The sequence below is a fragment of the Carcharhinus amblyrhynchos genome, chromosome 8 (genome assembly GCF_965287045.1).
Source record: "Carcharhinus amblyrhynchos chromosome 8, sCarAmb.v2.hapA, whole genome shotgun sequence".
Taxonomy (NCBI): Eukaryota; Metazoa; Chordata; class Chondrichthyes; order Carcharhiniformes; family Carcharhinidae; genus Carcharhinus; species Carcharhinus amblyrhynchos.
Window position 1 is genome coordinate 111,979,079 of NC_137331.1, and position 72,089 is coordinate 112,051,167.

At 44.8% G+C, this 72,089-nt stretch overlaps 1 protein-coding gene across 1 annotated transcript; it reads left to right on the plus strand.

Annotated features, from left to right (window-relative positions):
- The first annotated feature begins 2,196 nt into the window (after window positions 1-2,196).
- On the plus strand, window positions 2,197-47,474 carry twsg1a (twisted gastrulation BMP signaling modulator 1a). The gene is made up of 4 exons (XM_080194657.1): window positions 2,197-2,361; window positions 26,430-26,529; window positions 41,494-41,760; window positions 46,943-47,474. Exons 1-4 carry the CDS (start codon window positions 2,239-2,241, stop codon window positions 47,122-47,124), a joined length of 672 nt encoding a protein of 223 aa, XP_080050783.1. The 5' UTR covers window positions 2,197-2,238; the 3' UTR covers window positions 47,125-47,474.
- Window positions 47,475-72,089: the final 24,615 nt, after the last annotated feature.

Sequence of the window (72,089 nt, forward strand, 5' to 3'; positions counted from 1 at the left end):
TCCATCATCAGTATGATGGCAGAAGATAGTGTTGACAATGCTATCAAGCAGCACTTAGCAATAACCTCAGCTTAGGTTTCCACCAGGGCCACATCTTTCCAGCCTTGGATAAAAGAGCTGAGGTGAGAGTGACTGCCCTTAACATCCGGGAAACATCTGATCGAGTGACATCAAGGAGCTGTAGCAAAACTGGTGTCAATGTGAATCGGGGGAGAGCTGTTCACCTGTGAGGCTCATACTGAGCAGGAAGGAAGATGTTTGTGGTTGTTGGCGGTCAGTTAGCTCAGCTCCAGGACATCAGTGCAGGAGTTTGTCAGGTTAGTGTCCTCAGCCCAACTATCTTCAGTTGCTTCATCAATGACCTTCCCTCCATCACATGGTGACAAGTGGGGGATGTTCGCTGACAATGTCCGGCACCATTCACAACTCCTCAGATACTGAAGCAGTCTGTGCCAATATGCAGCAAGACCTGGACAGCAGTCAGATTTGGGCTAATAAACGGCAAGTGACATTCGTTCCACACAAGTGCTGGCAATGACCACTTTCAACAATCTAACCATCTCCCCACAACATTCAATGGCATTGCTGAATCCTGCAGAAACTGAACTGGACTAGCCATGTAAATACTGCCGTTACAAGAGGCTGGAAATTCTGAGGCAAGTAACTCAACCCCTGACTCCTCAAAGCCTGTCTACCATCTACACGTCGGGAGATGTGATGGAATACTCTTCACTTGCCTGGATAAGTGCAACTCCAACAACACTGAAGAAGTTTAACACCATCCAGGACAAAGAATCCCATTTGATCAGCAGCCCATCCATCACCCTAAACATTCACTCCCTCCACCATCAACTCAAAGTGGCAACTGTGTATACCACAGATAAGGTGCACTGCAGCAATTCGTCAAGGCTCCTTCCACAGCATCTTCCAAATCCTGCACCTCTGGTATCTAGGACAAGGGCAACAGATGTATGGGTGTGTTTCTTCAGAAGAACTCTTCAAAATGCAGTTAATGAAACAACAACAAAATGTATTCCAACTTATAAATCAAAGAAAGGGTTTAATAAAGAAACATCATTACTCCAAACTTGAGGCCTCACTCTAGGCCACTCCCTGCTTCCTACAATTCTACATAGTTCCTTATTTATAGTGACTCAGCTGACTATTATGCCACTTTGTGGTTGGTTTCATGTTTTACCTGGTCAGCTGACCCTTACATCTTGTTCCCAAAGGTCACACTACATCCAATACAAATTTGTCACTGGCTACATTCTAACAGTGTGGAAATTCCTCTTCCACGTCGCTCACCATCTTTACTTGAAGCTATATCACTGTTCCTTTAATGATGCAGGATCAAAATCCTGCAACTCACTTCCTAACAGCAATGTGCATGCAGTCACACCACATGGACTGAAGCAGTTCAAGAAAGTGGCTCACCACTACCTGTCCCTGGATAATGAGGCATGGGCAACAAATGTTGGCCTAGCCAGTGACACCCACAGTCCATGAAAGAATGGAAGCTCATGCCTAAGGAATAGGGTCAGGTTGCCGATGGGTTGGATTGCACAGCTGGAGGCTGCAAATCTTTGTGTTTCAAATAGCAACTCTGGGGCAAAGGATAGACAGCAGGGTCACATACCGTTCATTTGGAAAAAAGCTTCAATGAGTTGATTTGCTGGAATGGAGCAAGGTTTCAGTATGTACTGTGTTCATTTCAACAAAAGCCATTAATGATATCGTTAAGGGGTGGCCTGGTGGCACAGTGGTTAGCACTGCTGCCTCACAACCCAGCTTGGGTCATTGCCTGTGTGGAGTTTGCACGTTCTCCTCGTTTCTGTGTGGGTTTCCTCCGGGTGCTTCAGCTTCCCCCCGCAGTCTGAAAGACGTGCTGGTTAGGTGCACTGACCCGAACAGGAATGTGGTGACGAGGGGAGTTTCACAGTGACTTCATTGCAGTGTTAATGTAAGCCTTACTTGTGACTAATAAATAAACTTTACTTTAAATATCAATAAATGACAATATTTCAGATGTACATGAAGTGTTGAATTTATGAAATGTGTAAAATCAAAGACAGTGGGAATACTTATTTCACTCTGTATATTTAACACAGTAAAATCCTGTGTAGCATTAGTTTTTTTTAAATGAATTCATTGCCATTTTTAAAAACTGAATTTTTGCTCCATCCCTTCCCAGTACAGCTCGGCAGTCCCAGGCGTTGTGTACCTCATCTGGGAAAGATGAAGTCCAGGAATGTTGCAGTACCTGTCGTTGCTGTGGTGTTGTTTGCTTGTTGGATCACCAGTGCCAGTGCGTGCAACAAGGCTTTGTGTGCCAGTGATGTTAGCAAGTGCCTTATTCAGGTAAGCTGAACTAATAAATCAATGTGATGGTGAAGTGACAACAACCTTGTTATATTTAATGCTCTTCAGCTTGAATCCCAACTGATTTGTGTTTTTAGCCCCTCGGTTTACACAGTCCAAAAGCTGACAGTCCAGTAGCAATACTCAGTGAGTTGGACGTTTTTTTTTGGATGAGTTTTTTTTAATTCCTTCACGGTATGTGGGTTTCGGTGGCTCAGCCAGTGTTTATAACCCATCCCTAACTGAGAAGGTGGTGGTGAGCTGCCTTCTTAAACCACTGTAGTCCATTTTGTGTTTGGATTGGACTGAGGAGCCCCCTGCCTCCGGAGTGGATGTACACTGTGGCCCTGTTCAGTGACGAGTAGGAGCGATCTCCCCCAATATTCCAGCCAATCTTTGTCCTTAATGTAACATCTCTAAATGAGGCAAACTGGTCATTATCGCTTTCTGTTTTGTGGGAGCTTGCTGTGCACATGTTGGCTGCCACATTTCCTACATTGACCACGGCAGTGCTTTCATACTGGGGTGAAGATGATGATATCTGGTACATGGAGGCATCCTTCACATGTCAGCTTGGATGGCGCTTAAACAATGTCCCACTCTGGGACCTGATGGCCAAGGAAGATGTGTTCATCGTGCAGACAAAAAAGAACAAAGAACAGTTCCACATAGGATCAGAGCCTTCGGCCCTCCAAGCCTGCGCCAATCGTAATGCCTGCCTAATCTAAAACCATATGCGCTTATGGAGTCCATATCCTTCCATTCCCATCCTATTCATCGGTACATCTAGTTGTCCTTTAAATGCCACTATTGTACCTGCTCCCACCAGCTCCCTGGGCAGCGTGTTCCAGACATTCACCACCCTCTGTGTAAAAAAAGACCTGCCCCACACATTTCCTCTAAACCTTTCCCCACGCATCTTAAACCTAAGTCCCCTAGTACTTGACTTTTCTATCATAGGAAAGAGCATCTGATAAAAGTTGGCTATCAACCTGCAAAACCTTCCAACATACACCAATAGCAGGTGGTAAGAGCAGGAGAGATTCCTGGTCAGCAGTGTGATGAAAGAAATTGGATCCTCTGCCATCACTGTTCATAAATCCAGACTGCAGCATACATGCAGACTTTGAAATTAGGAGGAGGAAAAGGCCATTCGGCCCCTTCAGCTGGTTCCTCCTTTCGATGGCTGATCTGATTCTGGGCTGTACTTTCCTGCCTGTGGAAAGTGCATGCTGCCATGACAACTTGGACTCCCTGAATGAAACTGTGACACTATCGCCATAGTAAAGTATAAAGGGGGATTTCTGGGATATCGAGTATTGGTTCAGGGGGAGGAAGACATTTATAAAGCTGCATTCTGTAAATAAATCTGGTATTAGTAAAGGATTGCCATCTGGTTTGCTCCTTCGCCATCTGGCTTCAGAATGAATTAGAACTGCTGTGTGATATTAAGAGGACTCTCGGGTGTTGCGTGTGGCGCAGATTGTTGCAACAGAGATCTCTGGACCCGGGTGTTAAAGAAGAATGAGAACTGTTGCTGCATAATATATTGTAAGTTAAAAAACAGGAAATACCTGTAAATGGGTCAAACAGTCCCTAGGGTTAGGATTTATAAACATACACACACGCCCTGATAAATCCATGTCTGAAGCTAGTTTATGGTAACATAGAAACATGGAAAATAGGATCAGGAGGAGGCCATTTCGAGCCTGCTTCGCCATTCATTACAATCATGGCTGATCATCCAACTCAATAGCCTAATCCTGCTTTCTTCCTGCTTACCCTTTGATTCCAAATGCCTCCAAGTACGATATCCAGCCACCTCTTGAATACATTCAACGTTTCGGCACCAACTACTTCCTGTGCTAATGAATTCCACAGGCTCACCACTCTTTGGCTGAAGAAATGTCTCCTCACCTCCGTCCTAAATGGTCTACCCTGAGTCCTCAGTTCTGGACTCACCCACCATCGGGAACATCCTCCCTGCATCTACCTTGCCCAGTCCTGTTAGAATTTTATAAGTCTCTATGAGATTCTCTCTCGCTGCTGCACCACCCCCCCCCCCCCCACCCCCCTCGCCGCCAGTCATCTAAACTCCAGCGAAAACAATCCTAACCTTCACTATGATGTAACTTTACATCATGTTTAATCAGGCTTTAGTACGTGTCACATGATTATAACTCACACTGCAACAAAAGGAAATGTTTCTGATGAAGTCTGCATTTGTATTTTAAATTATAAAGGATTACACGTGTGCTGGAATTCTGAGGTGACAGCAGAAACTGCTGCAGATACTCAGCAGGTCAGACAGCGACCGAGGAGAGAGAAATAGAGTGAATGTTTGTTCGTCCGAGACAAGGCCACTCCCCCGAAAGGATGGCCTGAATTTGTCTGGTGCCTAAAGATGGCAGCAGGAAAGGGAACCCCGAGATGTAGCAAGAAATTCCGTTGGAACGGCTTTCTGGCCCTCGCTGTCCTCTGGGCGGGTCTCAGAGGAGCAGGCTGCAAATTGCTCCAATGAAGAGCCAGCGAAGGGTCATGATGCCACGTTGACAGAACTTTCTCAGCATCAGGTGGTGGCCCTCCACACTCGTGGCCCTACCGCTTCTGGGTCCTTTATGTTCAGCAAGACACCCTGAGAGAGACTCCATTTTGAGGTGCCCTTGCACTCAACTGTGTCCCTCAGCAACACCCACCTTTCGCAGAAGGACTACCAGCCACTCGGTGCTGTGGGCATTTGCATTGAGGGAGTTGAGTTGAGAGGATTGGCTGGAGTTGGCTTATGAGGAGAGATTGATCAGACTGGGGCTATACTCATTGGAATTCAGAAGAATTGCGGGGGGGGGGGGGGGGAGGTGGGGGGGATCTTATAAAAACATATAGATTATGAAGGGAATAGAAAAGATAGAAGCAGGGAAGTTGTTTCCAATGGTGGGTGAAACTAGAACTATGGGGGAATGGCCTCAAAATAAGAGGGAGCGGATTTTGGGCTGAGTTGAGGAGGAACTTCTTCACACAAAGGGTTGTGAATCTGTGGAATTCCCTGCCCAGTGAAGCAGTTGAGGCTACCTCATTGAATGTTTTCAAGGCAAGGATAGATAAATTTTTGAACAATAAAGGAATCAAGGGTTGCGGTGAGCGGGTGGATAAGTGGAGCTGAGTCCACGAAAAGATCAGCCATGATCTTATTGAGTGGCGGAGCAGGCTTGAGAGGCCAGATGGCCTACTCCTGCTCCTAGTTCTTATGAGCCTTCCGTGTGACGATCCTGCCCACAACCCTTCATTGAATGTGAATGCAGCGACTGAGGTGTAAGCTGCGACTGGATGTGGTCCAGGGGCCTTCACATGGTTTCAATGTCGGGGTCCCAACGCCTGGAGGAAAATTGAATCCGTTAACTCTCTCTCTCAGGTACTGCCTGACCGTCTTGAGAATTTCCTGTCCTTGTTTCCTGCAGTTTGAATACTTGTCAGACTGTGGTGCAGCTGCTGTGTGTGCCCAACCGGCTGTTGTTTTGTACGATATCTAAACAAAGCTGTGATTAGGTTTACATTTCAAAGCTGCCTGGATCCATGTTCCATGACTAATGCTTTGAGTATAAACCACATGACTGGCTCAGCAAGGGATTGCTCAATGTTTGAAACGTCGAGACACGGAGTTCCTGCTTTGACACACTCTGTTTTCCATATCTTTCCCGATTTTGATACGTTACCGTTGGTATTCTGTGCAGGCACGTGGATAGACCAGATAAAACTGAGGTCCAGCTGCACCAGTTCTTGTTTTCTGGCATAAACATGCGTGTCTGAATGAAATGCTGGCAGCTCATGTAATATTGCGCAGTCTGCCAAAACATGACTGAAGCCAGATTTTCAGCTCCCAGCTGGATTCTGGCTGGGAGGAGGCCTCCCTCATTCAGTCCACTTTAGACTACACTAAGCCTAGGCGTGAGAGAGAGGTTATCTTTACAGCCTCATGTACAGTGTTTCATCACCAACTGTATTGATTATTCTTAAAATAGAATCCCTATAGCACAGGAGAAGGCCATTCGGCCTGCATCGATAACAATCCCACCAGGCCCTGTCCCGATAACCCCACGTATTTACTTTGCTAATCCCCCTGACACGAAGGGGCAATTTGTTTGCATGGCTAATCCATCTAACCCATATGTCTTTGGACTGGGAGAAAACTGGAGTACCTGGAGGAAACCCACGCAGACACAGGAAGAATGTGCAAACTCCCTGGCCCTGTTGTTAAGCAGGGAGGGACAAAGTGGACTAGAGCAATAGTTATAGGGGACTCTATGGTTAGGGAGCACAGGTAGGCGTTTGTGTGGATGTGAAAGAGACTCCAGGATGATATGTTGCCCCCCGCTTCCCCCCCCCGGGTGCCAGAGTCCAGGATATCTCTGAACAGACAGAAAGCATTCTGAAGGGGGAGGGTGAACAGCCAGAGGTTGTGGTATATATTGGTACTAATGACATAGGCAGGAAGAATGATAAGGTCCTGCAGCAGCGGTTTAGGGAGTTAGGTAGAAAGTTGAAAAGCAGGACTTCTCAGGATTTATTCAATCAAATCCAGTCCAATTCAGAGTCTCAACAAGTTGAGACATTCTCAATCCAAGCTGACAAGACAGGGCTCTCGCCTCCTGAATTGGGTTTGATCTACATGATCCAAGCTGATTGGAGTAGGCATTGCTCCTCCTCCAAGGCTTGATCTTATTTGCCAATAGGCCAAGATGCCGCTTTTAAAAATTGCTTCAAATGAAGCTAAAATGTAACCTAATGACTTCAACCAAACACAGCATGTTGATACTACAGTTGATCTTAGCCAAAAGGCCAAGCCTGTGCCATGTGCTAGTGAGGCTAAGTATAGGCAAATAGTGCAGCTCAACACTGTAGGAGGGAGGGTTTCAGATATCTGAACTTTTGAGTCTCTTCTAGTGCTGATGGGACCTGTATAAGAATGATGGGTTACATCTAAACTGGAGAGGCACAACTGTTCTGGCTGGGAGGTTTGCTGGTGTCACACAGGAGGATTTAACTAGTTTGGCAGGGGGTGGGACCCAAAGCCAAGGTGAATTAGCTGAAGGGGAATGAGAGAATAGGGCCATTAAGACTGAGTGAAACAGCAGGCAGGGTGGCATTGCAAATCAGAGAGTGTCTGGTGGACTGAAGTGCATTTGTTTCAATGAGAGAAGTGTGACAGGTAAGGCAGATGAACTTAGAGCTTGGATTAGTACCAGGCAATTGGAATCAAATGTTGCCATTACAGAGACTTGGTTAAGGGAAGGACAGGATTGGCAGCTTAACAGTCTAGGATACAGATGTTTCAGGCAGGATAGAGGGGGATGTAAAAGGGATGGGGTAGTTACACTATTGGTTAAGGAGAATATCACAGCTGTATTCCGGAAGAACACCTCGGAGGGCTCATACAACAAGGCAACGTGGACAGAGCTCAGGAATAGGAAAGGTGTAGTCACAATGCTGGGGGTTTACTATAGGCCACCCAATGCCAGTGGGAGATTGAGGAACAGATGTGTAGGCAGATTTTGGCAAGGTGTAAAAGTAACAGGGTTGTTGTGGTGGGAGATTTTAATTTCCCCTATATTGACTGGGACTCACCTAGTGCTAGGGGTATGGATGGGACAGAGTTTGTAAGAAACATCCAGGAGGGCTTCCTGAAACAGTATGTAGATAGTCCAGATAGGGAAGGGACCACACTGGATCTGGAATGAGCTCAGCCGGGTGGTCGATGTTTCAGTAGAGGAGCAGTTCGGGAACAGTGACCACAGTTCAGTAAGCTTTAAGGTACTGATGGATAAAGATAAGTGTAATCCTCAAGTTAAGGTGCTAAATTAGGGGAAAGATAATTACAACAATATTGGGCAGGAACTGAAGAATGTAGATTGGAGGCAAATATTTGAGGACAAATCAACATCTGGCACGTGGGAGGCTTTCAAGTGTAAGTTGATAGGGATTCAGGACCGGCTCATTCCTCTAAGGATGAAGGATAAGTATGGCAAGTTTTGGGAACCTTGGATAATGAGAGATATTGTGAGCCTAGTCAAAGAGAAAAAGGAAGCATTTGTCAACGCTAGGAACACACGACGCAAGTGTGGAATACAGGAAAGTAGAAAGAAACTTAAGCAAGAGTAAGAAGAGCTAAAAAGGGGTGATGGAAAAGCATTGGCCAGCAGGATTAAGGAAAATCCCAATGCTTTTTACACACATATAAAGAGCAAGAGGATAGCCAGGGAGAGGGTTGGCTCACTCAAGGACAAGGGGGGGGAAACTATGTGTGGAGCCAGAGGAAATAGGTGAGGTATTAAATGACTATACAGACAGTCACCCGAGGCCAGAATTGAACCCAGATCCCTGGCATTGTGAGGCAGCAGTGCTAACCACTGTGCCATGTGCTGCCCTTGAAGGTCTGGTTGTACACAAGTAGAGTATTATGTGTATTACAACATTTTTGTTAGGAGGTTTAACCAGAACAGATTTACCAGATTGGTTCCAGGAATAGGTAATTTTAGCTACAAAGTCAGGTTGGATAAACTGGGGTTGTTTACCTTGGAGCAAAAGAGATTGAGGGGAGATTCGACAGAATAAGTACAGGATTGTTATGGGTTTGGATAAGGTAGACCAGCAAAAACTGATCCCAATTTGCTAATAGCACCAGAACTAGGGGGCACAGATATAATGTTGTGGGCAAGAAATGCCGGAGAAATGTGGGGAAGAATCTTTTTACGTAGATAATGGTAATGACCTAGAACGACTGGTGATGCCGATTAGGATGGTGCAAGGATTTCACAAGGAAATTGGATGGGCTCTTGATGGAAATTTGCAAGGCCACATGGATGGAGTGGAGAATGGAAATGAATGAATTGCTCCAAGGAAAGCTGGCATAGACTCAATGGACTATATGGCCTCTCCTGTGCCATAAATGTGAAATCTCCTGGCACAGGTGCTTGCAGTGAAAGCTGCAATGCTATGGATTTAAATGGAGCGTACTTGGGATATATGCAAGGCATCCACTTGATGAGATTATGATCAATTTAAATATTTGGACATCTGAGGGGGTAGAAAAGATGACGAAATATATTTAAAGTAATGGGGTGGGCGGTTTGGTGGGGAGAACCTGGTTCTATTGGCAGGTAAATTGATGACTAGAGGAAGCAGATTTTAGATCATCGTTACAAAAGCTAGCGGAAGAATTTTTATTTTTATCTCAAAACTTAATGCAATCTGGGATGTATTTTCTGAAAGGGATGGTGGAAGCTTTGAAAAAGGATAGATTAAAAAGTAAATTTTACAGGGCTATGGGGAAAGAGAGTAGGAGGAGAATGGAACAAGCCTTTCAGAAATTCCGCACAGTGGGCTAAGTGACTTCCTGCACTGTCTAATTTGATATTCCGAACAGCTAGGAGAAAGGTGAAATAAGATCAGAAAAGGCTAGACAAACACAGTAGATTGGTCTATATTTGTAAAAAAAAAAGAAAAAGGTTATTGTTCCTTGGGTGCGCTGCCATCATCACATGTCTCTATTTTAAGTCCACTTTTTTTTAAAAGAGTTCAATCTTCTGTTTGTGGGATAGTGCTGTGCATAAAATGGCTGCAACCAGCCACGGCATGCAAAAATCAACTGGTTTGAGATGTTCAGGCAGGTGTTGTCCTCATGCCCACTTTTTGTTAGGCTTTGAAAATGGCTGACTGTGTATAAAGAAAATCCTCCCCTCCATCCGAGAGTTCCCATAACCTGATTGTGGCCGGGGTATGTATTGTCACGACTATGCTGTGTTACATATTACTCGTTTAAATGATCCAATGTAGTGGCGCAATGGTTAGCCCTACTGCCTCTCAGTTCCAGGGACCCAGGTTTCATTCCAGCCTTGGGTGACAGTGTGGTGTTTGCACATTCTCCCAGTGTCTGCGTGGGTTTCCTCCAGGTGCTCCAGTTTCCTCCCATACTCCAAAGATGTGCAGTTTAGGTGGATTGACCATGCTAAATTGCCTCTTCATGTCCCAAGATGTGTGTGTTAGATTAATCATGGTAAATGTGGGGTAGAACAGAGGATATGGTCTGGGTAAGATACTCTGTCAGAGAGGCAGTGCAGACTCGATGGGCTGAATAGCCTTTTCTGCACTGTAGAAACTCTATATTCTATTTCCATAAAATTCAGAGTTTTACTGTCACAATTTATCAATCTTGTTTGAATATTACTCTTCTTAAATTCTCCATTAAGAACAGTGGGAAATTTTTGTGAGGGATTTAATTTTCCTGCTTTAAGCATTGCACTTCCACTTCCAGGATATTTCCAAGGTCTTAAATAAAGATTTTTGCACATGGGCCACACTAGCCAACAACTGAGGGAAATGGTAGTGTTACCTGGAGGTTGACAGTGCACCACTATCAATGACCACATCAATAACAGGTGTCAGTCCCAAGAACAGCAACCCTCAACAACACCTGATAACCACCTCTTGTGAAGGAATCTGCCCCTCACGGTTTTGTCACTTTGGCCATCAGCAGACGTGCGCCATATGGAGCTACCCCAACGCCAGTGCATTTGCTGCATGTCCATCACCTCACATAGATGCAAACAGTGATAAGCTGGATGGTTTATGAAAACAAGTGCTCTGTATCAATCTGACCAAGTCCATTAACTCAATATCTGTCTTGGGGAAGGTGCTAGGATTGATCATTAAGAAGGGCACTTAGAAAAACACAAAATAATTGGGAAGAGTTAGCATGGTTTGTGAAAGGGAAATCATGTTTAACCAGTTTATTGGAACTCTTTGATGAACTAAGATGTACCATGGATGAAGGAGAACCTGTAGACATACTTGGATTTCCAGAAGGCTTTTGATATGGTGCCATGTCAAAGGTTATTGTGGATGTTTCCTCTTGTGGGTGAATCCAGAACTAGGGAACACTATTTAAAATTGGGGATCACCCTTTTAGAGTAGAGATGATGAGAATTTTTTCTGAGGATGTGGGGCTTTGGTACTGTCTGCCTCAGAGGGTGATGGAGGTGGGATCATTGAATGCTTTTAGGTGGAAGTCAGTAGTTTCCTGTTAGGCATCAGGATAGATGGGAATGTGAATTTAAACACAATCAGATCCACCAGAGCAGGCTTGAGGGATTGAATAGCCTACTCCTGCTCCTATTTCATACGTCCATTGCAGCAAATGCAGAATTTTGTTTCAGCAAATCAAAGGCATTAATTATTTAGTTAGTTTGTATTCTATGTAATGTGGAATGCAAGGGAATGTCTGCCCGTCTAGCAGGGCTAGATGGCCTACTCCTGCTCCTATTTCTTATGTTCTTAAGTTCTTAAGGTTACAGCCGATGGTGAGTGACAGTCCTATCCTCTATTTTCTACATTCCAGCGCTAATGATCTGGATTACAAATGTGAGTTGATGAATCTGCCATTAGATCAACGTCTCCAATTTTAACAAAACGAAAGACGGGCAGACATTCCCTTGCATTCTACATTTCATAGAATACAAACTAACTAAATAATTAATGCCTTTGATAAACCTTGTTTATACCTGCCAGCTTCCGCCCTTAAGGTACAGAGACAGATGTTGGAGCTCCATCAAGTGTACTCTTAATGGTAGATTCTGGTGAGATTACCAATATGAAAATAAATCAAAATGTGGCTGTGTGGTTTGAAGCTCATCTCGAGGCAAAATATGACACCAAGACGGAGAACAGGTTCAGTCTCTTGACTGTTGCCAGGGAAAAGCATGCAGCTGGTGGCTGGGGAACAGAATTTGTAGCATAGACTAAAGGGGATGGCCCTCTCTTCCAATATTGCTGATCCACTACTAGGCGATGGGCAAGCACCCTGATAATTTAGAGACAATGAAGGATTCGAGAGAGGCAGTGGAAAGGTATGGGTATTGTCACCATACATTGACATTGTGTTTGAGATGATGTTGCTGAGGGACAGCATGTGGATAAGAGATAGGATGTTGGTAATATATATAAATGATTTGGAGGAAAATGTAACTGGTTTGATTAGTAAGTTTGTGGACACAAAGATTGGTGGATAGCGATGAAGACCATCAGGACACAGCAGGATATAGATCATTTGGAGACTTGGGTGGAGAATTGGCAGATGGAGTTTAATCTGGACAAATTTGAGGTAGTGCATTTTGGAAGGTCTGTTATAGAGAGGAAATATACAGTAAATGGCAGAATCCTTAAGAGCATTGATAGGCAGAGGGATCTGGGTGTACAGGTACACAAGTCACTGGAAGTAGCAATGCAGGCAGAGAAGGTAGTCAAGAAGGCATAAGGCATGCTTCATCGGCTGGGGCATTGAGTTTAAAAATTAGCAAGTCATGTTGCAGCTTTATAGAACCTTAGTTAGGCCGTACTTGGAATATAATGTTCAATTCTGGTCACCACACTACTAGAAGGATGTGGAGGGTTTGGAAAGGATACAGAAAAGATTTACCAGGATGTTGCCAGGTATGGAGGCCATTAGCTATGTGGAGAGGCTGAAGAAACTTGGTTTGTTCTCACTGGAATGATGGAGGTTGTTTGGGGGGGCGGGGGAGCAGGGGGAGGGAGGGTGCGGTCTGATAGAAATCTACAAGATTGTGAGGCATGGACAGAGTGGATAGTCAGAAGCTTTTTCCCAGGGTGGAAGAGCCAATTACTAGGAGGCACAGGTTTAAGGTGTGAGGGGCAAGGTTTAAAGCAGATGTATGAGGCAAGTTTTTTTAGACACAGAGGATGGTGGGTGCCTGGAACTCGCTGCTGGGGGAGGTAGTGGAAGCGGATACGATAGTGACTTTTAAGGGGATTAGGATGGGATTGGACGGATATGATCCTCGAAAGGTTAGGGGGTTTTAGTTAAGTCAGGCAATGTGGTCGGTGCAGGTTTGGAGGGTCAAAGGGCCTATTCCTCTGACTGTTGCCAAGTGGTTGTAATTTTCTTTGTTTTGTTCTCTGTCCTTTGGTACCAAGGTGAAAGAGAGGCAGAGAAAGAGAGGCAGATGATTGTTTAACTACGACTGGATAGGGAGAGCAATCCCAGATGGGTGACGGTGGAGCTGTGTTGCAGGAGGATAGTGTGTTAAGCCACGTCAGAGGTTGCAGACAGGCTAAGAGAGATGAAGAGTAAAAGTTTACCTTTGTCACAGTCACACAGGGTGTCACTTGTGACTTCAATATTATGCGCAATGAGTTAAAAGATTCAATGCAAGTGCCTTTCTGAATAAACTGAGTCAGCTTTTGTAATCAGATACGTTACTCTCATAAATCTTTTATTTATCAGGACAGGAATTAAACAGATCTCTGTCCATCAATGTTCTGCAAATAATGTCCCTCCCTCCCCATCAAAGACAGCCTGAAACTTGCAAAATCTGCCTCTTGGCCAGTTTAGTAGGTGGCCTCAAAGCTTTAAAGATTTGTATATTTCAAACATGTCCCATCAGGAATAATTCTTTTTCTACTCGAACCAATTCTACTGAAAAGAATCTACCCAGAAGAGGACAGATTGGGCCAGTCACTACACATACACTTTTCAAATGAAGCAATCCATGGGTAAAGTTTTATTCTGCTAAAGAGGAGATTAGGCTCAGTAAAGTGTTTTGTAAAGAAGGCCCAAATTAATAGAACATAGAACATTACAGCGCAGAACAGGCCCTTCGGCCCACGATGTTGCACTGACCAATTGAAAAGCAATGACCACAAGTCCGTCTACTTTAGGATAAACATGGATAGGGATGAGTGCCGGCCGAACGGGAGGGTGCTGAACTGGGGAAAGGTGAGTTATAGCCAGATTAGGAGGGAGCTGCAGGACACTGATTGGGAGGGACTGTTAGCTGGCAAGTCCACGGTTGGCAAGTGGGAGGTTTTTAAGGGCAAAATGAAAATATTGCAGGAGAGGTATGTTCCGGTTAAGCGGAAGGATGGGAAAGGTAGGGTTAGGGAGCCGTGGATTACAGGGGGTATTGAAGACTTGTTCAGGAAGAAGAGGGAGGCGTATGTTAGGACAAAACAACTGGGTACGGAGAGTGCGCTGGAGGAATATAGAGAGAGTAGGAGGGAGCTAAAAAGGGGAATTAGAAGGGCGAAGAGAGGGCATGAAATGGCTTTGGCTGGTAGGATTAAGGAAAATCCAAAGGCATTTTATTCCTATATTAGGAGCAAGAGAGTAGTTAGAGGGAAAATTGGTCCTCTAAAATTGGTGTTAGAGGGAGGTCTTGCCTTACGAATCTGGTGGAATTCTTTGAGGAGGTGACAAAAACGGTTGACGATGGGAGAGCCGTTGATGTCATCTATATGGATTTCAGTAATGACAAAGTCCCTCATGGTAGGCTGGTAGAAAAGGTTAAGGTGCATGGGATACGAGGTCAGGTAGCTAGGTGGATTGAGAACTGGCTGGGTAATAGGAGGCAGAGGGTAGTTGTGGAGGGGACCTTTTCGGGCTGGAGGCCAGTGACCAGTGGTGTGCTGCAGGGCTCAGTACTGGGACCTGTCCTCTTTGTAGTATACATAAACGACTTGGAAGAGAGCGTAAGTGGGGTGATCAGCAAGTTTGCGGATGACACCAAGATGGTGGGGTTGGCGGATACTGTAGTGGAATGTCAGGTGATACAACAGGATATAGATAGGTTGGTGCAGTGGGCAGATAGGTGGCAGATGGAATTTAATCCTGACAAATGCAAGGTGATGCATTTTGGAAGGAATAATGCAGAGAGGAGCTATGTGATAAAAGGTAGACTGATTAGGAGTATAGAACTACAGAGGGACCTGGGAGTGCAGGTTCACAGGTCTATGAAGGTTGCGACACAAGTGGAGAAGGTTGTTAGGAAGGCTTATGGAATGCTAGGCTTTATAGGAAGGGGTATAGAGTATAAAAGCTGCAGTCTAATGCTTCAGTTGTACAGAACATTGGTTAGACCGCATTTGGAGTACTGCGTCCAGTTCTGGTCACCTTACTACCGGAAGGACGTGGAGGCTCTGGAAAGGGTACAGAGGAGGTTTACCAGGATGTTGCCTGGCATGGAGGGACTGGGTTACAAGGAAAGGTTGGAGAAACTGGGACTTTTCTCCTTGGAAAGACGGAGATTGAGGGGGGACATGATAGAGGTATATAAGATACTGAAGGGAATAGATAGAGTCAACAGTGAGAGACTGCTCCCTAGACTGGGTACAAATACAAGAGGTCATGATTTAAGGGTGAGGGGGGAGAGGTATAATTTGGATGTGAGAGGAAGGTTCTTTACGCAGAGGGTCGTGGGGGTATGGAACGCACTACTGAGTAGGGTGGTGGAGGCAGGAACGTTGGACTCGTTTAAGGTTCAGTTAGACAGACACATGAGCGAAATGAGGATGGAGGGTTATAGTAGGGGCTAGTAAATAAGGTCAGATCCTCGGGAGACACCGGAAGTGCAGGCTTGTAAGTTAACGTTGTTTGTCTTTTTATTCCGCAGGTGGGAGGTCCACCTTGTTGTCAAACGAGGGGCATGCACACGGCGGGTCGTGCATGGGCTGCTCTTGGAAGTTCCGGGAGTGGCCTAGTACTTCGTGTCGGTGTGTGTGCTTGATCCTGGACCGGTAGACAGACGCCGCAACAGCTCAGTGACTAGCACTGCTAGCTGTGCAGATACATGGATTTGGGCCTGTGTCTGTGGGAGTTTGTGCATTCTCCCTGTGGATGCGTGGGTTTCCTCCGGGCGCTCCGGTTTCCTCCCACACCCCAAAGATGTGCTCTTAGGCTGATTGGTTTTACCAAATTGACACTATTCTCCCCTGAATCTGGCTAAGTTAGGGGTTCCACTCGCATACACGCAGGGTAGTATAGGTGTAGGGTGATGCGGCGGCGCGGGCTCATTGGGCCAAAGGGCCTGTTTCCCATGCTGGGTTGTTGACCCTCTAACCTAAACCAATCCCTTTTCATCCATAAACCTATCCACGGATCTCTTAAACGCCCCCAAACTAGGCGCATCTACAACTGCAGCAGGCAGGGCATTCCAATCCCTCACCACCCTCTGGGTAAAGAACCTACCTCTGACATCCGTCCTATAACTACCACCCCTTAATTTAAAGCCATGCCCCCTCGTGCTAGCTTTCTCCATCCGAGGAAAAAGGCTATCACTGTCCACCCTATCTAAACCTCTAATCATCTTATATGTTTCAATAAGGTCCCCTCTTAGCTGCCTTCTTTCTAGCGAAAACAACCTCAAATCCCTCAGTCTCTCCTCATAGGACCTCCCCTCCATACCAGGCAACATCCTGGTAAACCTCCTCTGCACCCTCTCCAAAGCCTCCACATCCTTCCTATAATGTGGGGACCAGAACTGCACACAGTACTCCAAGTGCGGCCGCACCAGATTTTTGTACAGTTGCAACATGACGCTGCGGCTCCTAAATTCAATCCCACTACCAATAAACGCCAAGACACCGTATGCCTTCCTAACGACCTTATCTACTTGATTCCCAACTTTCAGGGATCTATGTACACATACACCTAGATCCCTCTGTTCATCAACACTATTCAGAGTCCTACCATTAGCCCTATACTCTACACATCTGTTATTCCTGCCAAAGTGAATTACCTCACACTTTTCCGCATTAAACTCCATCCGCCACCTCTCGGCCCAGCTCTGCAACTTGTCCAAGTCTCTCTGTAAACTATGACTCCCCTCCTCACTATCTACCACTCCTCCGACTTTGGTGTCATCAGCAAATTTACTAATCCACCCAACTATACCCTCATCCAGATCATTTATAAAAATTACAAACAGCAGTGGCCCCAAAACAGATCCCTGAGGCACACCACCTGTAACCGAACTCCATGACGAATACTTATCATCAACCACCACCCTCTGTCTCCTATCTGCTAGCCAATTCCTGATCCAATTAACTAAATCACCCTCAATCCCATACATCTGCATTTTCTGCAGAAGCCTTCCATGGTGAACCTTATCAAACGCCTTACTAAAGTCCATATATACCACGTCAACTGCCTTACCCCCATCCACCTCTTTGGTCACTTTTTCAAAAAACTCAATAAGGTTAGTAAGGCACGACCTACCCTCCATAAAACCGTGCTGACTATCTCCAATCAATTCATTACTCTCTAAACAACTATAAATCCTATCCCTAATAATTTTTTCTGAAACCTTGCCCACAACAGAAGTAAGACTCACCGGTCTATAATTCCCGGGGAAGTCTCTGTTCCCCTTCTTAAACAATGGGACAACATTCGCTATCCTCCAATCTTCTGGCACTGTACCTGTGACCAACGACGACCTGAAGATCAGAGCCAGAGGCTCTGCAATCGCCTCTCTTGCCTCCCAGAGAATCCTAGGGTAAATCCCGTCCGGCCCAGGGGACTTATCTATTTTCAAACCCTCAAGAATATCTAGCACATCCTCCTTATCAACTGCAATACTAGCCAGTTTACAACCCTGTAACCCAGTGTTCTCCACAGCTACATTTATGTCTCCCTGCGTGAATACCGAAGAGAAATATTGGTTCAATGCCTCTCCAATCTCTTCCGGTTCCACACATAACTTCCCACTGCTGTCTCTAACTGGCCCTAATCTTGCCCTAACCAATCTTCTGTTCTTAACATATCTATAGAACGCCTTAGGATTCTCCTTAATCCAATCAGCCAAAGTCTTCTCATGTCCTCTTTTAGCCCTTCTTAACTCACTCTTTAACTCCCTCCTAGCCAATCTAAAGCTTTCCAGTGCACAAACTACAGCACAAACAGGCCCACAAGTTGCGCCGATCATATCCATACCTACCAGACCATAGAACTATCTGTAATTCCCAATCCCGTTAAATCCCATGTACTCATCCAGAAGTCTTTTAAAAGACCCCAGCGAGTTCGCCTCCACCACCAATGGCAGCCGATTCCACTCACTCACCACCCTCTGAGTGAAAAACTTACCCCTGACGTCTCCTCTGTACAATGAAGCTGTCATAGTTCTTCCATAATGTGAAGGTGCTGGAGTTGGACTGGGGTGGGCACAGTAAGAAGTCTCTCAACTCCAGGTTAAAGTCCAACTGGTTTATTTGGAATCATGAGCTTTCAAAGTGCTGACTCACCTGATGAAGGTGCAGTGTTCCGAAAGCTCGTGATTCCAAATAAACCTGTTGGACTTTAACCTAATGATGTGACAGTTCTTACTGTAATTCTTCCAGGTGTGTTCCTTTAACTAGCAGATTTTTTCCTTCTGTAGAATTCTGTAAAGAGTCAATTCTGTTTTTCTCTCTATATTGCTGCTAGACCTGCTGAGTTAATCAGCATTTTCTGACTTTATTTCAGATTTCCAGCAAGTGCAGTGTTTTGATTTATAAGGTTTTTTTTCTCCCCGCTTTGATGGTTTGACCTTCTGATCAGAGACTGGTTGATACAGAAGCTGGCCTGAGGTTTGCTTTTAAGGCTATTGATTTCTAAAAGTTGCTCTGGGCTACATTTCTGGCCAAGTGTTTTTCCACACCTTCTGAGGCGCCACAGTCCCAGAAATGCTGCACAGTTTTCATCATTGAGAGCAGGGCAGTAGGTTAGCAGAGAACAGAGGTGAGGAGTTAGTGTTTACTGCAGGGGAATGGAATAGAAGGGTTTGGAAGTTCTATTGCAGCTGTACAGGGCCTTGGTAAGAACTCGGCTGGAATACTGTGTACAGTTTTGGTCTACTTAGTTGAAAAAGGATATAATTGCTTTAGAACCAGTTCAGGGAATGGTCTCTTAACTCACTCCTAGGGCTTATCTTATGCAGAACGGTTGAAGTGGTTAGGCCTATATCCATTGGAGTTTAGAAGAATGAGCAGTGATCTCATAGAAAGATCCTAAGAGGACTTGATAGAATGGATACCAGCAGGATGTTTCCACTGTTGAAGAGACTCAAACTAGGGGATACAGTTTCAGAATAAGAAGTCTCCTTTTGTAAAATGAGGATGAGAAGAATATCTTTCCTGCTCAGAGTTGTTAGTCTGTGGAATTCTCTTCTCAAGAAAGCAGCATCATTGAATTTATTCAAGGCATTTTTTGGTAGATTTTTGGCAAGGGAGTTTAGGTTTGTGGGCAGACAGGAAAGTGTAGTTGAGACCACAACAGGACAACCATGAACTTACTGAATAGGTGAGCAGGCTGGAAGGCCTGAATGGCCTATTCCTGCTCCTCAATCCTATGTTCCTAAGTCTCTATGCTTTATTAACCATTGCATCTTTGTGTAGAGTCAACTGATCATGTGGTGACATCAACAAAGGCGTTTGCAAGATTAGCTCTCTCTTCCACCCTGGACTGTAAGCAAGCAACACTCTAACTAATAAAGCTCCACTAACTGGTTCAGTAATCCGCTGTGTGGCCAGCTTTTCATTCTTTTATCTTTGCTGTTAAAGTGAGCTGTCCGCTTTAATCTACAGCAATACCTTGCACCTTCTTCTCAGAAAAAAACAATCTAAGCTTTTCTTTGATCTTTTAGACATCGAGCCACCCAGGCTTACAGACAAGCAGGCTGCAGAACCGGTCACATGACCCCCATTCATTGGCCCTAAATTTAAAGCTGCATTGCAAAAATATAATAATCTCATAAACCGTGTAACCGCAACAGGCCTCAGTCACTGTCTGCTGATTTATTGCTCTGATCAGCGTCAATCTGGAGTATCTATAAAGATTGGTGGGAGGGGGAAATAGCGGTGGTTTACTGGGCTACATGTGGGAAATGATTTGGTAGCCAAATATTTATCTGTGGTCTTGGCTGAGAAGGCTTGGGTCCCAGGGCTAGAATAAACAGGGGGGAAATCGTAGGCTGTGCTTACAGCAAAGTTTTGAAATGAGCCAGACGCTGATATTCTATTCACAGGCATGTGTAAAGTAAAGTAAGAGTGAAGTTTATTTATTAGTCACAAGTAGGCTTACATTAACACTGCAATGAAGTTACTGTGAAAATCCCCTTGTGGCCACACTCTGGTGCCTGCTCGGTACACTGAGGGAGAATTCAGTGTGGCCAACGCACTTAACCAGTACATATTTGGAGGAAACCGGAGCACGCGGAGGAAACTCCCATGCAGGTGCAAACTCTATACAATGACCCAAGCCAGGAATTGAACTTGAGTCCCTGGCGATGTGAGGCAGCAGTGCTAACCACTGTGCTACCATGCTGCCCTGCATTAACACCTGCAGTAGAATTACAAAGAATCATAGAATCCCTACGGTGCAGATGGGGGCTATTCGGCCAATCGAGTCTGCACCGACTCTCCAAAAGAACATCTCACCCAGGCCCATATCCCCTTCCACACTATCCCCATAACCATGCACGTTTACCGTGGCTAATCCACCAAACTTACGCATCTTAGGACAATAATGGGCAATTTAGCATGGCCGTGTAACCTGTACATCTTTGGCCTGGCACTTTTGTTATCATAGGATCCTACGGTGCAGGAGGAGGCTATTCGGCCTATTGAGTCTGCACTGACCACAATCCACTCAGGCCCTAACCCATAACCCCAGGCATTTACCTCAGTTAGTCCCCCTGACACTAAGGGGCAATTTAGCGTGATCAATCCGCCTAACCCGCACATCTTTGAACTGTGGGAGGAAAGCGGAGCACCTGGAGAAAACCCACGCAGACATGGGGAGAACGTGCAAACTCCACACAGACAGCGACCCGAGTGGGAGTTGAACCTGGATCCCCGGCGCTGTGAGGCAGTGGTTAGCACTGCTGCCTCATGGCGCACGGGATTCGGGTTTGATTCCTTTAGAAATTTAGGGCTTGATTATAAATGTAGAAAAAGTTGTAACAGAATATGGTTCGGGTTGTATGATTTAAATCACAAACATGTTTAATAAGCACATTTGGCCAGGCAGAGGGATGCAGTGGTATGGCGAAATAGTGTGGAAAAGACATTGAAACTTCTCACAATGATGTTTCAATTTGAGGTTTTAAATTCTCAAATGCAGTGTGCTTCATGCTGAGTGAGACAGCAGCAGAGAGACAATAGTTAGTTGAACATCAATGAGGCAGAAGGCAGATTGCAGCCATTAGGCAGCCTGCCCAGTTTCTCCTACTCACTGAAGTCGGTCAAAAGTAAATCCAGGCGGGATACAGGATGGCTAGCTGATGCACCACCAGATTTCCCCACTGTCACACCCGCCCCACTCCTGCGCCCCTTAAAACTGTATGATTGCACTAAAATTGAATTAAGCACTAATGTTAACTTGCATCGCTTGCAGCGTGTTTCCGAATGCAAAGTGTTATTGAGTCGAGAAAGCTGCCAGAAAAATGAAATCAACGTTTTTTTTAATCGAGTGCGTTGCTAGGCTTTAGTCTGCTGCATTATGTTAAATCCGTAGGGCTGCTGGCCTTGTTAATAAATATTCTGCTCACTTCCCCCTGTAGGCAGTGTTGCACACGAACAGCTTCTCTGTTGACTTATCCTGCTACAATCCTCAAAGCAGACAGAACTCGCACAACCACTCCTAATCGGGGGCTGCATTGTGATTAAAAGCACAGGCTTGCCGCATCACTACGTGCCAGTGCACATCTGTTTAAGGGCTGCAGAAATACTTTCTCCAGGAAACGCAGCCAGTTTTATTTTCCCCTTGCTCTCTCTTTTAACCCCTTTCTCCATAAATCCGACACGTTCGCTTGCTGGGAGAAACTTCGGAATATCCTGAAATCCGTGGGAGTGAAAGGTTAATTAAAAACACTGCTCTGAGTGAATGCAGAGCGTGTTGTAAAACGTCCTCTTTTCAGTTACTCAAGTCTAGATCCATATTTATTTTTCCTCCCGTGTCTTCCTCTCCTGCGGCCCTTGTCTTACGCTGGGTGGCTGTTCTACAACTGATGGCCACTTTCCAGTACCTCGCCCAACCACAGAATTGTTACAGTGCAGAAGGAGACCACTCGGCCCATCGTGTCTGCACTAGTTCCCCAAACGAACATTATGATTTAGTCCCGTTCTCCTGGGCACTGATGTTTGAAGGCTGTTTATCTCAGGAAAATGTTGGTTGCGGTTTCTACTGCCTGACATTAGCATCTAGCTGGAGGCACAGCATAGTAATTGGACACTCAACATTTCGAGAAAAGAATGTCTAACCTGGGGGTGAAACGGTTAAAATAATGTGCTTAAAACAACACAACTGGTTTCCATCTGTTGCCACTAAGTATTTGAAGGGGTACTGTTTAACTCCTTGGCATATTTAATTCTTTTTGAAGCTGTATTGTATGCATGGTTTACTTATTAATCTGTTCCACCAATGCTGATCATCAAACGCCAAAGTGCTGAGAAAATATTACCCGTTAGAAGGCATGGACCACAAATATTTCATGGAAGGTCAGACTTGCTGCATCGTGTCAATGTGGTCAAAGCAGTTTAGGTCTGCAAAAAGTTGGCATTCGTTTTGATTCCCAAAATGCCTCTGGATATGCAGTTTTCTCAATATGTCTGCAAAAAGGTTCAAACTATGTTCCTAAACCACTCGATTTCTGTGCCTGTGGTTCCAATGTCTCCTGAACACCTTGATTAGGTTACAGCTTTGGACTGAGAGCCTGCTGTACGTTTATTCTGTAAAGTGAAGCCTCTTACAGGTCAGATAGAATCCCAACAGTGCAGAAGGAGGCCATTGGGCCCATCGAGCCTGCACTGACCACAATCCCACCCAGGCCCCATTCCCATAACCCCACATACTTACCCTGCTAATCCCCCTGACACTAAGGGGCAATTTAACATGGCCAATCAACCTGACCTGCACATCTTTGGACTGCGGGAGGAAACCGGAGCACCCGGAGGAAACCCACACAGACACGGGGAGAACATGCAAGCTCCACACAGACAGTGACCCGAGGCTGGAATTGAACCTGGGTCCCTGACGCTGTGAGGCAGCAGTGCTAACCACTCTGGTATATTCACATTGTGTTGACCTGTTGTTTTAAAAAGTACATTGATCCATGTAAACAGGCCAAGAGGCAGTGGTGTGTATTAGGGGTGGCATGAGGAAAAGAATTTTACACACTGATTTGTAATCTTTATGCGTTGTTTGAAATTTCCTTTTAAACATTATGGATTCTGTTTCCTACTCCTCCGGATGGTTGAGATGTTAACCTACCGTGTGGGGGAAATAAAGTCTCATTTCCTACTTAGTTCTGTGGGCAACTATTTGAAATCTGTTTTAAACACAGTGACCTCTTTGGTGTGCTTGTTGCTATCTAGAGTTGGTTCCTGAACTATATATGTGCATTTGGGTTGAGGCAAAAATTGGTGGTTAATAATCCCAGCGAAATAATTTGTCAACAGACTCTTGGAGGATGACTGCTTGGTTAAGGAAGAACTGTGCAGCTGGACCCCATTGGGAATAATTCCTTGTTTTTACAGGAGGATATGATACAATAATCGCAACTTGCATTCAAGTTTTACATGCTTACTGCAGATGTCAAATGGATACTCGTTGTGGTATGTACGCTCTGCAGTGAAGCAAGATAGGATTTATGACTGTTGTTACATGGTCACCATTACTGAGACTAGATTTTTTTTTTAATTTCAGATTTGGGCAGCACGATGGCACAGTGGTTAGCACTGCTGCCTCACAGCGCCAGGGACCTGGGTTCCATTCCCTGCTTGGGTCACTGTCTGTGCAGAGTCTTCTCCCCGGGTGCTCTGGTTCCCTCCCCTATTCCAAAAGACGTGCTGGTTAGGTGCATTGGCCCATGCTAAAAAATTCCCCCTCAGTGTACCCGAACAGATGCCAGAGTGTGGCAACTAGGGGATTTTCATAATAACGTCATTGCGGTGTTAATGTAAGCCTACTTTCTGACACTAATAAATAAATAAACTTTATTAATTGAATTTAAATTCCACCAGCTGCTGTGGTGGGATTTGAACTCACATTCCCCACTTGCTTCACTCATGTCCTATAGGATAGGAAATTTGCCACCCTCATTCGTTCTGACCTACATGTAACTCCAGATCCACAGCAATGTGGTCGACTCTAAAATGCCCTCTGTAAAAGGCCTGAGGAGGCCACTCGGTTCAAGGGCAATTAATGGTGGGCAATAAAATGTTGGCCCAGCTAGTGATGTCAACATCTCACAAATAATCAAGGACCCCACACGCCCCGGACAGACTCTTTTCTACCCTCTTCCATAAGAAGATAAGAAATAGGAGCAGGAGTAGGCCATCTAGCCCTTCGAGCCTGCCCCGCCATTCAGTAAGACCTTGGCTGGTCTGAAGTGAATCAGTTCCACTTTCCCGCTTTCTCCCCATAACCCTTAATTCCCTTGTCTATCATACCCATGACTTAAATATATTCAATGAGGCAGCCTCCACCACTTCAATGGGCAGAGAATTCCAGAGATTCACCACCCTTTGAGTGAAGAAGTTCCTCCTTAACTCCGTCGGGAAAAAGTTACAGAAGTCTGAAAACACCTACTGACCGACTCAAGAACAGCTTCTTCCCTGCTGCCATCAGACTTTTGAATGGTCCTATCCCACATTATGCTGATCTTTTTCTTCACCCTATTGATAACTGCAGCACTGTATTCTTTCCTTCTCCCCTATGTACTCTATGAGTGGTATGTTTTATCTGTATAGTACACAATAGAACAATGATTTTCACTGCATCCCAATACGTGTGACAATAATAAATCAATTCAATTGAATTCAATTTTTTTAAAAATTGCCCTAAGCTAATGGCACTATCATGACGCCACTGTCTCTTCATATGACAGTGGGTGAACGGGCCTACGCTGAGGCACAAGTCAAATTTAAAAATGGACGTTGAACCAAAGAGGGAGATATTAGGAGGGGTTAAACAGAAACCTTTACATTTTAACAAGTGGTGAGGCTGGATCCTGTCGTCTTTTTGAAATCGTAAAACTCAAGTAGTTTCAAATTTAGCTGACCTCAGAGATGAAAACCTTCAGAGAGGCATAGAAGATTTGCAGCACAGAAAGAGGCCACGTAACCCATCGTGTCTGTGCCAGCCACAAACCAAGCCACGCAGCCTCATCCCACTTTCCAGCATTTTGTCCACAGCCTGCAGGTTACAGCACTTGAGATGCATAGAAACTAGGAGCAGGAGTAGGCCATTCGGCCCTTTGAGCCTTCTCTGCCGTTCATTATGATCATGGCTGATCATCAAATTCAATATCCAATAACACCCCCTCCTCCTCCCCATATCCAGACATCTTTTAAATGAGTTGAAGATGGAAAGTATTTAGGTAGTTAAAGTTCAGGAGCACCGTTATCGCTTTTAGCCACAAATCTAACTTGTTCCTTTTAACTCTACTGCTGAGATACTCTGTGTAGGAAAGTGGCCTAAATTGGCGCTAAAGTCAACTTAGGTTTATTCCTGCAATGACCTAACTATGATGTGGAGTTGCCTGCATTGGACTAGGGTAGGCACAGTAAGTAGCCTCACAACACCAGGTTAAAATCCAACAGGTTTATTTGGTAGCAGGAGCTTTCGGGACACTGCTCCATCATCAGGTGAGTGCCTAACTATGTTAGGGTTGTGGCTTTTAACAAAAAAAAGATGTGGTTTGCACACGCAGACTCAAACTAACAACGCAACAGGTTTTATTAAAAGAGATGTTTCCTGCCCTGACCAGTGTGTCAACTGAAAGTAGCTTGCAACACCTTAAAACCTCAGCATCACATCATGCAATCAGCTCTTAAAGCAACCACACAACCCTTTAAAATATATAACAATTACTGTTAAGTGAGTTTATTTTACAGATAGCCAAATATTTATAAATTTCAGGTCAATCCGCCAAAACTCCCTCATCCAAAAGAAGTGAATCTGTGATTATCTCAATGGACTGGATACAGACCATTAAACTTTAAAATATCTTCTGTCCTTATCCTTGAGTAAGGGCAGAAGGATTTTTTAAAGTTTAGTTAGGGCATCGTGATCAGCACAGGTTTAGAGGGCCAAAGAGTCGGTTGCTGTGCTATACTTTTCTTTGTTCTTGTTCTTTGTTTTTCATACGTTACTCTGAAGCAGAATGTTTGATGCTCCCAAGACCTCTGAGCAGTTAACGTGATAGTTTTTTCTGGATATTCAGCTGTTGTATGTTTGTTTTTTTTTGCAGGAACTGTGCCAGTGCCGTCCTATAGACGGGAATTGTTCATGCTGTAAAGAATGCATGCTTTGCTTAGGTACTCTGTGGGATGAGTGCTGCGACTGTGTGGGTAAGTTGTCTCTTGCCTCCCAGGAGTAGTTGGGAATTTGTTTAGATTGACATTTGAAGCTCTGCTTGCTGAATTGAAATTGTAAAAGAATAAGAAACGTACAAAGTATTCTGCTTGGGGTCATGTTGATTTAAGAATAATTGCAACTCATTTCGATTTATTTTGGAAATTCCTGTTCTGAATTTCAAGTGTGTTTGACTTCCTTAATAAATATGTGATTTGATTAAGGTTTGGAGGCATTTAATGATCCACATTTCACTATCCATCTCGAGATGTGATGCTGAGCTTAACTACTATTTTGCTCAACATACAGATGTTTAAATTAGCATGAAACCATTCTTTAATTTGAGCTGATAATCTGATATGCACTTTTGAGGCATTGTACATTTTCTTCTGTATTTGAGGGAGGGTCACACAGTTACTTGCCCAAACCGTGCGTGGTTAGGGGATGAATGAAATATTCTGAGTTCTATAAAAATACCAGCTACTTGGATTGTTATATTCCACAGTATTGGATGGGGTTAACCTGTATATTCAAGACGGAGTTCAATAGGTTTTTGGGCAGTGAGGGAATTAATATGTATGAGGATAGTGTAGGGGGATGGCGTTAAGTTAGAAAATTATCCTATTGAATTGAGGAGTAGGCTTGAAGGGCCAGACAGCCTATTCCAGATCTGATTCTCAATGTTCTTATATTTCTTTGACTTTCTTTCTTGAATTTATATTTCTTATGTTCTTATGAATGTTCACTTTTTTATCCTTAATCTGTCTTTGAAAGTTCCAAATCTTCACACTTCTGATATTTCAGTTAAGAGCAGAATGTCCTGGCCCTTCCCAATCGTGGAATCATCTGTGAATTACTACTCTTCTCCTCTTCCCCCCTCCCCCCCCCCCGGTTATATTACTGTTTTGGAGATAATCAGCCAAACTATTTGTGTTATTTATGTTCTGTGAAGCCACAGTTCACTCAACATTTCCTGTTGGCGTTGACATTTTAACAAAAAAATGTATTCCATTCTTAAAGTTACCAAGCCAATGCGCAGAGTGGACAAGAAAAGCCTTTAATCCATCTCCTTGCTCACTCCAAAAAAACAATTCAAATTGAATCCAATTCAAGGCATCCACAAGCGAGACATCATACATCCCAGCTGTCAAAAACAGGCATTGCACCTGACCTTGGGGCTTGATCTGATGCTTGATCTTAGCCAAAGTTCAATAAGTCTGTTTTTGTCTTAACTTGCACTTATTCCAGGCACCAGTTGATTAGTTAATCCCTTGTTTGCCTTGCTTTCTGTAAGTTCCGTTGGAACCTTTTCATGAGTAGCTGCTTCTGCTAATGGACCTGCATCATCATGGAAAGAATCTTAAATATTAACCTCATTCTAAAATTAGGCCAGTGAAAGATTTACAAAGCAGCATGAGTGTAACCATGTCTGGTCTTACTGACTAGTTTTTAAAACTCCCCCCATTTCTCTTGAAAACAGTGAGTGGCCTCTCCTCCAGAACCAATGGTTTATATAATCATTTTTCATGTGTTGATCTTAACTATTTAATCATGGTGTGCGATGGCGAATGGAATTTAATGTTGGCAAGTGTGAGGTGGTCCACTTTGGTAGGAAGAATGGTAGGAAGGACTATTACTTACGTGGTGAAAAACTGCAGCAGGCGACAGTGCAGAGGGACCTCGGGGTCCTTGTGCATGAGTTGCAAAAACCCAGCTTGCAGGTGCAGCAGGTGGTCAGGAAGGCGAATGGGATGCTGGCCTTCATAGCGAGGGGGATTGAATATAAAAGTAGGGAGGTCTTGCTGCAGCTGTATAGGGCATTGGTGAGGCCGCAGCTAGAGTACTGTGTGCAGTTTTGGGCGCCGCACCTGCGCAAGGATATTTTGGCCCTGGAGGGAGTGCAGAGGAGGTTTACTAGGCTGATACCGGAGTTGAGGGGATTGAGCTATGAGGAGAGGCTGAATAAACTAGGCTTGTACTCGTTAGAGTTTAGAAGAATGAGGGGAGATCTCATTGAGACGTATAAGATGATGAATGGGATGGATAGGATAGAGGTGGAGAGACTCTTCCCGCTCAAAAAAGACAGTAGGACTAGGGGGCACAGCCTCAAGATAAAGGGGAGGCGGTTTAGAACGGAGTTGAGGAGGAACTTCTTCACTCAAAGGGTGGTGAATCTCTGGAATTCTCTGCCCGTTGAAGTGGTGGAGGCTGCCTCGCTAAATATTTTTAAGAAGCGGGTTGATGGGTTCTTGATAAGAGAGGGGATTAAGGGTTATGGGGAGAGGGCGGGAAAGTGGAACTGAGCCACAACAGATCAGCCATGATCTTATTGAATGGCGGGGCAGGCTCGAAGGGCTAGATGGCCTACTCCTGCTCCTATTTCTTATGTTCTTATACTTCTGCCTAACTTCCATGCTTATGTTTTCCAGCAGATGTCACCACCTAATACTCATCCAGTGCTCCCTCCTCCTTCCTATCCCAGCAATCTCAGGTCAATTTTTAACAATTAGTTCTTAGAACGCAGGCATCACATTGCGAGGTACCCATCCTTAGTTGCCCTTGAAGATGGCAGTAAAACATTGCCTTGAATTGCAGCAGTCTATGCAATAAAGACACTCCCACAATGTTGTGTAGGAAGCCCAGTGGCAATGAAAGAACTATGATATATTCATTAACTCCATCTACACTTCCCGCTACCTCGGAAAAGCAGTCAGCATAATCAAGGACCCCACGCACCCCAGACATTCTCCCTCCCTCCTCCTCCTATCGAGAAAAAGATACAAAAGTCTGAGGTCACGTACCAACTGACTCAAGAACAACTTTCCTGTTGCCATCAGACTTTTGAATGGACCTACCTTGCATTAAGTTGATCTTTCCCTAGCTATGACTGTAACATTATAATCTGCACCTCTCCCTTCCTCCTCCCCTATGTACTCATTTACGAATGGTATGCGTTGTCTGTATTGTGGCAAGGCACAACTGCATACTACTAATACATGTATGTGGTTACCCAGACTTGGCAATAGGGATTGCTCTATATAAACCACACTGGGAGGTAGAGACAGAGCTGAAACACTCTGTGATTAGCCTTATGAACTCCCTTGTTAGATAGATTAAGGGTTCCGGGCACAGGCAGGAAGATGGAGTTACGATCACAATCGGATAAGTCATGATGATATAGAACGGCCAAGCAGACTCATGGGGCTGAATGGCCTCCTCCTGCTCCTTTATTATGATCATTACAGCGAGATAATGTGCAGCTGTACACCCAGATAGAGATTAAGTCTCAGCACACAGACTCTGCCTGCATAGGTTTCCTCCGGGTGCTCCGGTTTCCTCCCACAGTCTGAAGATGTGCAGCATATTAGGTGGATTGGCCATGATAAATTGCCCCTTAGTGTCAGGGGGGCTAGCTAGGGTAAATGCATGGGGTTATGGGGATAGGGCCTGGGTGGGATTGTGGTCGGTGCAGACTCAATGGAAGAATGGCCTCCTGCACTGTAGGATTCTATGATTCTACATGCAACAATAAATCAAATCAGATATATCTGCTTATATCTATATGTGCTTTATAACTTGAAGGGAAATTAGGGTGGTGTCCCCATGCATCTGTCGCTCTTATCAAGAACAAGAGAACAAGAAAAAAAACAGCCCGGGAAACAGGCCTTTCGGCCTAACGAGCCCGCGCCGCCATTTTAATACTACCAGTCCCCCCCTCCACCCATGACCCTTATCTATTGTTTTTATGGCCATCCACATTGAGGGAAACTAATTTAGGGACAATTTATTACCTCCAGTCAGCTTAATAGCACATCTTTGGGGTGTGGGAGGAAACCGGAGCACCCGGAGAAAACCCACGCAAGCACGGGGAGAATGCGCAAACTCCCACAGACACCGGCCCAAATCCATGTGTCTGCACAGCAAACAGTGATAGTCACTGAGCTGTCGTGTTGCCCAGCATCTGGTCCAGTTTAAGCGTACACTAACGACATGAAGCACTAGGCCAATCTCGAACATTCAAGAGCAGCCCGAGTACAACCCATCGCGTGTATGCCCCTCGTTGGACAACGAGGCGGACCGACTTAAAACCTGTGAATTAAAAGAGAAAAAACATTATTATCATTACCATATCCTTTTACATTTCCAGGGACGTCCCAATGCTAATGAACCTTATTTAAAACAATCTCCTATATCCTCCCATCTCCAACCCACTCGTGCCTGTCTAAGTTACTCTTAAACAACTCAAACTTTAAGTTACTCTTAAACAACTTGTCCTTCTAGGTGGCGGAGGTTGTGGGCTTGGGAGATGCTGTCAGAGAACCTTGGTGAGTTACTGTGGTGTATCCCATCGATAGGACACACTGCAGACACAGTACACCAATGATGAAGGTAGTGGCTGGTTAAACATGTCAATGGGATGTTGGTCATGCTGTTGAACTGTTTCTTTGATCTTTGAGCTGCATCCATCCAGGTAAGTGCAGAGCATTCTATTACACTCTCTTAGCTTGTGCCTTTCAAGTGGCAGGCCGGCTTTGTGGAGTCAGGAAGTGAGTTATGCCTCACAGCGCCAGGGACTCGGGTTCGATTCCTGGCTTAGGTCACTGTCTGTGTGAAGTCTGCATGTTCTCCCTGTGTCTATGTGGGTTTCCGCTGGGTGCTCCGATTTCCTCCCACACTCCAAAGATGTACAGGTTAGTTGAATTGGCCATGCTCAATTCTCCCTCAGTGTACCTGAGCAGGTGGCGGAGTGTGGCGACTAGGGGATTTTCTCAATAACTTCACTGCAGTGTTAATGTAAGCTTACTTGTGACTAATAAATAAACTTTGTTTTAATCACAGGGGGGCCTGCTCTGACTTGATTTAGTCACCACAGCTTTTCTGTGGTTGATGATATTCATTTTCTGGTGAATGGTGATCCAAACGTGTTGACAGTATTACCTTTGAACGTCAGGATTTGGTAGTTAGGCTCTCTTGTTGGAGATGGCAATTGCCCAGCAAGTGTTGTTCGGCACTTATCAACCCAAGCCTGAATATTGCCCAGATCTTACTGCATTCGGATAGGACGTGCGTCGGTGCCTTGAGGAGTTGCAAATGATACTGCACATTGTGCAATCTCAGCAAACATCCCCACTTCTGACTTTACAATGGGGGAAGTCACTGATGAAGCAGCTGTGGATGGTCAGACATAGGACACTACCTCGAGGAACTCCTGTGCTGTCCTGAGGCGAAGACGAATGGTCTTCCACACTACAATCAGCTTAACTTTTGTATCAAAACTTTTGTGACCCCACTGGCTTATCCTATTTTACCACGCCTGTTTTCCCAGTCCTTTTCTTAAGACACCAACACTATGGCTTTGTATGTCCAACTTTATTACAATGAAAGTACCTAAGATTTCTTACCTCTGTTCCACCCTCATGCATTTCCTTTTTAACCTGAATTAAACTATCCTTGCAATCTCCAACAAGACCTACTTTACCTTGGCCACCTGCAGATTTCTCCTTTCCTCAATTTTTATTCCTCGCGGATTGAAATTGATGTCGAAAACCAAACCTTAGTTTATGAACCTATTCAAAATCATCTGCCATTTCAACTGCTAATCTTGCAGTTTTAAATCTTTGCTCTTCTGCCATTTTACGTTGAAGCTTTCTGTGCCGTTCTTGAAATTCAAATGCTCTCTCTTATTCCCTTGTCTCTCTCTCTCTCTTATTCCCTTATCTCTCTCTCTCTCTCTCTCTTATTCCCTTGTCTCTCTCTCTCTCTCTCTTCCCTTGTCTCTCTCTTTGTTTTTTCCAGTGCTGTTTTGTCTTTCCTTTTTCACTGCAGTTGCCTCTCTCTCATTTCTTTTGCTTCTCATTGCAACTCCAGTTGTTTCATTTATTTTTCCTATTCAAGCTGTTTCATTTGTAATTGAATTTTCGCCAATTCCAATTCAGGCTGTGTTTCTGGCCATTTTGAATGCTGAGCGATCGCTGAAATTATCCCGTTCTTTCCTCACCCTTTCAGGTAAAGTCAACTTCAGCTGGTTCACCAAATCCAGAAGGTTTGATTTAACCACCTTTTGTAAACCATTCCGAGTGACCTGTTCCACACCCAGGAAAACTTTAGCCACCAAGAAAGCCATTTTCACAGGGCACTTCCTATTTAAACTAACTGAAAACAACACTGGAAAGAATACCTCAAGATTCACTGTCTTTGCGTTCAATAATCCTAAACCAAACCAAGAATTATAGTTTGCCAATCAAGCGGGCTGCATTGTTCTGCATGGTATTGAGCTTCTTGAGTGTTGTCATCCAGGCAAGTGGGGAGTATTCCATTACAATCCTGACTAGTGCCTTGGAGATGTTGGACAGGCTCCGGAGAGTCAGGGGGTGAGTTATTTGCCTCAGAGTTCCCAGCCTCAGACCTGCTGTTGCAAGCCACAGTAGGTATGTGGCTAATGCAGTTCAGTTTCTGGTCAGTGGTATCCCCAGGATGTTTATGCCTCTTTAATCAGATGAAAAGCATAAAGTTTATTTTAGTGTCACGAGTAGGCTTACAGTAACACTGCTCTGAAGTTAGTGAAAATATCCTGGACGCCACACTCTGGCGCCCGTTTGGGTACACTGAGGGAGAATTTAGCATGGCCAATCCACCGAACCAGCACGTCTTTCAGACTGTGGGAGGAAATCAGAGCACCCGGAGGAAACCCGCTGACACAGGGAGAACGTGCAGACTCCACACAGACAGTGACCCAAGCTGAGAATCAAACTAGGGTCCTTGGCGCTGTGAGGCAGCAGTGCTAACCACTGTGCCACCACAACAAACAACAAGGACCCCTTGACTGGAAATCATTTTCCGCTCGCAAAAACATTGATCATTCCCCATTGTTTCCTGGCATTGTAGTGCAACGTTGCTAACCACTGTGCCACCATATGCAATAACGAGAGATTTAAATTGTTGCCTCCCCTGGATCAAAGGATCTGCACAGTAAGAAGTCTCACAACACCAGGTTAAAGTCCAACAGGTTTATTTGGTAGCCAAAACCAGTAGCTTTCAGAGCTCTACCCCTTCTTCAGGTCGATGGGAGTTCTGTTCACAAACACGGCATGTAAAGACACAAACTCGCATTCTGGCCATTATTTTGTAAACTGGGTTTGTGTCTTTATGTGCCCTGTTTGTGAACAGAACTCCCACTTACCCGACAAAGGAGCTTTTGCTACCAAATAAGCCTATTGGACCTTAACCTGGTGTTGTGAGCCTTCTTACTGTGTTTACCCCAGTCCAACGCCGACATCTCCACATCAGAAGATATGACCAGCTATTGCTCAGTAAAGATCAATTCTCGACCTTAGGGGAGATAGAAACTGTTTACAGGACCGACTGCTGATGCTGAGCTGAAATGTAGAATACGTGTAACTGAAATACCGAATGTAGACCCAAAATTTGCAACAGTGTGTAAGTGAAACTTCATTGCCCAAACGACTCAGTACCTATTCTTCTGTATGTTGCCGTGAATCCCTTTAGCGTTCCCTGCTGCACACAGTCCACTTGTGCTGTGATTTTGCAACAGTACATTTTAGAACAGTACATTTTACTCCTTCCTAATGTTCATACAAAAACAGCATTGTTTATGTAAAACAACAGATGTGAGGGAAGGAGCTGAAAGCTGCAATTTAAACTTTGGGTTCTGCTGACACTTGCAGTTTGATTTAAGCTTTCAGGATCATCAGGCCAGCCAGGATTCCATTCCAGTGGTATGATTAAGCAGAGTGTACAAAATCCAGCTCGATAGTGTTGTAAGGCTGCAGTCGCATTTCAAAACCAAGGTTAAAAGTGTTCATTTTTTTTTCAAGCCTCGTTGCAAATTTAAAAATGCTCTGATTGACTCAGCTTCAGTTTTTTTGTAGATATAGGGAAACATTCATTTTGAAAATTGTAGATCATCGCTCGCTGTGACGTCTGTAAATATCACAGAATCTTCACAGTGCAGAGGGAGAGGCCTTTCAGCCCATCAAGTCTGCACTGGTTCTCTGAAGGAACATTCTGCCTGGTCCCACACTCTCTGTAACCTTGCACGTTCTTTCTTTTCGGGTAGCAGTCCAACCCTCTTTCGAAAGCCTCGATCGAACCTACCTCTACCACCCCGTTGGGGAGTTCGTTCCAGACTCTAGCCATCCTGTGGGTGAAAAAATGTTTCCCCACGTCACTTTTCTCTTTTTGCCAATTATTTTGAATCTGGGTCCTCTAGAATTTGATTCTGTTTTGAGTGGGAGCAGTTTCTCACTACTTAACCTGCCCATACCCCTCAAGACCTTGAATACCTCTCTCAGCTGCCTTCTCTCCAAGCAAACCAGTTCTAACCTCTCCAATCTATTCTCCTGGCTCTCTATCCCTGGAATTATTCTTGTGAATCTACTCTTAACTCTTGTCAATACTCAAGTTTGGCACTCAGAATTGGATACAGCAACCAGATGAGGCCTAACTGGTGTCTTGTACAAGTTCAACGCGATATCCTTATTCTTGTGCTTAATTCTCCTGTTATCATAGAATCTACAGTACAAGAAGGAGGCCATTTGGCCCATTGAGTCTGCACCAACAACAATCCCACCCAGGTCCTATCCCTGTCTTTATCCTCCTAATCCCCTTGACACTAAGGGGCAATTTAGCATGGCCAGTCCACCTAACCTGCATATCTTTGGATTGTGGGAAGAAACCGGAGCACCCAGAGGAAACCCAAGCAGACACAGGGAGAATGTGCAGACTCCACACAGACAGTGACCCGAGGCCGGTCCCTGGTGCTGTGAGACAGCAGTGCTAACCACCATGCCACCCCACCATTAATATATCTAAGATACTGTATGCTTTATTAAGTGTCCAGTAGGCAAAATGGTGAGTCCATGCCTTGCAGGTATCTTTATTCTCTTTCGGAACTGATTCCATCTGTCGCTGGTGACTTATTTGGAGCTTTTTTAATTTCTGCTATTTTACTGTTTTTGGGTTTTCTGTGCCCCGCTGATCATTTTTATGTATTTTTGAATTCCTTAATATTTATCCTAGTCCTTTTCATCCCACGCTATTCATTGAGGTCATTTTTCCTCCTTGCGTTGGTTTTATTTTGTTAATCGTTGAGTCACATTTGTTAGTCTTGAGTTGATTGATTCTCTGTCTGTTTTTGCCCTGTGTGCAGGTTACAGTAGCTGAGCTGATTCTTCCAATTTGTTTACTCTTGTTGTTCATTGAATCTTAAATTATTGTTTGCTGTATTCCCCCATGGGTATGATGGCTTCCATTTCCTTTGCTTTGTCTAGTCATTGGGGAATATCCAGTGGAGCTGAGCACTGCCTTGTTGATGTACTGGCTCACAAAATATTTGTACCGTTCCATTTACCAGCCCTGATTGTAAAACAATTGGGAATTCCAAGTTTATATTGTTTGAATTTTCCCTTCAAATTAACTTTCTCGTTCTCTCACAAGATGTCCACTGAGACTTGTGAAGGAGAATAATATCTTTAGGATTAAGTTTAAGTTTATTTATTAGTGTCACAAGTAGGCTTGCATTAACACTGCGATGAAGTTACTGTAAGAATCCCTGGTCGCCACACTCTGGCGTTTGTTCGAATACACTGAAGGAGAACTCAGCATAGCCAATGCACCTAACCAGCACGTCTTTCAGACTGTGGGAGGAAACCAGAGCATCTGGAGGAAACCCACGCAGACACGGGGAGAACGTGCAGACTCAAGTCAGGAATCGAACCTGAGTCCCCCTCGCTCTGAGGCAGCGGTGCTAACCACAGTGCGGCCCAGAACGCAGATAGAAGTCAGTGTGGATCACCTCGGGTGATGGGATGTTTGTGCAGGGAAAGTACACAATGGAATCGTTCTGTCTAATTGATTTAAAAATGTCCATATGAAGCTGATTGGCTGACCAGATTTTAACCTTGTCTTCCAGCATTTTCTGTATTTGTGGTCCTGATTCAAATCCAGCCAGACCACAGATTGTCTAGGGGGAGGTGGACCTGGATGAGTGTGGAGATGGCTTGGGGGTGGGCTGAGAGGTGTGGGCTTGGCCATCACAGAGAGAATGTTCTGCCTCCTTTGAAATCTATTACAGCAGGAGGAATGGGATTGGGGAATCATTTTGTTCTCTATATCTTCTCATGGGATGTTAGCATTGCTAGAAAGGCCTACATCTGTTAGCTCTTCCATGCCCTTAAACTAGTCAGTTCACAGTCAGTTCATCCACATTGCTGTGGGTCTGAAGTTGTGTATAGGCCATTATCAGGTCAGGACAGCAGATTTCGTTCCCTAAAGGACATTAGTGAACCAGATGGCTTTACAACAATTCATGGTCGCCATTACTGAGATATTCCAGATTTATTAATTGAATTTAAATCCCACCAGCTGCCATGTGACACTCTGGCGTGAACATATCCACGAAAGAGAGGCAGGCAGCTGGGTCCAATGGCCCCCGTTAAAGGGCCACTACCTTTATCTGTCACTGGCACCAGAACACAGTCCTGCTCTTACAGCCTGCCGTCAGGCATACTGATTTTCATTTGCTTTGATTTATTATTGTCACATGTATTAGCATACAGTGAAAAGTATTGTTTCCTGTGCGCTATGCAGAGAATGCATACCATTCATAGAGAAGAAAATGAGAGCGTGCAGAATGTAGTGTTACAGTCATAGTTAGGATGTGGAGAAAGATCAACTTAATGCAAGGTAGGTCCATTTGAAAGTCTGTTTGATGGCAGTAGGGGAGAAGCTGTTCTTGAGGCAGTTGGTACATGACCTCAGACTTTTGTATTTTCTTCCCGACAGAAGAAGGTGGAAGTGAGTATGCCCAGGATGCGTGGGGAAGGATTTACAGGTTAATAATGAACCTGTTTGGCCACATTATAAAACCACCTTCTGTGACCATCCAGTCCCGGACTGGGACTCAAACCTGCAGCTTCCAGTTCAGAGGCAGCAATGCTGTCCACAGCATCACGAGAACTCACTCTCTATACTCTTCTGAGCAAAGAATAAATTAACAAATTAATGAGTTGACAGCCTATTAAATGGGCAGTGTAACAAACATCAAAAGCAAAGAAATTCATAAAATTAGATTGAAAAATAATCTCCGGGGCTGATGATGTATTCCAGCCCCTGCAAAACACAAATACCACTGGAACACAGTCATCAGTGCATAATCGTAAATACTCAATCACTGTACAATGTATTACAGTTCACGCGGGAAGGCCAAGTTGCCGTGGCAACAAGCACTTGTGCGTTATGTTATAGTCAGGAGTTATGGATAGCGATGGAAGGTGTTCCAACGTTCTTTTTATCTCACAGTTGACCAAGAAATTTCTGCCACTCTTACCACCTGTCCTTGGGGTGTATACTGGACGGATTTGCAGGTTGATACCCAACCTCTCCGGTCATGTTATAGTCACACATTCCTTGGTCATTAAGTCCTGGAGTGGGACTTGAAATAGGGCTTCTGGCTGAGAGACACTGCTCCACTGAACCTTTGATAAGTCTCTCTCATGGAGTCATACAGCGCAGAAAACAGCCTTCGCCCCATCAAGTCTATATGCTCTTTTTGAGAACAACTAAAATAAGCAAATTAATAAATTGATAAAATTAATTGAAAGTCCCCTGTAACAAAAAGAAAACTTATCTAATTAGATTAAAATAATGTTCCCTTTGTTGAATACGCATTCCAGCCCCCAACATTCACAGAGACCTCATGCTTACATACAGAAACCGCTCCCTCCCCAGGAACACTTGCAGGATCGGGGCAGATAGTTGGGCCTAGTAATTTCTGTCCACGGCCTGCTGCCTAGACTTATTAATGGCCACTTGGGCTAGGCCCGCGAGCAGGCCCATGAGTAGATCCTCTGATCTGCCCGCTCCTCACCTGATAAAAGCTTGGGGGGGAGGGGTGCAAATTGCAACCAAATTGTGAGGAGCAGCCCCTTCAAATAATCAGAATGGGGGCTGAAACTCGCACAGGAAATTTTCAAGGTAGCGGAAGCTGCAGGCAACCTGGGAGTCCGTGAGCCATCTTAACTATGTGCAGCACCCTCCGTACCAAATCCCTGACGATAAGGAGGAGGACTCCCACATAGTGAGCTCTCCAGTGGAGGCCCCCACCACCTCTGGGTGACAGCACTATCCATTTATCCATGTATATTCTGCCTGAAGATATTCCATCAATCCAATCTCTGTTGAGTCTTCACCCTGAGCAGTTTCTTTGGCAGTTTAATGATTTGAATAATTTGTTTATTAGTGTCGCAAGTAGACTTACATTAACTGCAATGAAGTTACTGTGAAAATCCCCGAGTCGCCACACTCCGGCACCTGTTGGGATACACTGAGGGAGAATTTAGCATGGCCGGTGCACTATTCCCCAGTGGTAATTTGCCATTGCCTTCCAGTCTCGAGGGTGGCATGGTGGCACAGTGGTTAGCAATGCTGCCTCACAGCGCCAGGAACCCAGGTTCAATTCCAGCACTGGGTGACTGTCTCTGTATTTTCCTCCCCCACTTAAACCATATATATATATATTTGCTGATGACACGAAGATGAGTGGAAAAGCAAATTGTGCGGAGGATGTGGAAAGTCTGCAGAGGAATCTGGATAGGCTGAGCGATTGGCGAGGACCTGGCAGATGGAGTACAATGTTAGCAAGTGTGAGGTTATCCACTTTGGCAGGAATAATAGTAGGAGGGACTACTATTTAAAGGGCGAAAAGCTGCAGCATGCTACAGTGCAGAGGGACCTGTGCATGAGTTGCAAAAACCCAGTCTGCAGATGCAGCAGGTGATCAAGAAGGCGAATGGGATGCTGGCCTTCGTAGCGAGGGGGATAGAATATAAAAGCAGGGAGGTCTTGCTGCAACTGTACAGGGCACTGGTGAGGCCGCAGCTGGAGAACTGTGTGCAGTTTTGGTTGCCACACTTGCGTGAGGATATTTTGGTCTTGGAGGGAGTGCAGAGGAGGTTCACTGGGCTGATACCAGAGATGAGGGGGTTGGACTATGAAGAGAGACTAAATAGACTGGGTCTGTACTCGTTGGAGTTTAGAAGGATGAGGGGGGATATTATAGAGACGTATAAGATAATGAAGGGGATGGATAGGGTAGAGGTAGAGAGATTCTTCCCGCTCAGAAAGGACAACAGGACTAGAGGGCACAGCCTCAAGATAAGGGGCGGTGCAGTTTAGAACATTGAGGAGGAACTTCTTCACTCAAAGGGTGGTGAATCTCTGGAATTCTCTGCCCGTTGAAGTGGTGGAGGCTACCTCGCTAAATATATTTAAGACACATGTAGATAGGTTTTTGACAGACTAGGGAATTAAGGGTTATGGGGAAAAAGCGGGAAAGTGGAACTGAGCCACTTCAGATCAGCCATGATCTTGGCGAATGGCGGGGCAGGCTCGAAGGGCTAGATGGCCTACTCCTGCTCCTATTTCTTATGTTCTTATATGTACTCAAGGTACCTAATCAATCAGTGCCCTCCACCTGTATAATCTTAACTGTAATGATATTGCAGGTTAGGTCAATTGGCCATGCTAAATTATCGCTTAGTGCCAGGGGGATTAGCAGGGTAAATACATGGGGTTGTGGGATTAGGGCCTAATTGGGATTGTTGTTGGTGCAGACTCGATGGGCTTCTTTCTGCACTGTAGGGTTTCTATGATTCTATGAAATGAATTCCTCCTTTAAAGTAAAGTTTATTAATCACAAGTAAGGCTTACATTAACACTGCAGTGAAGGTACTGTGAAATTCCCTTAGCCGCCACACTCCGGTGCCTGTTCGAGTCAGTGCACCTAACCAGCATGTCTTTCAGACCTTGGGAGGAAATTGGAGCACCCAGAGGAAACCCACGCAGACACAGGGAGAACTTGCAAACTCCACACAGACAGCGACTCAAGCCAAGAATCGAACCCAGGTCCCTAGCGCTGTGACGTAGCAATGCTAACCATTGTGCCACTGCACCACCCCAGAATTCTCTCTTTATATGTGCTCGAGGTACCTAATCAATCAATGCCCTCCACCTGTGTAACCTTAACTTTAATGATGTTGCAGGTTAGGTTTAATAGCGATGGTGTGCAAAGGGCAATAGGTAGTTATATTGCCTAATGAGACACCATCCAGCGTCAAGTATGGCTGAGTAGGAATTTCTCTTCCTCATTCTGCCTGCAGTGGGCCCATTGGAAAGATCCAATGTAAGTCAATCTTGAATGTGAGAACCAAACCTGCACAAAGTATTCCAGATGCGGCCTCACCAAAACCCTGTACAATTGTAGCAAGACTTCTTTGTAGAATTTTATTGCTAAACCTCATTCTGAAAAGACATTGTTGTGAGACTTACTGCATAGGCCCACAAATGAGAATGGTTACCTTGCTGATAAATGCTGTTACCAGGGAAACTACCCAACGTCATGAGTTAGTATGTTCAGGACAAGTGAAATCTGATTCGTGGGATAGTGGAATTGAGGTTACAGTCTGATCAGCCATGATCTTATTGAATGGGGGAGCAGGCTTGAGGGGCTGAGTGGCCTACTCCTCCCAATTTGTATGATAATAAGAACATAAGAACATAAGAAATAGGAGCAGGAGTAGGCCAACTAGCCCTTCGAGCCTGCCCCGCCATTCAATAAGATCATGGCTGATCTGTCGTGGCTCAGTTCCACATTCCCGCCCTCTCCTCATAACCCTTAATCCCCTTGCCTATCAAAAACCCAGCCTCAAGATAAAGGGGGGGGCGGCCCAGAACGGAGTTGAGGAGGAACCCCCCCACCCAAAGGGCGGCGAACCTCCGGAACTCTCCGCCCGCCGAAGTGGCGGAGGCCGCCTCGCCAAACATTTCCAAGACGCAAAAGTATAATCGGAGTACAGCAGTTTATTATAGTTTCTCTTTCCCCGTTTAATAAACATTTTATTAACTTGTAGCATTGTGATATTAATGCCCTTTTCTAATCCTAGGAATGTGTAATCCCAGGAACTACAGCGATACGCCGCCAACGTCTAAGAGTACAGTAGAAGAACTTCATGAACCCATCCCATCGCTGTTCCGTGCTCTAACAGAAGGTGAATCTCACCTGCACTGGAACATTGTCTCGTTCCCTGTCTCTGAAGAACTCACCTATCATGAAAACCTTGTTTCATTTTTGGAAAGCTTTGACATGTCTCCACTCCAAAATGTGTCACTGCCTGAAGACAGTCCGCATGTGCAACTCGAGAGTGAGAAGGGTAAGCGTTACTTTATGTGGAGCTAAATTTCAAAATTATAAATTTTATGAGCTAAGCAGATTAATTGCTCTAGAATTTCAGAAATGCATCAAGGCAGATAAAGTTTTCTCTCTGGTATACTTGAGTTTTGATACAGATTTTGTCGTTCCAAGTTACATCTGAAGGAGCTTTATTGTCAAACTTGGTTACAAGTCTGCCTTCAGTGGGAGAACCATGAGATGCTGAGCATTTCATAGGCGTACAGGCAGATTTTATTCGTTTTCTGGTGCAGATTTCAGTCTCGTCATTAACCTGGAGTGTTTAAATGTATATATATTTGTGACAGCTCAATGATGTGTGTCTCTGTAGCAGGTGGATAGCCTGTTCTGTTCTACAATTGTACAGGGTTTTGGTGAGGTCTCATCTGGAGTACTTTGTGCAGTTTTGGTTCCCACATTTAAGATAGACTTGCACTGGATTCTTCCAGTAGAATTCTTCTCAAAAATACCAGGTATGAATTTCAAAATGATTCAAGACAATATCTGTACAATTTCCTGATTTAGGTCATTATTCCTAAACAACCAGCTTTAGTCCAGTTTTTTTATATATGGAGGGAAGACTTCAGTGACTCAGTGGACAGTGTGATTTTTTTTAAAAAAAATTTGACCTTCATAGAATTCCTGCAGTGCAAAAGGAGGCCATTTGGCCCATTGAGTCTGCACCGACAACAATCCCACCCAGGCCGTATCCCTGTAACCCCACATATCTACCCTCCTAACTTCCCTGACACTAAGGGGCAATTTAGCATGGCCAATCGGCCTATCCCGCACATCTTTGGAGTGTGGGGAGGAAACCCACACAGACTCAGGGAGAATGTGCAAACTCCACACAGGCAGTGACCTGAGTCTGGAATTGAACCCGGGTCCCTGGCGTTGCGAGGCAGCAGTGCTAACCACTGTGCTACCGTGCCCCACCAGAGATGTGTGCGTCACTGGCAAAGCTGGCATTTGTTGCCCATCTCTATTTGCCCTTGGAAAGGTGGGGGTGAGCCACCTTTCTGAGCTCCTGCAGCCTGCCTGGTGTAGGTACACCCACAGTGCTGTTAAGGGAGGATTTGGCATTTGGAAGCTGGCATTTGTTGCCCCCAAGTCACAACACAGTGTGATGTGCCTACATTTCAACCAATGGATAACTCCTTAGGAGACAAATTACCTTCTGAAGAAGAGGAAAAGAGGAACATTCTCGCACCACACTTCTCTTTAATACCTACCTCTCTGACTGAGTGTCACTTTCTTTTTGGATTACTGGCAATTTTCAGCTGATTATTGTCTTATCAAGCTCCCTATTTTGTTCATTCGTGGAACATGGCAGTTGCTGGCTGGCCAACATTTATTGCCCATCGCTAGTTGCCCGAGGGCAGCTGAGATAGAGAATCTGGTGAACTGGTGTGGCAACAATAACCTCTCCCTCAGTGTTAACAAAAGGGAGATTGTTGTCAACTTCAGGAAGCGTAAAGGAGAACACGTTCCTGTCTACATCAACGGGGACAAAGTAGAATGGACCGAGAGCTTCAAGTTTTTAGATGTCCAGGTCAGCAACAACCTGTTCTCATCCCTCCATGCCGACATTATAGTTAAGAAAGCCCACCAACGCTTCTACTTTCTCAGAAGACTAAGGAAATTTGGCATGTCAGCTACGACTCTCACCAACTTTTACAGATGCACCATAGAAAGCCTTCTTTCTGGTTGTATCACAGCTTGGTATGACTCCTGCTCTGCTCAAGACTGCAAGGAGTTACAAAAGGTAGTTCCATCACTCATTCCAATCCATCACGCAAACTCGCCTCCTATCCATTGACTCTGTTTACCCCTCCTGCTGCCTCGGCAAAGCAGCCAGCATAATTAAGAACCCCACACACCCCAGACATTCTCTCTTCCACCTTCTTCCCTTGGGAAAAAGATATAAAAGTCCGAGGTCACGTACCAACCAACTCAAGAAAAGCTTCTTCCCTGCCGCCATCAGACTTTTGAATGGACCTACCTTTGCATTAAGTTGATCTTTCTCTACACCCTAGCTATGACTGTAACACTACATTCTGCACTCTCTTGTTTCCTTCTCTATGAATGGTACGTTTTGTTTGTATAACACGCAAGAAACAATACTTTTCACTGCATGTTAATACATGTGAAATAATAAATCAAATCAAATCAGTGATTATATAAAGGATCAGCACTAATTTCTGGCTGAGATACTCTGCTTCTACATAGAAAGCCCAAGGATTTCTTACTCTGCTGCTTTAGCAGTTTTATCAGTTTGTCTTACCACCTTCAGAAATTTATGTGTGTGAATCCCCAGGCCCTTCTGCCCTTTTATAATTGTACCATTTAATTTATATCACCCTCCTTCATAATATTTCCAAACATTTGAAACAATATCTCACAGATAGAAATTTCACCTGTGATTTTTTTATTCTTAGATATTTAAGGACTTGCTTTGAATATTCTTAAACCCTGGTGATGGCTTTGATTCTCTTCTGGGGAGAAAGCGGGAAAGTGGAACTGATCCACGACAGATCAGCCATGATCTTATTGAATGGCGGGGCAGGCTCGAGGGGCTTGATGGCCTACTCCTGCTCCTATTTCTTATGTTCTTATGTTCTGATACCCAGTTTGCTCGGGGAGTGGGGGCAGGTGGCACAGTGGTTAGCACTGCTGCCTTGCAGCTCCAGGGACCCCGGTTAAGTCCCTGGCTTGGGTCAATGTCTGTGTGGAGTCTGTACATTCTTCTCATGTTTGTGTGAATTTCCTCCCACAGTCCAAAAGATGAGCTGGTTAGGTGCATTGGCCGTGCTAAATTCCCCCTCAGTGTACCCGAACAGGCACCGGAATGCGGCAACTAGGGGATTTTCACAGTAACTTTATTGCAGTGTTAATGTAAGCCTACTTGTGACGCTAATAAATAAACTTTCATCTTGAATCCAGTTCTTTTCTATGATGTATTTGGTGGTGATTAGGAGCAAAAACACAGGCCTGATTTAAGGGCCTGTATTTTTATAAGAATGCCTTTTAATACTTGCATAAATAAATTGATTCCAGTAATAAACTTCTCATAGTAATTATTTATTTACACGTCTTTAAAACAAAATGCCCAGTTCTTCCTGACATTGACCTGGAGGGTGTTGGCTGCTAAGGACCCAGTTCTTGCTCGGGATTCAGGTTGAGCTTGTCGATAGTTCCCACTTGCCTGTTGCTGTGTGGATGTTGAGTCAGAATCGTAGATTCCAAGCTTCAGGACTACGTGCTGAGGTTCACCCCAAAGCTTGACACAGCCGCCACATGCACGCAAGAGGGGAAAGGCCACCGCCATCGTGCACTGAGGGATTGGTAACTTGGGGCTGCACACTTGACATTGAATGTATACAGTAAATATCTCGTAATTGCAATCATATTGAGGAACTTCAGAGTGCAACATGGTCAATGGGGAAAAAGTTGAATTTTATTGCACTTTCCATCATGTACAATTTGAAATGTTTTGGGGTGTCGTTTTACAGATTTTATCGATAAAGTATTTTTTTGGGGGGGAAAAAGCATGTTAGAATCGTATTGACTGGTTACAGCACAAAAGGAGGCTATTCAGCCCATTATGTCTGTCCTGGCCCTCAAAAGGAGCAATTCACCTTGTGCCACTGCCCAGTCTTTTCCCCATATCTCTGTGGTTATTAGAAGTATTTTCTTTATTTGCCAGTTAAAAGATAATTTTATCACCGAATCAACAAAAATAATTTGTTCTAATGCTTGCCAGTATGTCTTATTAGGCATTATGTTGTTTGCTCTGAAGTTCCTTAGAGCATCTCTTCTTGTCCCCTGTCTGTTTGTCATCTGGCTGCTGCATCTTGGTGACATGTTCCAAAACAAAGGAGGTTCCACATGTACTCGAGCCCCCAGCTTTACTCAGCAATGCCCCTCTCAGTCCTTCCTCTGCCTCTGGTTTGGCATGCTGCTATTCAACATCCAGTGTTGGGCAAACAAAAATTCCCCGCAATTAAATATTGGAAATATTGAGTTGAGGGGGTTGAGCTATGAGGAGAGGCTGAATAAACTAGGCTTGTACTGGTTAGAGTTTAGAAGAATGAGGGGAGATCTCATTGAGACGTATAAGATGATGAATGGGATGGATAGGATAGAGGTGGAGAGACTCTTCCTGCTCAGAAAGGACAGTAGGACTAGGGGGCACAGCCTCAAGATAAAGAGGGGGGCGGTTTAGAATGGAGTTGAGGAAGAACTTCTTCACTCAAAGGGTGGTGAATCTCTGGAATTCTCTGCCCGTTGAAGTGGTGGAGGCTGCCTCGCTAAATATTTTTAAGACGCGGGTTGATGGGTTTTTGATAAGCGAGGGGATTAAGGGTTATGGGGAGAGGGCGGGAATGTGGAACTGAGCCACGACAGATCAGCCATGATCTTATTGAATGGCGGGGCAGGCTCGAAGGGCTAGATGGCCTACTCCTGCTCCTATTTCTTATGTTCTTAAATACCAAAGCCAAAATACCAACAGCAAAGGATACCTTTGATATCTGCCACAATCTCTGATTCCCTAGCAGCTGATGTTATGTTTTTCTTGACATCTGCCTGAGGCTGAAGGAGGCTGTTCACAGCCTTGGTGTTGTATGTGACCCTTGCTTTAACTCCTCGGCTGCTGAAACCCCAATCAATATTAATACTCAATTCGACTATACAACTCTCCTGTCCCGATTCACACCTTGCACTCTCTTCTGTGTGAGCTTATCCAAAACACTGGCGCTCATAATTCTAAGTTGCAATATGCCTCCTTTACCCATCACCCCTGTGCTCATTGATGGACATTGGTTCCCAGTAGGCACCAGCATAGTTTTAAAATCCCCCAACCCCCCCCCATGGCCTTTGCCTGCCATCTCTGTAAGTGCTGGAAAATCTCTGCTCTCTTCCAAGTCTAGCATCTTTTGCAAGGCCTGTAGAAATCCCTTTCTAAAAGTCTCCTTTAAGACATTCCTTAAAAAACCACCTGTTTGACCAAGTTCTTGGCCGTGGCCCTATTACCTAACTTGTGTGGTTTGGTGTCAAAACTTGTGTTTAACAAGGAGCCTCGGGATGCTTTTGCTGCATTAAAGGTGTTATGTAAGTTGATGATGAGTTGGAAGATATTTTTAAGATTTTCCTTTAAATTACAGAGCCTCAGTGCACAGTGGTCTACTTTGATGACTGCATGTCTATCCATCAGTGTAAGAACTCGTGCGAGTCTATGGGCGCTTCGAAATACCGATGGTTTCACAACGCCTGCTGTGAGTGTATAGGGCCGGACTGTATCGATTATGGCAACAAGGTGGTCAAATGCATGAACTGCACCTTTTGAAGGCAAGAACCCGAAAGATGTGAAGACAGTATGTATCACCCTTAGAGCTAAAGATGGTCACCTTCCTGTTAAGCGAGGTTTTATTTTGTTTTGCAGTTTTTATTGTTAAATCCCTCTGCACTTCATGCTTAAGAATGTAGACATAACTTGGGTGTTTGGTCATGGAATTTAAAAGGTGTAATTTACTGCTGATGTTTTGTAATTTAAACATTGTACTGACATATGTAGATATTCAGAATAAGCCAGTTGCAGCTTTCCTGCCTTTCATTTGATGTATTGTTCATTATACATTATGCCTGCCATACAAACAAGTGGTGTGAATAAACTGATCTCCTCCTGTTGTGACTGGGTTTTTGTAGCAGGTGGTGCTCTTTGTCCATCCGTTGAATTTTGATGCACAGCAGCTTTGATGGTGCTTATTTTTAAAACTTCCTGGTTAATTTTTAACTCCAAACCTGGGTAACAGGATGATTGAGTGGAAACATTTTTATGCAAAGTTACCCAAACCAACAGGATACAGTCACTGGTTTATATTTGTCCCTCAGGTTTGCTTCACAGAATCCCTACAGTGCAGAAAAAGGCCAGTCAGCCCAATGAGCCTGCACCGATCCCAATCCCAGCCAGACTCTAACCCCATGCATTTACCCTAGCTAGTCCCCCTGACACTAAGGGGCAATTTAGCATAGCCCATCAACCCGATAAAGGCATGCTCAGAACATGAGAGAGGCATTTATCTTCTCGAGCCTGCCTGAAATGTAATTGCATAATGGCTCTAATATAATTTATTTGGATATATATCTTTATAATAATTGTTCCATTTGCAGGCTCAGGGTTGAGAGGCTGACCATTTGGGACTGAGGTGAGGAGCAGTTTCTTCACTGGAAGAGTTGTGAAGTTTTGAAACACCCTGCCCCATAGGGTCATGGATGCTCCATTGTTCAATGTTGGGGCAGACAGACTGTTGGTCTCTCAGGAAATCTAGGCAAGCGTAGACGGAGGAAGCTGGAAAAGCTCAGCAGGTCTGCCAGCGTCTATCTGTGGTTAGTGCTGCTGCCCCACAGCGCCAGGGACCCGGGTTCAATTCCGGCCTCAGGTCATTGTCTATGTGGATTTTGCACGTACTTCCCATGTCTGCATGGGTTTCCTCCAGGTGCTCCGGTTTCCTCCCACAACCCAAAAATGTGCGGGTTAGGTTGATTGGCTGTATAAGTTACTCCTCATTGTCAGGGGGACTAGCTAGGGTGAATGGGTGGTGTTATGTGAATAGGACCTGGGTGGGACTGTTGTCGGCACAGGTTCTATGGGCCGAGTGGCCTCCTTCTGCACTGTAGATTCTATAAAGAACCACTTCAGGAATACAGAAAGTAAAATTCTATAAAGAAAGTTGTCGACCCTTCGTCTGAACCGAGAGGAGGAATGTCAACGTAAAAGAACCTGCAACAAAAAGGAACAACTTTAAGGACAAACAACAGATAAGCTAGCGTGAGAGGGTGTTTTACATCGAGGCAATACATGGATGGAATATTTAAAAATGGAAAAGAGAAGAAAGGGGGTTTAAGGAGGAGGAGAAAGGGCAATATTAAAAGTTGCTGAACTCAGAGTCGAGTCCTGAAGGTGGCAACATATCAAATCAGAGCTTGTTCCTCCAGTTTGCTTCAGGCTTCACTGGAGCATTGCAGAAGGCCAAAAACAGACATGTGGGCATGAGAGCAAGATGCTGGATGAAAATGGCAAGCGGTAGGAAGGTTGGGGTCACACTTGCGACCTGAGTGAAGGTGTTCCACAAGGCACTGTATTCTGTCTCCTCAGTGTAAAAGAGAAAACACTGGGAGCAGCAAAAACCATAAACCAAATGGAAGACAGTGCAAGAGAAACATTGCTTAACCTGAAAGGAGCGTTCAGAGGCTTGAAGGGTGAGGAGGGTGAGGCTAGAGGGGCAGGTATTGCATCTTCCACAATTGCAAGGGAAGGTGACGTGGGAAGAGAAGTTGGGCGGGATGGAGGAGTGGACCAGGGTGTCAGGAAGGGAGCAGTCCCTGCGGAATGTTGATGGGAGGTGGCATCATGCTGGAACTGGGGTGAAAAGTGAGGAAGGGGTGAGGACAGAGGTGTAAGAAATGAGTCGAACCTGGTTGAGTGGTCGGTTAACCACAATGAGAGGGAAACTTCCATTAAGAAATAGGGGGAGTGGGGTAAAAATGGAGTTGAAGCCCAAGCTCAGCCAAGGTCATAGTGAAATAGTGAGCAGGCTTGACAAGCTGAAGGCTCCTATCTCTATTCAGAATCATAGAATCCTACAGTTCAGAAGGAAACCATTCGGCCCATCGAGTCTGCACCGACCACAATCTCACCCAGGCCCTATCCCCATAACCCCGTGCGTTAACCCTAGCTAATCCCCCTGACACTAAGAGGCAATTTGGCATGGCCAATACATGGGGTGGCACAGTGGTCAGCACTGCTGCCTCACAGCTCCAGGGACCTGGGTTCAATTCCCGGCTTGACTCCACTGTCTGTGTGGAGTTTGCACATTCTCCCCTTGTCTGCATGGGTTTCCTCTGGATCGCTCGGGTTTCCTCCCACATTCCAAAGATGTGTGAGTCAGGTGCATTGGCCGTGCTAAATTGCCCCTCAGTGTCCCAGGATGTGTAGGTTAGAGAGATTAGCAGGGTAAATATGTGGGGTTAGGGCCTGGGTGGGATTGTGGTCGGTGCAGGCTCGATTGGCTGAATGGCCTCCTCCTTCACTGTAGGGGTTCTATGATTCAATCAACCTAACCCGCACATCTTTGGCTGTGGGAGGAAACTGGAGCACCCGGAGGAAACCCACGCAGACACAAGGAGAATGTGCAGACTCCACACAGACAGTGACCAAAGCTGAGAATTGAACCTGGGTCCCTGGCACTGTGAGGTTGCAATGCTAACCATTGTGCCACCACGCCGCCTCCTTGTTCTCCTTATTCCTTGATGCCCTCACCCAAGAATTCTTTGCCCTTTTGCTTGGCAGACAGTGCTTGCACGAAGTAAAGAGCAAGTGACTATATAGGCCATAAAGGGTTTTCCTGTTTGACTATAGCATTTCTAAACAGACAAATTTGGAGCTAAATTAAAGGCTGTATTATCATTTTGGTTGAAGACGAATGCACTGGCAAGTTAGCGTCGATAACTTATTATGCTGATGTACTTTGCTAACCATCAAAGCCTCTTTCCTCCCACGCACTTCTTTACCTCACAGTTGAAGTAAGATAGGCTGAGTAGGAACTCCTTGCAGCAATCTAATGCATTAATTTCTGCTCTGTTTGACTGGCAGATCTATTTCTGTTTGCAGGAAAGACTGGTCTGACCAGATCCTCCTGCTTTTTGCCACCTTCCCGAAGGTGGTTCTTTTGTTCAGAACTGAAAAACACCCCAGCGACCCTGATTTGTTTGGCTGAAAGCTGCACCTGGGATTTGGTTTCAGCAGGCCTGCTTGTGAAGCCAGTTTTCTACACACTATTGAAATCCTCCTCTACTTGCAACTTAGAGCAAAATTAAGTTCCTTTAAAGTTTAATAGATTTGCAATGTTAGAATTTGTTTCCATCAGGAACACTCCGGTAACAAGTCAATTTCCTAATGAATATTTTATCTCATTTATTATTGTCACAAGTAGGTTTACATTAACACTGCACTGAAGTTACTGAGAATAGTCCCCTAGTCTCCACACTCCAGCACCTGTTCAGGTACACTGAGGGAGAATTTAGCATGGCTAGTGCACCTAATCAGCACATCCTTCGGATTGTGGGAGGAAACAGGAGCATCCAGAGGAAACTCATGCAGGCAACATGCAGACTCCGCAGAGACAGTGACCTAGCCAGGAATTGAACCTGGGTCCCTGGCGCTTGTGAGGCAGCAGTGCTAGCCACTATACCGCCATTCCTCTGTACTTTTCTGTGCACTCCATTGTCACTCTGACAACTGTTGAGTGTAATCTTGATTTGTCCTGTACAGTTGATTGCGTTCTACATTTAATAGATTGTTACCTTCCATCTACATGCTTTAATACAATGATTATCACTGTGACATGACCTGAACTTGCCTTAAAATATGCAGCATTAACCCGTGATGTTGGATTCCAAGATTAGATTAGAGTTCTTGCATCACCCAACATTAACCGTGCTCTTTTCAGATTATCTCTGCACAGCAGTGCTGAGTGAGAGCCTTATTCGATGTGTGGTTTAAATGGTTGAATAGTTAAAATTTGGTAATGTACATTTGTTCTGCAATGCTTATCCTTGCATTGCTATTAGCTATGGTCTGCAGGATTAACCTTAATTACTCCAGTGCCTTCTATCATAAGGGCACTGAAGTGAGAGTGGTAAGCTCAATTTGTCAACAGATCATCTACACTTTCCTTGACTCAGCCCTTTTCCACCGTATGAAAGATAATCACCCCACCCTCTCATCATTTTAACCTACAACATGACAGCGCGGCTATTGAACTGGTCTCCCATATTAAGTTCACAACGTGGCTTGATCCCTTGAGTTCCAGAAAGTAATTGTCATTTGCAATCCAGACATTAAACAGTTCAAACAAACACCAAACAAGGTTCTTTCTCCGCATGGTTATCTTGTACAGGACGATGTACTTTTAAAAAGTTAATTTGTGGAACATGGGCGTCGCTGGCTGGCCAGCATTTATTGTCCATCCCTAGTTGTCATTGAGAAGGTGGTGGTGAGCTGTCATCTTGAATCGCAGCAGTCCACATGCTGTGGGTTGTCACACAATGCTGTTAGGGAGGGAATTCCGGGATTTTGACTCAGTGACTGTGAAGGAGCGGCGATATATTTCCAAGTCAGGATGGTGAGCGGCTTGGAGGGGAACTTGCAGGTTGTGGTGTTCCCGTGTATCTGCTGCCCTTGTCCTTCTAGATAGAAGTGGTCTTGGGTTTGGAAGGTGCTGTATAAGCATCTTTGATGAATTGCTGCAGTGCATCTTGTCAATAGTACACACTGCTGCTACTGAGCATCTGTATTGTTAATGTTGGGTAATGCCAAGGATTATAACCAGCTATAATGATTCCTGCAGTTGAATAATAATCGCTATTTGCTGTTGAGAATTACTGTAGATTTCACCATGTAAGTAAATTCAGCACGTAAGCATTTTCTTTAGTGTCAGAAAGCATATTTAGGCCTATACTCTGCATATACCCAGGGCAAACGTGCCTGCAGTAAATATTTGCAGCTTGAGGAACTTGAGAAAGCTGAGCTGCAAACTCTGTCACACTTTAAGCAGGGTGCACCTTATCTGGACACTTTGTACCAGGAGGTTGTCACACCACTTAGGATGGAGCCTTCTGATTGATTCAGTGGTCAGGGACAGGAGTGTATAACTTCAAGTGAAGCAGTTAAGTGGACCCGGAGTGCAGAAGTATCACCCTCCAATTGTTCAATAGGTTTGAACCGCTTGTTTGGATGAGAGTGGGGCTGCAGGGTGGTGGATAAGTTGACTGTCCTTAGCATTGTGGTATAAGAAGCCATTCAAGTGGGGAGAACAAAAAAGGAATGTTCTGGTACTAAGGCACAGTATGGTGATTAACATTGTTCTCTGCAGCAAGGATCAAGAGTCCAGACAGCTGAGTTGTCGGTCTGGTGCCAGGGTTAGAGACGTCGGCTCAGGGCTGGAGAGGAACAAGCATGCGGGAGCGAAGGCCTCGTCGCTAAATTTGCAAAGAAAGGTAGGTAAATATCTTACGCAGAAGACATAAGGACACGGATAGATGGTTTAAAATCTGGCAGGTGGAGTATAATGTGGGAAAATGTGAAGATGTTCCCTTTGGCAGGAGGAACAAAAAAGCAGAGTATCACTTCAGAATTCTGAGGTGCAGAGGGATCTAGGTGTTCTAGTACATGAGTCACAAAAGGTTAGTATGCAGGGGCAGCATGTAATTAAGAAGGCTAATAGAATGCTTTGCTTTATTACAAGAGGATTTGAACATAAAAATAAGGATGTTATCCTTCAGTTCTACAGGACATTGGTAAGACTATATCTCAAATACTATGCGCAGTTTTGGCCTCCTTATTTAAAGAAGGATGTAAATGCTGAGGAAGCGTTTCAGAGGTTTATGGAATTGATACCTGAAATGAGCTGGAGCTTGTTGTCCTATGAGATGGATTGGACAGACTGGGCTTGTTTCCACTAGAGTTTAGGAGAGTGAGTGGTGACTGGAGTGAAGGATATAAGATTGTGAATGATCGTGACAAGATGGATGTGGAAAAGATGTTTCCTCTTGTGGAACTACGGAGCACGGTCTCAAAATTAGGGCCCATCCTTATAGGGTGGGGATGAGAATTTTTCTTTCCACTAAGGGTTGTGTGACTTTGGAACTCTCTGCCTCAGAAGGCAATGGATGTAAAGTAATTGAATTTTTCTGAGGCACAGAAAGATAGAATCTTGTTGGAGGACAAACTCAGGGGCTATTGGAGGTAAATGGGAACATGGAACTCAACACAAAGATGAGCCATGATCTTATTGAATGGCGGAGCAGGCTTGATGGACCAAATAGAAACATAGAAACTAGAAGCAGGAGCAGGCCATTCAGCCCTTCAAGCCAGCTCCACCATTCATTATGATCATGGCTGATCATTAAATTCAATATCCAGCTTCTTCCTCCTCCTCCTCCACCACCACCTTCTCCACCACCACCACCACCACGACCCCCCCACCTTCCCCCAGCCATATCCCTTGATTCCTTTAGCCTCAAGAGCGATATCTAATTTCATCTTGAAATCACACAATGTTTTGGCCTCAACTACATTCTGTGATAGTGAATTCATTCACATTCACCACCCTCTGGGTGAAGAAGTGTTTCTTCACCTCAGTTCTAGAAGGTTTATCCCTTACCTACAAACTATGACCCCTAGTTCTGGATTCCCCCACCATTGGGAACATTCTTTCTGAATCTACCCTGTCTAATCCTGTTAGAATTTTACAGGTTTCTATTAAATCACCTCTCACTCTTCTAAACTTCAATGAATACAAGCCTAACCAGCTTAGTCTGTCCTCATTAGACAGACCTACCATCCCAGGAATCAGCCTGGCAAACTTTCGCTGTACTCTCTTTATAGCAAAGACATCGTTCCTCAGATAAAGACAACAAAACTGCTCACAATACTCCAGGTGTGGCCTCACCAACACCCTATACAATTGCAGCAAAACATCACAATTCCATACTTCCTTCTGCTCCTATTCATATGATTGCACAATGTCCCTTCCCTGACCATGTTTAAGCTAATAAATGCATGTGAGTACAGCCCGTGAACATCAGGAGTCTCAATGTTTCAGATCAGAAATTGGGGTTATATTTGCCTTAAAACTTGGTGCATAGGTGCAAGGAGGTGATGCAGGCTGTGTTGCCAAGAGGATTTGTGGCTGTTTAACAATGTCCACACAGAGCAGATTGCATATGGTAACTGGCAAACAGAAATGGGTCCTCCTGAAAAAGTAGTGAAGTGTCAAACTGGTTTCAGTCTTTAAAAAAATTGTAACATTTGCTAACATGTCAAATAATTGTGCTGCAGCGAGGGAATTTGGTGAAAAACCAGGGCGAGACCAAAAGAAGGAATGTACCCTGAAGAAGATGCCCAAAACTAAGTGTGCTATAAGACCAGAAAACAGCCATATCTGCTTTGAAATGAGTCCTCAGAAATAGTCAGAATTGTTACATCATGATTAACAATGGCTACAGCACGGTGGCACAATGGTTACAGAACGCTGGCACAGTGGTTAGCACTGCTGCCTCACAACGCCAGGGACCCGGGTTCAATTCCAGCCTTGGGTCACTGTCTGTGCGGAGCCTGTACATTCTCCCCAGGTCTGCATGGGTTTCCTCCCATAGTCCAAAGATGTGTTAGATGGATTGGCCATGCTAAATTGCCCGGTAGTGTCCAAACATGTGTAGTTTAGGGGGACTAGCAGGGTAAATATGTGAGGTTATAGGATGGACCCTGGGCAAGATGCTTTGTTGAAGAGTTATTGCAGACTTGATGGTCTGAATGGCCTCCTTCTGCACTGGAGGGATTTTATGGATCTATCATTGCCAGAATGCAAAGTGCATGTGTGTACTTAAGTGAGCTAAATCAAATCATGGGAACAGCAAAGATTCCAGAACAATAGCTAGTTGGTGTATCTGTTTTATGGGACAAAAATATCTAGTGTTGCACAGAAGACCAAGATAACTCATGTTAACTGGCTTCACACCGGCTAGTGAAGTTTAAACTAAAACACAGCAGCTTTCTTTGCTGGAGAGAATCTATTGACTTAATCCACAGCCAATGCTACTCCAACACACCAGTTTCCCAACTGTTGCCATTTATACTATTTTTAAACTGATTAAACAAACTTAGGGGCCTGCTCTTTTGCTTTGTCCCTTAAAGAGATACCACACCAAACAAAAACAACTGGAAAAGGAAACTTAAAACATCAAACTAAAACAGTTTGATAAAACACCCCAGCCACTGTGATGTCCCTTGGATATAGAGGTGTACAAATTCCCACTGCCTGTTTTAACAAAGTTACTGCCATTCAACCTGAACAGTGTTATTGGTAAGACATTGACAGCTCTGAGACGACCAGAAGATCTCAGCATCAAAATTACCAGCAATTCCTCACCAATCAATGACAAAAACATAATGAAACACTCTTAAATTGCTATACACCCAGCAACCGGCAAGCTGCAAGAAAAATAAAGTGGTAAATGCGGGGTCACTTTTAACATTTAAGAAAAGCTTGGACAGGTACATGGATGAGAGGGGTGTGGAGGGATATGGTCCAAGTGCAGGTCAGTGGGACTAGGCAGAAAAATGGTTCGGCACAGCCAAGAAGGGCCAAAAGGCCTGTTTCTGAGCTGTAAATTTTCTATGGCTCTAAGAACAGGTTTAGTAAAAAACAGGTACAGTTCATGTTGATGCTAATCTGCATGGCCAACGGAACAAAATCAAAGCTGAACTTCAACCATAAAATCATGCAGAAAATCAAGTTCCCTGCAGGAGTTTATGTTTGTTTCCATGACGACGGTTGGATAGATGAGGATGGACTGAAGTTATGAATATTTAGTGTGTAGAATAGATGTCTCGGTGGCTTACACAAAGAATGTGGCTTGATAGTGTGGGAAATAATCCTGCTCCTAATTCCTATGTTCAGATCTCATGTTACCGATCAGATGAAGAGGCACCTGTGAAGAAATAGCCCCCCAGACTGTAGTTATACCCGGCATTCTCGTGCCAAATGGAGTAGGTGGAAGGTGGACAAACCTTCGTAAGTAAGTTAAAGTTTGTGTGTTGCCTCACTGGCTTTGTATGATTTTGTCATTAAATTGTGGGATGCTCTAAGAGCACCTAGTGGCATGAAGGGATGAGTCTTTAGAACAAAGACGAGGAATTTCTTTAGTCGGAGGGTAGTGAATCTATGGAATTCATTGGCACAGAGGGCTGTAGAGGCCAGGTCATAAGAACATAAGAACATAAGAAATAGGAGCAGGAGTAGGCCATCTGGCCCTTCGAGCCTGCCCCGCCATTCACGACAGATCAGCCATGATCTTATTGGCTCAGTTCCACATTCCCGCCCTCTCCCCATAACCCTTAATCCCCTCTCTTATCAAAAACCCATCAACCCTCTTCTTAAAAATATTTAGCGAGGTAGCCTCCACCACTTCAACAGGCAGAGAATTCCAGAGATTCACCACCCTTTGAGTGAAGAAGTTCTTCCTCAACTCTGTTCTAAACCGCCCCCCCTTTATCTTGAGGCTGTGCCCCCTAGTCCTACTGTCCTTTCTGAGCGGGAAGAGTCTCTCCACCTCTATCCTATCCATCCCATTCATCATCTTATACGTCTCAATGAGATCTCCCCTCATTCTTCTAAACTCGAACGAGTACAAGCCTAGTTTATTCAGCCTCTCCTCATAGCTCAACCCCCTCAACTCCGGCATCAGCCTAGTAAACCTCCTCTGCACTCCCTCCAAGGCCAAAATATCCTTGCGTAAGTACGGCGCCCAAAACTGCACACAGTACTCCAGCTGTGGCCTCACCAATGCCCTATACAGCCGCAGCAAGACCTCCCTACTTTTATATTCAATCCCCCTCGCTATGAAGGCCAGCATCCCATTCGCCTTCCTGACCACCTGCTGCACCTGCAAGCTGGGTTTTTGCGACTCATGCACAAGGACCCCGAGGTCCCTCTGCACCGCCGCCTGCTGCAGTTTTTCTCCACGTAAGTAATAATCCTTCCTACCATTATTCCTACCAAAGTGGACCACCTCGCACTTGCTAACATTAAATTCCATTTGCCAGTTCCTGGCCCATTCGCCCAGCCTATCTAGATCCTTCTGCAGACTCTCCACACCCTCCGCACAATTTGCCTTTCCACCAATCTTGGTGTCATCAGCAAATTTCGACACCCTACACTCGGCTCCCTCCTCCAGATCATCTATATAAATGGTAAATAGCTGAGGGCCCAGCACCGACCCCTGGGGCACTCCACTAGTCACCAACCGCCAATCCGAATAGCACCCATTGACCCCCACTCTCTGCCTCCTATTTGACAACCAGTCCTCTATCCACGCTAACACCCTACCCCCAACTCCATGTCCCCTGACCTTCTGCAATAACCTCTTGTGAGGTACCTTGTCAAACGCCTTCTGAAAATCAAGAAAGACCACATCCACCGGCTCTCCTCTATCCACCGCCCTAGACACATCCTCATAGAACTCAAGTAAATTTGTCAGATACAACTTCCCCTTAATGAAACCGTGCTGCGTCTGCTCTATCAAGCAATTCCCCTCAAGATGCCCCTCACTGAGTGTATTTAAGACAGAGATCAATAGGTACTTGATTGGTAAGGAGATTGGCCCTCCAAGCCTACACCGGAGAAAGGGAGCACGCGTTGCACTTGGCATTTTGACAGTGAAGGTTGTGTTTTTGGGGAATGAGGATGAAGGTGGCTTTGTGAGTTAGAACATTGTATCCTGTGGATGGTACACACTGTAGCTGGTGTACCCAGGTTGAAGTTGGACACACTGCTGATCAAATAGAATGTTCGGTCCTGGATGATGTCAACAGTTGAGTGCTTTGCAATTGCATCCAGTGGAGAATATTCCATCATACTAATAACCTGTTCTTTACAGTTGATGGGACACTAAGACAGACTATTTCCAGCTCTATAGTTTAAAGTTTTTTTAAGAAGTTTATTTATTAGTGTCACAAGCAGGCTTATATTAACATTGTAATGAAGTTACTGTGAAAATTCCCTAGTTGCCACACTCTGGTGCCTTTCCGGTTTTACAGAGGGACAATTTAGCGTAGCTGATCCCCCTAACCAGCACGTAGAACCATAGAACATTCCAGCACAGAAACAGGCCTTTTGGCCCTTCTTGGCTGTGCTGACCATTTTTCTGCTTAGTCCCACTGACCTACACCTGGACCATATCCCTCCACGCCCCTCTCGTCCATGTACCTGTCCAAGTTTTTCTTAAATGTTAAAAGTGGGCCTGCTTTCACCACTTCATGTGGCAGCTCATTCCACACTCCCACCACTCTCTGTGTGAAGAAGCCCCCCTAATATTCCCTTTAAAGTTTTCCCCCTTCACCCTTAACCCATGTCCTCTAATTTTTTTTCTCCCCTAGCCTCAGTGGAGAAAGCCTGCTTGCATTCACTCTATCCATACCCATCATAATTTTATACACCTCTATCAAATCTCCCCTCGTTCTTCTACACTCCAGGGAATAAAGTCCTAACCTATTCAACCTTTCTCCGTAACTCAGTTTCTCAAGTCCCAGCAACATCCTTGTAAACATTCTCTGCACTCTTTCAACCTTATTAATATCCTTCCTGTAATTAGGTGACCAAAACCATGCACAATACTCTAAATTCAGCCTCTCCAATGTCTTATACAACCTCACCGTAACATTTCAACTCTTATACTCAATACTTTGCTTTATAAAGGCCAATGTACCAAAAGCACTCTTTATGACCCTATCTACCTGTGATGCCACTTTTAAGGAATTATGTATCTGTATTCCCAGATCCCTCTGTTCAACTGCACTCTTCAGTGTCTGACCATTTACCTTGTATGTTCTACCTTGGTTTGTCCTTCCAATGTCCAATACCTCACACTTGCCTGCATTAAACTCCATCTGCCATTTTTCAGCCCATTTTTCTAGTTGGTCCAAATCCCTGTGCAAGCTTTGAAAATCTTCCTCACCGTCCACTACACCTCCAATCTTTGTATCATCAGCAAATTTGCTGATCCAATTTACCACATTATCATCTAGATCACCGATATAGATGACAAACAACAATGGACGCAGCACTGATCCCTGTGGCACACGACTCGTCAGGGAAGAGTGCAGGAGGAGACCAGAGCACCCGGAGGAAACCCACGTAGACACAGGGAGAATATGCAGGCTCTGCATAGACAGTGACCCAAGCCGGGAATCGAACACGGATCCCTGGCGCTGTGAGGCAGCAGTGCTAACCACTGTGCCACTTATTGCCCAACTTCACCCCTGCCTGAAGTTACCTGATTTCAGGTCTTTGTTCAATACTGAGTTTTCTTAAGTGAGGGGGAAGCTTTTTTCCTTTATATTTAATGTGTTTCTTTCGTTCGTTTTTTTGCCCAGTAAGAAATCTCACAACACCAGGTTAAAGTCCAACAGACTTATTTGTAATCACAAGCTTTCAGAATGCTATTCGTTCCTCAGGCAGAGCAGCGCTCCAAAAGCTCATGATTCCAAATAAACCTCCCTGTAAAAAATTTACCTCAAACATCTCCTCTAAACTTTTCCCCATGCACCTTAAACATAGGTCCCCTAGAGTGGAGGATTGTAGGGACTGGAGGATTGTAGGGACTGGAGGATTGTAGGGACTGGAGGATTGTAGGGACTGGAGGATTGTAGGGACTGGAGGATTGTAGGGACTGGAGGATTGTAGGGTCTGGAGGATTGTAGGGTCTGGAGGATTGTAGGGTCTGGAGGATTGTAGGGTCCGGAGGATTGTAGGGGCTGGTGGACTGTAGAGCTGGAGGATTGTAGGGTCCGGAGGATTGTAAGGGCTGGAGGATTGTAGGGTCCGGAGGATTGTAGGGGCTGGTGGACTGTAGAGCTGGAGGATTGTAGGGTCCGGAGGATTGTAGGGTCCGGAGGATTGTAAGGGCTGGAGGATTGTAGGGTCCGGAGGATTGTAGGGTCCGGAGGATTGTAGGGTCCGGAGGATTGTAGGGGCTGGTGGATTGTAGAGCTGGAGGATTGTAAGGGCTGGAGGATTGTAGAGGCTGGAGAATAGCAGGGTGGGAGGATTATTGGGTCGGGAGGATTGTAGATCTGGAGTTTTGTGGGCTGGAGGAGGTTACAGATAGCGGGATGTGCAATATTATGGAATCATTTGAAAATAAGGATAAAGATTTGAAAATTGTGGTTCTGCTGTACAAGGAGCCTAGGTGAGGCTGGCAATCAGAGGAATGAGAGGCGAAAGGGACTTGGCCTGAGCTAAGATACGAGAAGATTCAGTGAGTTATCAATGCATGAAGATTTCAAAGGAAAGCATTGGAATAATTACTGAGTGGTATAGCTCAGAACTTGTCCCTGTGTTATTATCTCTGGTGTGCCTCAGCCTATTTTTCACGACACGCTGCCACTCCTTACCCTGGCCAGACGTCAGATTCCACATTTTTTAAATCATTCGTGGGCCATGGGCGTTGCTGACTAACCAGCATTTATTGTCCATCCCTTGTTGCCCTTGGAGGGCAGTTGACAGTCAACCTCATTGCTGTGGCTCTGGAGTCACATGTAGGCCAGACCAGGTAAGGACATTGAGTTCATTCCCTAAAGGACATTAGTGAACCAGGTGGGTTTTTACGACCATCGACAATGGTTTCATGGTCATCAGTAAACTCTTAATTTCAGATTTTTTTTATTGAATTCAAATTCCACCATCTACTGTGGCAGAAATCAAACCCGGGCCCCCAGAGGGGAATTTCACTAGGGCAATTTCGCAGTAACTTCATTGCAGTGTTAATGTAAGCCTTACTTGTGACTAATAAATAAACTTTAATAAATAATCTTTAGAATGTTAGCTAAGTTTCTGGATTAATAAAGAACAAAGAATAGTACAGCAGAGGAACAAGTCCTTTGGCCTTCCAAGCCTGCACTGACCATGATGCCTGCCTGAACTAAAAATGTATGCCCTTAAGGAGTCCGTATACTTCCATTCCCACTCTATTCATGTATTCGTCTAGATGCCCCTTAAATGCCACTATCATATCTGCTCCCATCACCTCCTCGGGCAATGCATTCCAGACATTCATCACCCTCTGTGTAAAATATTTACCTCACACATCTCCTCTAAACGTTTCCCCATGCACCTTAAACCTATGTCCCTTACTACTTGACTTTTCTACCCTGGGAAAGAGCATCAGAGTATCCACTCTGCCCATGCCACTCATAATCTCGTAAACCTCTATCAGGTCACCCTTCAACCTCCGTTGTTCAAGTGAGAACTAACCATGTTTATCCAATCTCTCCTCACAGCTAATACCCTCCAGGCCAGGTAACATCCTGATAAACCTCTTCTAGACCTTCTCCAAAGCATCCACATCCTTGTGGTAGTGTGGTGATCAGAATTGTACACAATATTCCAAATGAGGCCAAACTGAAGTTCTGTACAGCTGCAGCATGAGCTGCTAATTTTTAAACTCAATGCCCTGTCTGATGAAGGCAAGCATGCCGTATGCCTTCTTGACTACCTTCTCCACCTGTGTAACCACTTTCAGTGATTGGTGGACGTGTCCGCCTAGATCTTTCTGCCTCTCAGTACTCCTCAGGGTTCTACCATTTCCTGTATAATTTCTACATAATAGGCCCTTCCAAAATGCATTACTTCACACGTGTCTGGATTAAACTCCACCTGACATTTCTCCGTCCCCATCTCCAACCGGTCTATATCTTGCTGTATCCTCTGATAAATCTCTTCACTATCCGCAACTCCTGTGAACTTATTAATCAGACCTGCTACATTTTCCTCCAAATCATTCATATGTACTACAAACAACAAGGTCCCAGAACTGATCCCTGTGGAACACCATTAGTAACAGCCCTCCATTCAGAAAAGCACCCCTCTACTGCTATCCCCTGTCTTCTATGGCCAAGCCAGTTCTGTATCCTAATCCTGCCAGCTCTCCTCTGATCCTGTCTACCTTTTATGCCCGTCTGCCGTGAAGTACCTTGCCAAAAGCTTTACTGAAGTCCATGTATACAACATCCACTGCCTTTCCCTCATCTATCATCTTCGTCACTTCCTCGAAAAACTCGATCAAGTTAGTGAGGCACAACCTCCCCTTCACAAAACCGCGCTGCCTATCGCTAATAAATCCATTTGTTTCCAAATGTGAGTAAATCCCACCCCTAATAATCTTTTCCAATAATTTCCCGAATAGTCTAGTTAGTGATAATACATCGAGGCCGTCACCTCCCCTATGCTGGGAAACTTCCAGGTTCAATGGGATTGGGGCACTCAACAACTTAGTTTGTCGAAATTTGGGTTCCGCGAAGTGTTACATTGGTGTGTTTCACCCGTTATTGATCACGATAGGCAATAAATGATGCAAAAAGGGGCAGATGTTTGTCCACATTTCAGTTAGTTGGTGAAGATTATTAAGTACGCAGTTACTGAACAGAATATCCACTGAGGAATGGCATCTGGAAAGTAAGAAAAAGCTTTTGCAGGACTTTGAGACAATTCTGTTATTTTGCCAGAATCCAAATGCACGCAAGTTTAAAATAGGAGGGAAGTTGGCACGGACTGAAACAGAAAACCAATTCTGCACACAAACGTATGGTTTTGTTACATTCCCCAGTTGCTCAGATGATGGTCACTGCTGACTTGATGCCGTGACTAACATTCTGTACTGGTGCTTCCAGCAGAAGGGTTACATTCTTCTGCAGACTTTGCAGTGGGGACGTGAGGGATCGCAAAGTCAATTGTTTTACAAAACGCACAGTGTTATATCTGTAATTCTGCAACAGAAAACAAAAGCTTATTTGTGTGGCTGTCCCACCACAAATGGAAATGCGTACAATGATCTCCTTGAGAATGCGTTCTGTAAGAAGCATTGAACATGGTGTAATTTCACATTACAGTGGCAGCCTGCCAGGCAGTGCATTAGAACACTCAGTGATCCAGGATTAGTTTTATGCCCCCTCTCTACTAACATCAACTCCTTTGTAAAATTGTTTTGTTTTCCTCGACATTTTTCTCCCTTCCCCTTTTCTGAAAGCATCGACTCCTTGAGTTTCAGACTTTTGTTACCTCACCTAGGGATGGCACAGTAGCACGGTGGTTAGCACTACTGCCTCACAGTGCTAGGGACCCAGATTCAATTCCTGGCCTGGGTCACTGTCAGTGCGGAGTTTACACATTCTTCCCATCTGTCTGCATGGGTTTCCTCTGGGTGTCCCGATTTCCTCCCACAGTCCGAAAGATGTGCTGGTTAGCTTGATTGGCCATGCTAAATTGTCCCTTAGTATCAGAGGGATTAGCAGGGTAAATACATGGGGTTATGGGGATAGGGCCTGAGTGGGATTGTTGTTGGTGCAGACTCGGTGCACTGAATGGCCTCCTTCTGCGCCGTAGAGGTTCTATGATTACCCAAACAGGTACCGGAGTGCGGCGACTAGGGCATTTTCACAGTAACTTCATTGTAGTGTGAATGTAAGCCTACTTGTGACATTAATAAATACATTTAAACTTTTAAAAACTTCACCCATCTAACTACACAAGCCTTGCCAGGGAGTGTTGCTAAGCTATTTTAACCATCGAGAGAATTGCAGCCAGGCTTGAATCTTTCTTCACTCAAACACACACAGTAAGGGTCATTGGTTTCGTTGGAAACCAATGACCCTTAGTTTGGGGGCGTTTAAGAGATCTATGGATAGGTTTATGGACGAAAAGGGATTGGTATAGGCTAGTGGGTCATTGTTTTTGTAACTGGTCGGCGCAACATCGTGGGCCGAAGGGCCTGTTCTGCGCTGTTATGTTCTATGTTGGTGACAATTAAAAGGGCGACCTCTAATTCCTTTTCTTCATTTTTTCATGGGATGTGGCTGCCAAGGCCTAATTACCTTTGAACTGAGTGACTTGCTAGGCCACTTCAGGGGGTAGTCAAGAGTCAACCGCATTGCAGTGGGGCTGGAGTCATATTTAGGCCAGACCGAAAGGCATTAGTGAACAAAATGAGCTTTTACAATAACAGATGATTGCTTCATGGGCATCATGTGGAGATGCTGGCATTGGACTGGGTTGGGCACAGTAAGAAGCCTCACAACATCAGGATAAAGTCCAACAGGTTTATTTCGTATCACGAGCTTTCGGAGCGCTGCTCCTTCCTTAGGTGAAATACTTAATGAAGGAGCAGCACTCTGAAAGCTTGTGCCACCAAATAAACCTGTTGGACTTTAACCTGGTGTTGTGAAGCTTCTTGCTGTTCATGGGCATCATTACCGAGACTAGCTTTCAACTGCAGATTTATCAACTCATTTCAAATGCCACCAGCTGCCATGAATTGAACCCAATGTCCCTTGATCATTAGCCCGAGCCTCTGGATTACTTGTGGAGTAAGTAATGTCTTCACTCTAATAGTTTTAATATCCACACTAACCCAGGTGTGGTAATGCCTATTGTGGTGTTCACCCTGGCTACAATAAAATAACCCATTCAAGCCAGTGATTGAACCTGGGAACTTGCTGATCACTGAGCTGCTGCGAGCTGATATGTCCTGGCTGGAGAGTTTTGATCCAAGGATCAAAGTTTCTGAATAAGAGATTGGCCATTTAAGGAGAAATTCCTTCACTCAGGGTTGTGAATCTTGGGGATTCCCAAGGACAATAATTCTTAGCCATTGAGTGTATTCAAGATAGATTGATGGAAGCTTTGAACATTGAGGTAATGAAGGGGACTGGAAAGTGGACTTGATGTTGAAGATCAGCCATGATCTATGGTCGAGGGGCTTACAGCATGTTCTTGCTATTCTTTTATGCTTTGTTCAGGTACTCAGTGGGAAAATTTACTGTGCCATTAAGGAGCTTCCAGTGGAATTCTTCAGCTGCGGATCACCAGCAGCAGTCTTCGTCTCAAAAGATGATGGTTTGTATGATGGTCAATTCTGTGTTAACTCATCACTGCTGAGTTCTGCAGCAAAACTGAAGTATCCTCCACAGGTTGTAAACCTGGGCAATATTTATAAATAAAAGCAAAATACTGTGGATGCTGGAATCTGAGGCAAAAATAGAAAATTTTGGAAAATCTCAGCAGATCTGACAACACTTGTGAGGAGAGAATAGAGCCAATGTTTTAAATCCAGATGACCCTTCATCAGATCAATATTTATAAATCCGGGGCTTCTCTGGTTGGTTCCAAAAGAATGGAAAGTGTTACGTTTGGCACCAGATTGGAGCTGGAATTGTTGGCACCATACAAAGGTTCATCCAGATTCGAAACACTGGCTCTATTCTCTCCCCACAGATGCTGTCAGGCTTGCTGAGTTTCTCCAGCATTTTCTGTTTTTGTTTCAGATTCCAGCATTTGCAGTATTTTGCCTTTATGATATATTTAGATGCACCTTCAGCCTCCAAATCCAGATTTTTTCTCAAGATTTAATCCCTCTTCAACTCTCCTGGGATATCCATGAGACAGTGCAACTATAGGCCAATAGCTGGGGGTTTAGGTAAGAGTGCCAGTGTGTGTCTAAGAGCCAGTGGCCTTCACACTGCGTGTCTGGAGCTGAAGCTTTAGCCAGGAGCCACGTGGTTCCCATGTGGGTCCACGAGGAAGCACAGCTGAGGTTTTACCATTGGAGAGGCTGTGTAATGACAGGGAGAGACTTACATCTTGGGCTCACATTGCTGTTAGCCAGTGGGGAGGCCGAAAATGTGAAGCCAACTAACACACGAAAGAGGAAAACATTTGAACTCTCTTCATCCACACACACTTTACTCATCACATCAACCACTTCAAGTTCTGAAGAAGAATCATTTTGGCCTCAAAAAAAACTAACCCCATTTCGTTTTCCACAGATACTGCTAGACAGTCGGAGCTTTTACAGTTCACATTGACCTGTTGGATATGTCTACTTTCCAATGGCCTAGTGGGTTAGGTTTGGAATCTTGTTTATCTGTTGGCTCAGTGTCAACGAGCCTAGCACTTACATCCTCGTCATGGTCAAAGTTGTGCGCACTTGCTTAGTCAAGCGGTTTCTGAGCAATTACTCTGGAAAACTGATGGTCACAGCAAAGGTTATTTATCTGTAATCTTATGGTGGACTTTATCACTGCACCTGCAATGTGTTTGCGTCTCAGACACTGAACCTTATTACTGATTGCTCTCCCGACAAAAGCTGAATCTTGGGGTATGGTTCGTGGATGCAAAGTGTCTGATATCTCACTGGAGTTTTTTTTTAGTCAGTTGTGGGACGTGGGCATCGCTGGCTGGCCAGCATTTATTGCCCATCCCTAGCTGCCCTTGAGAAGGTGGTGGTGAACTGTCTTCTTGAATCACTGCAGTCCATGCTCTGTGGGTTGACCCACAATGCTGGAAGGGAAGGAATTCCAGGATTTTGACCCAGCGACTGTGAAGGGACAGCAATATATTTCCAAGTCAGGATGGTGAGTGGCTTGGAGGGGAACCCACTAACCAAGGTAGTGAGTGTTGGAAAACTATTTATTGGAACATCACAACCAGTGTCTTCATCCAATAACTACACATTGCAGCAAGTGTCACTGTTTAGTGAGAGGAACCCCCAGTCCCAGGTTGGGCAGCACTGAGGCCAATTGGCTGACAAGTGACTCAGATCAGCTGACTCTGCAATGTCTGCTCATCAAATCTTTACCTTCTACCTTGAGTGACTTGAAGTGACTTCATCAACTGAGACATCAGGGGAGTTAAACCTCTGCTTTGATTTTCTTTCCAAAATCCTTTTTGGAACTGACAGGAGCTGCAAATGAAATGTATTCTAGAGAGTGATGCAGCACAGAAGCTTATTGAGGATATGGGCGTAACGGGAGTAAATGATCTAAAGATAGATGATCGGTTGTGATCTCTTTGAATGGCAGAGCAGGCTTGATGGGCCACATGGTTACTTCTGCTCCTAGAAGGAGACCATTCAGCCCATCATATCTAAGATGGCTCTTTGAAAGACCTTTTTGATTAATCCCATTCCTTGACACTTTGGCCCGAACCCTACCATTTCTTTTCTCTAAAACGTAGGTCTCATTCCCTTTTGAAAGTTACAATTGATTCTGCTTTCACCCATCCTTTCAGGCCGTGGATTCCAGATCGCCACGGCAATACATGGTATAACAGTTAATTGATTGCTTCCAAATAGACTTTCTGTTCCCTCGGGGAAGGACATCAATATTTATTTTCTCTGAGGTCTTTGATTTTCCCTCTCATTCCAATCTAAGGTACTGCTGTCTCCACGTTGATCGGGGAGGTTTAGACTGTTCACGCAGTGCTAGATGTACACGTGTTTCTAATTCTTTTGATTTGATTTGATTTAATTTGATTTGAATTATTATTGTCACATGTATTAGAGAAGGAAAGGAGAGAGTGCAGAATGTAATGTTACAGTCATAACTAGGGTGTAGAGAAAGATCAACTTAATACAAGGTAAATCCATTCAAAAGTCTGATATCAACAGGGAAGAAGCTGTCCTTGATTGAAGTCACATACCAATCAGACTTCTGTATCTTTCTCCCGACAGAAGAAGGTGGAAGAGAGTATGTCTGCATTGCTTGTGGCCCTTAATTATGCTGGCTGCTTTGCCGAGGCAGCAGGAAGTGTAGATAGAGTCAATGGATAGGAAGCTAGTTTGTGTGATGGATTGGACTACATTCATGACTTTTTGTAGTTTCTTGCAGTCTTGGGCAGAGCAGGAGCCATACCAAGCTGTGATACACCAGAAAGAATGCTTTTTATGGCACATCTGTATAAGTAATTCCGTAATTCTGACTATTTTAATGGAGGTACAAACAAGATAGAATTATAATGTAAGAATAGTCAAGCTTATCTCTTAGTAGTCAAGATTATCAAAGCCCTGGCAACTGGGTTCTATTTGTGTTCAGACATCATACTCTCTGGCTTGTCTTGTGTATATTTTGCAGGCTAGAGATTTTGAAATAGCTGTTTCTAACACTGTGTTCCCTGGAAATCCTAAATCAGAACATCAGAAATAGAATCATTGGATTTACCGCAGGGGAGGCCATTCAACCCATCATGTACTTGTGTCAGAGTTAGCCCTTAGCCAGTTCCTTTCTGCTCAGAAAGGACAGTAGGACTAGAGGGCACAGCCTCAAGATAAAGGGGGGGCGGTTTAGAACGGAGTTGAGGAACTTCTTCACTCGAAGGGTGGTGAATCTCTGGAATTCTCTGCCTGTTGAAGTGGTGGAGGCTGCCTCGCTAAATATTTTTAAGACGTGGGTTGATGGGTTTTTCATAAGCGAGGGGATTAAGGATTATGGGGAGAGGGTGGGAATGTGGAACTGAGCCACGACAGATCAGCCATGATCTTATTGAATGGCGGGGCAGGCTCGAAGGGCTAGATGGCCTACTCCTGCTCCTATTTCTTATGTTCTTATGTTCACAATCCCATTTCCTTACCTTTTCCTCATGTGCTTATTTATTTTTAAATCTGTAACAGACCATTAAAGTGATTTTTTAAAAAGCTGATTTCCACCATATGCTGCATGGCAGATGCAGTATAATGTGGATAAATGTGAGGTTATCCACTTTGCTAGCAATAATAGGGAGACAGATTATTAGTTGAACAGGTGTAAATTGAGTGAGGTGGATGCTCAACGAGACCTTGGAGTTCTCATGCATCAGTCGCTGAAAGTAAGTGTGCAGGTACAGCAGGCAGTAAAGAAGGCATGAAGAGAGGATTTGAGTATAGGGATGGGGATGTTTTGCTGCAGTTGTATAGGGAGTTGATGAGGCTACACCTGGAGTATTGTGTGCAGTTTTGGTGTCCTTATCTGAGGAAGGATGTCCTTACTATAGAGGGAGTACAGCGAAGATTTACCAGGCTGATTCCTGGGATGGCAGATCTGTCAAATGAGGAGAGACTAAGTGGGTTAGGATTATATTTGCTGGAGTTTAGAAGGGTGAGAGGGGATCTCAGAGAAACTTATAAAATTCTAACAGGGTTAGATGGGGTAGATTCAGGAAGAATGTCCCCAGTGGTGGAGGAGTCCAAAACTAGGGGTCACAGTTTGAGGATAAGGGATAAATCTTTTAGAACTGAGGTGAGGAGGAATTTCTTCACCCAGAGGGTGATGAATGTGTGGAATTCAGTACCAGAGAATGTAATTGAGGCCAAAATGTCTGATTTCAAGGAGAAATTAGATATAGCGCTAGGGGGCTAAAGGGATCAAGGGATATGGAAGGAAGTGAGGGGATTAGGGTATTGAATTTGATGAGCAGCCATGATCAAAATGAATGATGGAACAAGCTCAAAGGACTGAATGGCCTCTTCCTGCTTCTAGTTTCTATGTTGAATTAACCATTTTTTAGGCACTGTATCATTGAGAAATGATCCCCTCTGGATTTTTGGCATTAAGTTTACGTAAAAGGAATGTCAGAATTTCAATCTTGATTTATTTATTATTAAAATGCATAGAAAGTATTCGCACACAACCTTCCCTGTCTGAGACTCTGCGAAACAACACATTAAATACTACTGCAATTTTTAAATTAAAGGAAAATAAAGACTTGTGTCTTTCATGACCTCGGGATGACCCCGAGTTTACAGCCTATTAAGTATTTTTGAAATGTAGCCACAGTGACAATGTACCAACTACAACAACTAAACCTTACATTCATAACTGTGCACATCCAGGAACCCAATATTTAGGTGTAAAAAAAATCAATGGACTACTTTGATTTGATTTATTATTGTCACATATATGAGTGTACAGTGAAAAGTATTGTTTCTTGAGCATTATACAGACAAAGCATACTGAAGGAAAGGAAAGCGTGCAGAATGTAGTTTTCTTATTCACTCATAGGATGTGGGCTTTGTCAGCAAAGCCAGCATTTGTTGCCCATCTCTCATTGCCCTTGAACCGATTGCATGGTAGACCATTTCAGGAGGTTCTTAAGAATCAGCCACATTGCTGTGGTTCTGGAGTGACATGAAGGCCAGACCAGGTAAAGACCTTCCCTAAAGGACATTAGTGAACCAGACGGGATTCCCGACAATCGACAATGGTTGCATGGTCATCAGTAGACTTTTAAAAGTGTTGAAGTCACAGCTAGGGTGTAGAGAAAGATCAACTGAATATAAGGTAGCTTCATTCAAAAGTCTGTTGGCAGCAAGGAAGAAGCTGTCCTTGAATTGGTTGGAACGTGGCTTCAGACTTCTGTATCTTTTTCCCGACAGAAGAAGGTGGGAGAGAGTATGCCCAGGATGATGGGGTCCTTGATTATGTTGTCCTCTTAGGTGCTTTGAGGCCAATTTGAACTGCCTCTTTCTGTTGCAAAGAAAGTATTAGCAGCCCGAGAAGAGCCTCAGGCCACCTATCCATCCTCTTGCCAATGCCAATCATTGGCTAGATCATGAGAATGGCAAGGGGGATGCCATGTGTACTGCTCAGGTTTAGTTAGCATCCTAACTATCATTATGAGATAATAATAGGCAGAGGTAAGCTGCCAAGTCCCCAGTCATTTTGGAACCAATGTTTCCTGAAGGGACTTCTGGATGTTGCTAAAAACTACAGTACAGTGAAATGTTTAACTTCTATTTTTGATGGACTCATTCTATTTCCCCGATTGTCAGTCAACCCCTCAAAGGAGTGGGTGAAGGCAATTTCCTGCTACCTACTCACTGCCAGGTTGCTACGGAGCACTGGTATGCTGGGTAAAGGTCTCCGGGTGCTGCCTGGGAACAGGGCCTGGGTCTCACGCACACTGATTACAACATGTAGTCAAGGGGGCTCCCCCTCACTGACTAACTGTTAACTTCCTAAACTTAAAATGAGCCCTTGGATCAATGCAATGGTGAGCTCAACAGGTCTTCCATGAGTCTGAAGTATCCGCTGGGTGCAGAATGGTATTAAAGTGAGGAATCACGGGGGTGGGGGGAGGACAATTCTTCCAAAAAATTTCTGTGTGTCAGATTTGCGTAAAAACTGGATTAAATCGCACTGGTTTTTTCAGAGGGAGTTTCAAAATGAATTTTCCGCACTCTGTGCACTGCAGAGCACCCAAGCATGATCCACTGCAGGAACCAGTGGGCAGGGCCTATTCCCGGTGGAGAGGCTGGCAGCATAGTGCTGAGAGGGCCACTGCGCATGTGCCGATCTGTCGACGCTGGGATCGACACGTCAGCAGTGGCCCCTGTCTGCCGGCCTCCCAATCACTGGCCAGCACTGCGACCCCCACATCGCCGACCATGCAAATCCCTCATAGCCCCATCACTGGCCCCCTGAAGATGCCCTAGCCAGATTCAACCCTTGCCCCCGCAGTCCCAATCTCTGGATTCCCCCCCGCCCCTTCCTGGCAGCCCCAACACCCCGCCCCTCAGTCCCAGCAGTCTTGACCCCCCCCCCCAAGCAGGCTACCCTCCCACCCTGATAGCCAGCCCTGATCGATGGCCTCTCTCCCTCTGTCACTCAGCCCAAAGTGCAGAGCAACAGCAGGACCCCCCACCCCTCACAGATTGCCCACAGAAGCTCCGACCCCATCAGGCCCTGCCCCCATTAGGCTATGCCCTCTTGGCATTGCCCAATGCCTGGTGGACAGTGCCAAGATGCCCCCTGGGCACTGGCACTTTACCCCTTGGGTAGTGCTGGGAGCCCAGGCTGGCACCAAGTCCTTGCAATTGGGGAGCTATACTAAACCCCACTGGAATGAATGGGTGGTACGGTAGCACAGTGGTTAGCACTGCTGCTTC

Coding starts and splice junctions, on each gene's coding strand:
- twsg1a (XM_080194657.1), top strand. CDS start 2,239: ATGAAGTCCAGGAATGTTGCAGTACCTGTCGTTGCTGTGGTGTTGTTT. Junction 2,362..26,429: donor TTAGCAAGTGCCTTATTCAG/GTAAGCTGAACT, acceptor TTTTTTTTGCAG/GAACTGTGCCAGTGCCGTCC. Junction 26,530..41,493: donor TGAGTGCTGCGACTGTGTGG/GTAAGTTGTCTC, acceptor TTCTAATCCTAG/GAATGTGTAATCCCAGGAAC.